Genomic DNA, 72,089 nt, shown 5'->3' on the forward strand with positions numbered 1-72,089 from the left:
AGTTGTGTGACTTTCTGTGTAACAATAGTTTATTTGAGGATTTTCAGTCAGGATTTAGAAAGCATCATAGCACAGAGACAGCTCTGGTAAAAATAACTAATGACCTTCTAATCGCATCAGACAAAGGACTCGTCTCTGTTCTTGTCCTGTTAGACCTTAGTGCTGCGTTCGACACTATAGACCACTACATCCTGTTGCAAAGACTGGAACATTATATTGGCATCAAAGGAACCGCACTGAACTGGTTTGGATCCTATTTATCGGATCGATCTCAGTTTGTTTATGTAAATGATGAAGCCTCAATGAGGACCAACGTCAGTTATGGAGTTCCACAAGGTTCTGTGCTTGGACCAATCTTGTTCACCTTATATATGCTTCCTTAAGGCAATATTATCAGAAAACACTCTATAACCTTTCATTGTTATGCAGATGATACTCAATTATATATATCGATCAAACCAGACGAAACCAACCAGCTCGCTAAACTGCAAGCGTGTCTTAAGGACATAAAAACCTGGATGACCTGCAACTTCCTGATGTTAAACTCAGACAAAACTGAAGTTATTCTACTAGGCCCAGAACACCTCCGAAATCAGTTATCGAATGATATAGTTTCTCTAGATGGCATTGCGCTGGCATCCAGCAGCACCGTCAAGAATCTTGGAGTTACCTTTGATCAGGATTTGTCTTTCAACTCTCAGATAAAACTTATTTCTAGGACTGCCTTTTTTCACCTACGTAATATTTCAAAAATCAGGCACATCCTGTCTCAAAGCGATGCAGAGAAATTAGTTCATGCATTTGTTACCTCTAGACTAGATTACTGCAATTCCTTATTTTCAGGCTGCTCTAATAAGTCTCTTAAATCTCTCCAGTTGATCCAGAATCCTCAGGCTCGTGTACTAACAAGAACTAAGAGGAGAGATCATATTACTCCTGTATTAGCTTCTCTGCACTGGCTCCCTGTAAAATCTAGAATAGAATTTAAAATCCTTTTACTTACCTACAAAGCCCGAATTGGTCAGGCTCCATCATATCTTAAAGAGCTTATAGTATCATACTGCCCTACTAGAACGCTGCGATCCAGTGATTCAGGGTTACTTGTGGTTCCTAGAGTCTTAAAAAGTAGGATGGGAGCCAGAGCCTTCAGTTATCAAGCTCCTCTTCTGTGGAACCAGCTTCCCGTTTCAGTCCGGGGGGCAGACACACTCACCACATTTAAGAGTAGGCTTAAGACTTTCCTCTTTGATAGTGCTTATAGTTAGGGCTGGCTCTGGCTTGCCTTGGACCGGCCCATGGACAAACTGGTATCGGCAAAAACTACAGGGGGACTTCCTACACTGAGCACCTCTTTCCACCTCTTCTTCACCTCCATCTGTATGCATTGATGTCCCATTAATGCTCATTACTAACTTTACTTCTTCCCCGGAGTATTTGTGCTTTCTCGCCTCACAGGATGACCGCAGTTTTATCTGGACACTGGTTCTTCGACCAGCCGTGGCCCTGCTGACACCTACTACGATCTTCATGATTAACATTATTAATCCTATTACCGACACCATTAATGCACAGTACTGATTTTGTCTCTTCCCCGGAGTCCTTGTGCTTCCTCTCCTCACAGGTTTCCATGGAGCATGGTTTCATCTGGACCCTGGTCCTTCCTCCTACCATGACCCTGCTGACTCCAACTGCTAATATCACTTTTATTATTACTCACATTACTATTTCATACTACCGATACCATTAATGCACATTATTGACCTGCTTCTTCACCAGAGTCTCTGTGCTTTCTCGCCTCACAGGTTCCTGTGTATCCGGGTTTACCTGGACCAGGTGTTGCCTCCTGTCGTGGTTGTGTCATACATTGAATGTGCTGTAATTACATTGAATGTGTTGTAATTCACTATCCTGTTCTACACATGACATCATTGCACTTCTGTCCATCCTGGGAGAGGGATCCCTCCTCTATAGCTCTCCCACAGGTTTCTTCCTCTTTCCTCCCCGTTAAAGGGGTTTTTGGGGAGTTTTTCCTGTTCCGATGTGAGGGTCCCGGGACAAGAAGATGTCAAACGTGTACATATTGTAAAGCCCTCTGAGGCAAATTTGTAATTTGTGATTTTGGGCTATACAAAAATAAATTGAATTGAATTGAATTGAATTAATCTTCAGATCTCCTTAGTGAGGAAATATAGATATTTGTAAGAGCACTGAAGGGATTAGGCAGGGTTTTTACCTCCTGCGGTACATGGCCCGAGTCATGCTGGGAGCACCAGGAGCTTCTGTGGAAGTCTGGTGAGGAAGGAGAGGATTTGACCGAGCTGCTGCATTATTCTGATATGACCCAAACAAAGCCATCAGCATGGGACCAGAATAGGGGGGGCAGTCTGTGTCTGTCTCTTATCCTCCCCCTTTATTCGGAATATAATGACATCATTAACAAGATAATCTCTAATGTTAAGATGCAATATCTGCCAGAAAGGAATTTGCTATGTGAACAATTAACACCGTATAAATAAAGTATTTTAAATGCCCTAACGAATATAGTATTATACTATACAGTGACTGCATCTTGCTTAAAAGGAACATTAAGTGAGAGCATTATTTAAAGGAAATGCACAGCAGTCGTCTGAACAGGCTTTCCTCCGACCTATTAGTTCACACTGCTGATGTACAGAGGCAGCTATTAACCCTCTCGGTGATTCTCCTGAGTTCATTCCAAATGAAAAATAAATTGAGTTGCTCCCTACACTTTCATAACATTTCCTCCTCAGACTAAATGGGCTCCTTTATGAGAAAAGACACACTGTTGTTAATGATTTTATAAGCAGGGAGCCCACCTGACATCCTGTTTTCTATTACTGTTCTTTATTCAATTTGCAGGGCGCGCTGCAGGTGACCTAACCTATAAAAGGGCACTCGAAATTAAATTATCAGAGCTCCTTGAAATTTTATAAATTCAGAATCGGCCTCACAGAGGGATCTCATACCAGAAACTAATGGCTTCACCTTTAGCTTTGAATAAATCAATTGCACCAAAGGTTAGAACACATCATGCCAGGATGTATCAATGCAGTTTTTAACATCATAACATGTCGTCATTTTGGAAGTGTGAATGGCAGGTGTATGAGGTCATACGGGAGAAAGTGTGTGTGTACCTTTAAGTGTGCACACACATATGATTACTACATCTTGAAGACCAACAAGCACAGTACAGGCCAAATAAGTAAAAACAATAAATATATCATGTAATGTACATACAAATATAATATGTAATTTCATTCTCTGCTTTGTCGAAATGATATGGGTCTATATTGCACATCGCATGCTTAAAATTAAGAATAAAAAAATATTAATAAACTAAATCTACAGGAGAGCTGAAATGATTCGTTTGGATAATTGATTCATCGTATGAAGCTTAGTTTATACTTGCCGTAGGGAAGCCGGCGCGAGGCGCAGACGCCAGAAAATTACGTAATCACGGCCATTATTATGTTCATTATGAACAATAAATTATTACAAATGTGCATACAAGACAATGTAAAAGCAGAATCCTCATTATATTTAAGTGAAAAAGCATTTGCTATAATTGGTTTTGATATATTGATCAGTTTTCTTTCCGTGAACTATTTCTATTTGAAGACAGTTCAAAAAGTTACAATGAAAGCGATACAGATCACGTTATTTTGTGCAGTTGTGAAAAGTGGCAGTGTAAAGATCTGTCACCTCAATATGGTCCCCTTTATCCTTGAAAGAGCACGAGCTCTTTCCAGTGTCATTTTGTTCCAGTCAGTAACCTAAGAGGTTGGTGACAGAAAAAAAAGGCCCAATCAGTAACACTTGTTGCACCTGAGAACATGGAAATTTTTGACTTCTGTGTTTGAGAGAATGGAAAACATCGTCTCGTAGAGAAGTCGGGAATATGGATAGGATCAGTCAACTGTGTTCAATCTGAGTCAGTACAAATTCATTTATGAAGCAGTCAAGTGTGAAGGAAATTCATTTGTAAATTGCACCCCAGCTTTGGAGAAATTGCTCCTTTTCAAATTCAGGTCCAGATGCAGAATTAACACAAAGTCTGTTTCATATATCTGCACAGGGATTTCAACTGAGTTCAGTGTGTTTCAGTTCATCAGGAATGTGACATTTTTTTATTAAAATTTATTAAAAATTGTGAGCTCCAGTGTTATTTACTCTATACCAACTTGAATTTGACCCTGTCAAAATAAAGGTAGGAATCAAGGAAGGTAGGAAAAAGCAATAATATTGAGACACTTTTTTATTTAGTTATAAAACCAACTGAAGTAATTTTCTCTACAGAGTGAAATAAAGCACCTTTTGATCATGGACTTGGTTGGTCAGTTGCACAGTAAAAACAACTGACCTTATTCCAGACCCTTAGTCACACACAAGGACTTTAAACCGGTGATCCATCCAATTACTTTCACAATCACATCATATTTCCAGGGACATCCACTTTGACTGTAGAAAGACTTTAGCAAATAGGAGCTTCACTGGCCAGTGTAACAAATGGACATGGGTGGCCTCGAAAACCTTACATCTCTTAAGTTGAAGAATCACTGCTTGTATGCTGCTGTTTGACAGTGGAATTGGTCTGTATATAACATGAAGGCTTATGGCCACTTGTGTATGAAAAGCTGTTTGAAAAATTAGTAGATAAAAGTTTTGAGAGCTCAGCTCTTACTGTTCAAAATAATTAACGCATTCAATTCCAGAAATGTTGAATATTTGATGTATTAAATGGCTCTGTAAGTGCTACATAGAACTAGTCCATGCATGACGTCCTTGGTGGCGATATATGGAAAAAAGGAAAACGCAAAGACCATTTACATGATTTTAAATATCGTGAAATTTCTCTGAACTAACTTAACGGTGACATTTAAATCAATCGTTCATCAAGGTCAAAAAGTTTTAAACCTGAGAGTCAAAGACCGTTAGTATTTAGAGTAAGTTATAAATAAATAGCCAGGCCCTTCACACTACATATGACGGCAATATGCCGTCATATGCCGTCAAAATGCTGTTGGCTGCTTTGTTCCTATTGTCCGGATGTGTGAGGAAGCAGACCATAAGCTGACTCCTCACCACCAGGCTACTTGAACCGAGAGCCAAGACCTACTTTTTCCACTCCATCTCTAAACCTACGAATCAACACAGTGTGTGTGGGTGGTGAAGATACAAAGTTCATGTCTGCCCTCACATCTACAGTAGCAGTCACATACCAACTAAATTCCATACGAAAATAAATGAAACATCATCTGTCATTAACTTACTCATAACAAGATCCTGCTTTTATATTCTAAGTTTCATTGGGAAAAGGATCATTCACTCGTTCACAGCTCCCTATCAAATCAACATTCAACAGTTAAAGTGAGCAGTAAGTTTCCAATTTTTTAAACTTTTAGAAAAATTTGCGTTTGACAGGCGTAATGTTGCACATGTGTAAAGAAAGTCTGTGCATCTTTGAGATGTCACGCATTGCATTGTGGGGATGTTAGCAGGAAGTCCATGCCATGGACACTACTTTTTTCATTCCATAGGCATCTTTCACAGCAGACAAAGCATCTTTTGTGAAAGAGGCCTACTGTGGGACTTGTTGATAGGACTATAAAGGGCATACATTTCACAGTTCACAAGGCTTAACCACACGTTTTAAAATCCTGGAAATTAAAAAAGAACATTGGGTTGCGATCCACGTCCCTTTACGTGCTTCTCAATCACTTCTGCCTTGAAGTCGGCCCCCGGATCCGCAGGCTACCAGCTTTGCAGTAGCTAATGTATGTAAAAAGTCCTCTTTCCTCCTCCCAACCTTAGTTGGTATGGAAATCCAATTTTCACACAAATGCCTAACACATTTAAAAAGTAATTTATACAGTCCTCGCTGCAGCTAGTAGTTGCTGCTATTTGTTACCATAGACCGTATATAGGAAGTGGATGTAGTCACCATGATGTCAGCCATTGGTGGACGACCATTTTAAAGCCTTGAGTTTGGCATTTTGGTCGTCACTATCTTGGTTATAGGCCGTCGCCATCTTGTATTTTTTGGAACCAGATGTGACGAACGATGGTAGCGCAAAGTACATATGAACACTGAACTTGACACTTTTAAGTGACCAAAATGTTACAATTAACTCCTGTGAACTGACAACACACTGTGAAAGGGTTAAAGTTCCGAGACAAATACCAGGACGACTACAAGACCAAACAGCCACCTGTCAATCACAAGGTAGCCACGCCCTAAAGCATACCCTGCGGTGTCGTCGATTTGACTCTAAACGGGACCAATATTTATGAAATGAACATTGTGGTCTATTGCAGAAGACTCGAAACTAGCATTTGATACTGTAAACTCATGTTTACAGTATCAAACAGTTATATGTTATATGATAGTTTATGTTAGAGATCACAGAGTGCAGGTTTGCTATACACAATAACATTGGTATTACTATTCACACATTTTGGTCAATTATATTGTATTGTATATCACTGATATGATTCATAATGCAGCAGGTTTATGTGGGTATTGTCCTGTTTTATAGAATCAGTGTTCATTTGTAAGAGAGAGTTTTTGGTCTCCAAAAGTACGGTTCAAAACATATAAGCTGACAGAAATGCTTGTCAGGTTTCTTTTTTCCTGGTCAACCAAATAGCTTGAAAAAGACTCCTGAATTGTTGGTGATTTGTTGACTTTATAAGAGGATATCCTTGACCCTCTTATCTTCCCCTGACCAGATGATAACCAAAAATGTGACACATTTTCAACCAAAATTGAAGTTACTGCCTTTCACTCTTAATGCTCGTCATGTATTATATGGATATTCCCTCTGAATGAACTGCAGACTGTTTTGTTAAACCAGCGCCATCTACACTTCGGTGCAACGTAAATATTGTAGAGTTCTCCCATCGCACAGCAGCTGTCATCTCTGAACCCGACCAGAGAGCGTACTTTGTCTCCTCAACCTTGTGTCCTGAAATATTCAAAAGCTCCACGTTTATGAGACGGTTGCTGCCATCTGTGCCCCATCGTTCAGTCCTCCCATCATGGCTGAACATAAGGCCAACATCAGCACAGATATGTGTGAGAATACTCGATTGCAAATCTCAATATCGCCTGAATACCAGAAACAACACTCTTCAATTGCTCACATGCACAGCAACCCACGCAAAATCCTGCTACTGCAGAGACTAAATTTCCATATCCATGAGAGAGGAAAGGAAAAGAGGAAACATTTACACAGGACTGCCTCCACACGGTTCAAGAGATCATTTCTCTTAGGTGTCTTTTTTACAATGTCATTGTGGAGCAAGCAAGCTCCTGTGAGCTTTACACATTTCTCATCAAATGAGAGATTTCCTGAGACAAAAAAAAGCAAAGGAGGAAGGGTGCAATCAGTCCAGGTTTGTTCGAGACAACATCACTTCCTTCCTCAGCGTTAAGAGAGCGTCAGAGCGAGACATTCAGATGTGGTTTTCATCCAGCGCGTTCCCAGGACAGTAATGCTGTGCCATTCCAATGGTGTCATTCAAAGCAGCTGCCTTTCTCAGCAATAAACTGAACGCCTTGCCTAAGCAATTCAAACCGCCTCCACAGATTGCAATACAGTCAACAAAGAACTTATCTTCCGAGTGAAACTATTCATCAATGAATGTGTTTGTGTGCCAAAAGTAGAAGGCAGCTTGAAAAGACCCCAGTTACACCTGAATGGCTACTTCTCTTTATTGACTGTTGTCACTGTTTCACATTTGAATTCACCTGTTTCCTCACTGCCACTGCCAGTTTTTTTTAAGTATTGACATTCACGGGCGCGGTGGATGAGCAAAATGACTGTAGATATATGCATTTGAGATGGCTTTGATGCTTTGAAGAAAGATGAAAAACCTGCCATTAGGTAACCCAACTCAACTTGGTTTTGTGTGCGTCAGTAACCCATCAGCAAAAAAGAACAAAAAAACCAGCCCTGTTCCTTTCCCGTACAAGAGAATGAGCTCATTAGTCCATGACCGGTGGCAAAGAAACAAACGTAAAATATGTTGTTTTATCGCTTATCTTCAAAGACACACTTAGCTCATAACTGCAGCACAAAGGGCCTTAAAATGCTGTTTATTTTAAGGCCCTGTGCAGAGCAATGTAAACAATAGAAAACCGCACAATGTGTCGACAGCTTTAAAACGGCACATGGTTTCTTCAAAAATATCACTGTTGTCACTGGAAATGTGTGTACAACCAGACAGTTTAAAAGAAAATGTAAAAAAGACAGAATCTTTGGATCGAAATAAGAGTTTGGCCGTTGCTCAGACCAGACATGAAATATTTATATTTATTTCATTTAAACAAAGTGTGATTCATAGATCCTGTATATATGACCCAATAATGCAAGAGTTTAGTTGTTGATAATATTTATACATCAAACACGACACCAAAGAATCTGCATTGCATTATTCAGGATATAAACTGAAATGTGAAGGCCTTGTATCCCCAGTTTGTTTGACCAAACAAACTGGAAGAATTACAGACACATCAGCGTCTGTCTGAAGAACACTGATGTGGTCCCAGGAAGACACACAGCACTGGAATGTGTGTGTGTGTGTGTGTGTGTGTGTGTGTGTGTGTGTGTGTGTGTGTGTGTGTGTGTGTGTGTGTGTGTGTGTGTGTGTGTGTGTGTGAATTTGTGTACGGTCCTTTGCGGAAGGGAGGGGGTCGTCCTTCCATGAAGTTAGTCAGTGTTTTGGCCTGCTGTGCGCGTTCAAGTGAGAACAATGGGGAGGAGGCTTCCAAAATGGCGACATAAATCACAGTGTCAACCAGGCAACGAAAAAAGCGACTGAATGCTGCTAAAACCTCTTTCGAATCAGGTGTACGGTGGCACAAAACGAGAAAGCGTGTTGGGTGCTGTGTGTTGGGAGTGCTTTGTTGAAGGGGCCAGGCTGCATGTTTTTGAAAGCAGATTAAAGATCACGACAGGAAGGGCCAGGTTTTGGGGAAACAGGAAAAGTGATGCAAGGAAGTGGAGTACGTCACCAGCCTGCCCACCACAGTCTGTGCTAAAAGTAGAATCCAGAAGCCAGCACAAGTATGGAGTCTTTGCTCAAGTCACCAATGAAACTTGTATTTTTGACAGGTACGTGAACTTAGCGATCCTTTAGCACGGCAGGTGTCTGATAGTGAGACAGTGATGGATGTGTCTGTATTCATGTGTCTTCATGTTGGCTGGGTTTGGGTTTCGGCTATGTGATGGAGCAGCAATAGAGCTTAATATACCATTGGTTTGTTTTATGATTGGCGTTTTTTTCTTTTCACTAACAACAGATTGTTTTGCTACATACACTGTATTTAAAACGTGTACATGCTGTGGTTTAACTTATTATTTCAGTGGATACCGTGTGGTTATTAGTAGCAGGTAAACCAGAAAGCCTCAAAAAAATGCCATTTTTTACTAGAACCACGCTTGTGAAAAGAAGCAGCAGTTGCATCACAAAAGGATTTGCACATTTTCTTTCATGGTACAAGTAAAAGGTACACACCCTTGTGTCTGGTGTTTGTGTCTACGCAGCATGGCTCTCCAGTCTCATGGACCCATGCAGCCTCTCTGACTTTTGTGATTCCTGTCACCAACTTGCAACATGCAAGGCCCCGAACGGATCAAACGAAGCCTGCTTCTGCAACCGTGGATATACTGGAGATGGAACTACATTTTGCAATGGTGAATATAAACAGTCAAAGCCAGCCGTGTGTGACTGAGTATTTGCTGCGATTGAAAAGTACAACCCTGTGTGGAGCCGTCATGGAAGCCTCGACTATTTTTAGGAAGCCCTTGTTGTTTGTGGCTTCTCAAAATAAGCAGACAGAAGCACGAGGCCTAACATTTGTATACATTAATTTAACATTTTTAGAACACGGTGGTTGACTGTGCAGTGCAAAATAAGTTGGATGTATGCAGTTAAAAACATCAGTCACTGGTTGTGTTAAAGCTTCTTATGATGATTGTCTATGACAATTTTGATTTTTTTTCAATGGGATACACATAAACACGCTTAAAACGCTAACTGTGGTCATTTGATCAACGCAAATCAGGATGTTTTGAGTTGTATTGCTCTTTTACAAATTGAGGGTAAGCCGCCAAAAATCAAAAAAAAGACAGCATGTTGCTTGTCTTAGTCCACAGACATAGAAGGGATTTAACCTACTTTTTAACACGCAAAGCAACTTCATTTGTTTTTATAAAATGTTGCGTTTAATTCTTGTGAGTGAGCTGAATTTCCATTTCAATACGTGAAGGCACCATGTGGTTGTTTTTTGTCCACCGTACCCTCTTTGAGATGCTTTTTATTTGTTATTCGTCTTCCCCACTGGCTACAAAGCAGACGAAACATTGCAATGTAAAAAGACATCCCCACGACAGAGCTCGATTAGTAACATCTTTAATGGCCAGCGTTGTCTCAGTCAGCATTCTTACTCCTGTTTTGTTTCTGGGCTGTTTCGAATTCCTGAAGCCCTTTTGGTTTCCTGACCAAACCTGATCACAATCACAGTGCAGCTTACATATTGCAAGGCCCAAAAGTAAATCAAACTGTGAGTAATGCAAACACTGTGGCGAATGATTTGAAAACAAAAAGGCACAATGAGGTTCAGGGTTAATGGAGTCCTTATGCAGTAGCAGATTTTAAAACAATTCTGCTCATTTGGTGTGTGAGTTCATTTAATGTAAACACAATCAGGGAATATTGTTAGTCGTTAGATTGTTAATAAAATGTCACAGTTTGTGCCATGAATTAGTTCAGGCTTCATTACCTTTTTTTGTGTGTAATGACTATTGCAAGTTGAAAAGAACGCCAAAAAGTAAGTTATAGATTTGTTAGTCCGATTCATTCTGGTTTTTTTTACTTTTTTTGTCAAAAACAAAGTGACAAAATCACTCTCTACTGTGTACAGATAGCACAAAGACATCAAAGCGAATCATACAATGTGTGGATACAGTGTTTATGCAGCAGTGACAGCTCAAGGGTCCTGTGGGTTGTGGAGGTATTTCCCTTTTGAATGCAGTCACCGCTCTCATCAGAGCACAGGATTTCCTTTACCGGACATCTTTTGTGCAAAAGGTACAGAGGAGAGGAAGAGCAAAGCGTCCATCGTAGACAAGTTAAAAAATCAGCGGAAAGTCTTCCCAGGTCATTTCCAATAAACTGAGCGAGCAGAGACTTGAGAGTAAAGCCGGAACAGCACTTTCTGTAATGTGTGGGCCAATACAGTATCAGCAAGAAAGCGCTCTGTATCTGGTGCTTTCTAAACCCGGGCAACAAAGATAACATATTTCAAGTGATTTGACTTTCTCAAAATCAAACAAAGGCACATAAACTGCTCAGCAATCACAAATGTCAACAATACAAATTGCATGGAAATTCGAGGCAGGCAAGGCTTTAATCAAGGCTAGACTAAGTTAGTGGAGCCTGAGACAAGACCACAGCGGAGCCTCGTCAAGTTCAAACACCAGGATCGGGATCAAATCAATGTGTTTTCAATAGTAATCTAAATGTGGAGGTTGAATGAAGACAATATTTTTGTGAACATGCACTCAAAAGGCCGCGCCGGAAAAAAAGATGAAATATGCTGCTTTGGTGATTGTCTGGGGTTAGTTTCAGAAATAATCCGACCAAATCATAATTTCTTAGTTGATGGCGAAAGGCATCAGAAGTTTCAGCGCTCAACTACGCTTTCTGTGTTTGGAAAACAGATGTTTTTCATGTTAAAAAAAAAGCTGCCACCGTGTTCCCCCCGTCATGCTAATTCTGCTGTTTGTACAGTTATCCTTTTCCTCAAGCAGAGATCATTTACTGCACAATTTTTAAGTTAAGCACAAAGCCATAACATCGGCTTTTGCCAGAGCTCTCTGATGGTCCAGCCATTCTGCATCATGCTCCGCAGTCAAAGAAGAAAATGAATTGTTGAAATAGCAGAGCAGAAATTTCGATGTTGTTCTGCAATGAGCAAAAAGCTAATTCTGCCACAAAACTAGCAGCTAGACATAATCATAATAGCAATAATAATAATTAGCTTTGTTTGTCTCCTTGGGGGAATTTGTTTATTTTTAGTTCTTGTTTTCTTGAATTACGAACACACGTCAAATGTGGAAAAATGTCAAAGGCACCTCAGCAGTGCCCAGGGGGTGAACTGGCACCTCTCCAGATAAAAGTCCACACTCTGTACCTGGTATTACCGGTTATCCTCCAGCTCCCTATAGCCAAGTCCCTACGGACTGAGCTCCCGTACTGCTGCCCCCGAGCCACTTTTGATAAACTTGCACTGATGCTTTGTCATGACTCAACGACAATTATCTCCAGATATCTCCATCCGAAACTTCCAGACGCGTCGACTGCAGCGCGTCGGGGCATTCCTCTAGAGTACGTTGAAAGGCCTTGTGGGAAAATGTAGCAGGAGGGCCGAGACACGGTAGACTGAACAAAAGCAAAACAAAAAAAAACGATTACAGTACAATTAATTGAAGAGCATTAAACGTTGAACTTCATAAATCATTAATATAGTGTCCAAGGATGAAGACATATTTCTGCCCAAATAAAGCAAGAGTTTTAACTTCCTGAATTATAGATTTTTTGGAGATCTAAATACGTATCATACATTTGTATTTGAGCCAAGAATGAGAACAGGCTGAAGTAGTCTGAGCCTGTGGTCATACGCCTGCTTGTCAGTGACATCGTCACTGCGACATGAAAGCATTTCATTTCTCTCTTTGCTCATCCAATTTATTTCTTGAGCCTTTTATTTTCATTTTCTCCAGCATCTAACCCAGTTTACCGTCTATCCTGATTTTGTTCACTGCAGATGACAATGAGTGCCAGAATGTGACTAATATCTGCGGGGACAGGGGGAGCTGCACCAACACAGCGGGCAGCTACTACTGTACATGTGTCTCTGGATACACATCAACAGGACTGGCCCAGTTCCAGCCCAACGATGGCACCGAATGCATCGGTAATGTACGATTCACTGGCTCGGTACTTTAAAACGCAAAGAAATGAGTTTTGGTCACACACATACTGACAGAGGACCTCATGTATGTGTGTGGGAAGGCAGTTACCACACAGCTGCGAGGGCTTCAGGATTGTGTGCGAACTGTTTCCTCTTTCACTGGACTGAGGAGGATAAACGTGTTGGAGCTGATTTTTTTTTCCCCCCCCTCGGCCTTTTACTTCCTTCCCATCTGCTATTCTGAGCAACCACCCGAGATCTTTTGCTCCATTTGCAGAAGAAGAACGACACCTTCATCACATGTTGTGGGACAAAGTATCCGGGCAGATATCCAACTGGGGTGACGGACATCATTTAATGCAGTGCAGACGCATTTCAGATTTTAGAAGCTGATTTATGAATATTCAGATCTGTAATGCAGTTTCTCTTCAAAAGACAATTATACAGTGTATTAAGTGTCATGAATGGAACTATTTATGCCACAATCTTTATTTGTGTGGAGGCAGAACATGAACTTTACTTCAATTCAAGCATCACTTTTACACATTAGTGAGGTGGACACATTGTGGAGACATACATGAATGTGTCGGTATGTATTAGTTGTTGATATTATGCTGTGTTATGTTGAGAGAGTGACTTTAATCATTACGTGTTGATATTTAATTGGAGCTGAACTCTTTATTTGCACCCTTCAGATATTGATGAATGCAAGTCTGGACAGGTGTGTGGACCAAACTCACACTGCCACAATACAAATGGATCTTTGTATTGCACCTGTCAGCGTGATTACATCCCAACTTCAGGCACTAAGCACTTTCATCCGGAGAGAGGTGTAAGATGTAAAGGTCGGTATGAGGATGGAAGAGCTCACCTGCACACACACACACACACACACACACACACACACTGGTACTTTCACCCAAGGACGTACATTTTTCTTCATCTCTTTTTTCTCTCTCTCTCTGTCACACATGCACACACAACACAGAGCAGAATTACATTTTTGTTGAAGAATCCATTTTGCAATACATCAAGTTAACGGTGCAATCGTAAATGTACTGATGTTCCAAGCTGTCCTTGATCACAAAGAGAGCCATCTGATGTGATGTCTGTGCAGGTTTTATGCAATTCAGACTTTGGTGTATCATGCTTTATCCTGGTGAAATATCGGGAATAAATTCAGCAATCAAAGAGATGCCGAAGGTAACTGTTGTTTTTTTCAGAGCATCCCCAAAAATACTGCCATGACAACATCGGGTGCATCACACAGACGGTCAACAAAACACTCGAATATGTAAGTACCCCTCTTCAGGAATTCAGCCAAGTATGGCAAAATAGATATGATGACACTGCCCTCTGTTGGGGAGAAACACGATGAACATGACATGAAACAGGCTGACACAATATGTTACAGTTACAAACGCTCAATCCCAATGACCCCCCCCCCCCCCCCCCCTAATGCCTTAAACCCTGAACCCTTGAAATGGTGTGAACACCAATGGGACAGCACTTTGCTGCACCATATCACGTTGCTGTGACAATGTCAAAAAATATGATGAACAATTGTCGGTATTTATTTTAGACTTTTTACTCCCTGATTTGAACGTCTTCCAGGCTTTTTCCTCACTAGATGGGAGGTTATCTCAAACAATTGATTTACTTGTTTTTGTCAAAACAGCTTCAACAACAAAATGAAATGTTTGATGAATAAATCGGTGTAATATAATCTATGCTTCCATTCCTCTGAGTTCATGTGTTTTTATGTTCCATATTTAATCCATATTTATGTTCCATATTTCATTTTTCTGAGTCAATGTAATTTGCCAGGCTGAACACCCGCGTGCCGTCCTCTTTGTTTACATTATTTTCTTTTACGTCTTCGGCTTCCACTGGTAACCCCGTGTTTAACGTCACATTGCTATGAATTGTGGGAAATTCCCTTGCGGGCAAAGTCTGCAGTAATGCGGACTTAAGGAAAGTGTTCATGAAGGGCTCAAAATGTCTGCGAGAGAGCCCTCAGACACGCGATGATCTGACAGCGGGACAGTCCTGAACTAATTGTGGAGATCGGGGTTGGACATTGGACACCTGCAGAATAGCTGCATGTATGTGAATGTATGTGTCAGTGGCAATTTCAGGCCTTGTTTTATGGTTTGGGTTTTAACGAGAGTATATCACGTTTTCTGAAGCATACGTCTGCGTGTCATCATGCATGCTCTTTTCTCCAGGATGGTCCTTCTGGAGAAGGGAAGGGTTTCAAATATCTCAACTAACAAACTAAATGTTCAGCTCAGTCCACAGGCGTTTACAATGGAAAACAAATATTAAAGTGTGAAAATGATATGCCACTTTTATTTGATTTAACAGAAGCAAACATACATGTTAAAAGAGCAGCTGGAAATAAACTGCACCTTTTGATCTGTAGGTGGCAACATCTGTTCTGAGATTGACCAAACAGCTCCTCCCTGTGGGGAACATCACACTTGCTGAATATGTACAACATATGCACTTGAGTTTGAGTGAGCTATACCAGTTCCATTTAAATAAGAAGAAAGCTGTGATCAGTGATGGACATTTTAAAGTCTGTGTGCAACAAAAACACATCAATACTTTTGAATAAACCATGAAGGACTGGATGTGACATGTTGCAAATACTCTGACTCATTCACTTTTCCATCCATCCCAGATGAGCAACCTCACGGAGCCCCAGAGTCTCCTGAAGGAAATTGCCAAGCAGACATCTGGCGAACTCACCTCAGTGGAAGTGATCGCATATGTTGAGGCCTTGTGTCGATCCGCATCGACACTGGCGGCCCAAGAAAAGGATTACACTGTCAAACCATCCGTCATCAACTCAACTCTCACAGTAATCTTTGTTTACCATTCTTGCTTCTCAATCAACATTTGGAGTTTTGCTTTGAACTGGTTTAGGGGGAAAGAGGCACAATCCACCTCCTTCTTATTGTGCTATGCAGTTGTGAGAAGGACAAGTTAGACACTTCAGTACTTTTGTTTTGAAGGTGCAAGCTGATTATTTTGTGGCAATATTTATAATGTATTTAGAATTATATCTATATTGTTCTCATTAAAAGTTGTCTCTTATGGGACGCTGCGAAGTTAACCTATCATTGCGGCCAAAAATAATAAAAGCCATATGGAGTAAATATTGAAACGTCAACAGAGGCACACCTAGATAAACATAATGTTCGAACCATGATTAAAAAACATATCGCAGTACAAGCATATGCTACATGCTAAACGACCACAGACATGTCACTCTGATGAATCTGCTTGTCATCAGAAATTAGTGAAAGCAGTGAACAACTTGGTGGAGAAGGATGAAGTGGTGGCTTGGAGCCGAATGAAAGAAGAGCGGCGGGAACATACCATCACCAAGCTGCTACATACTGTTGAAGAAAGTGCTCTGACTCTGGCTAACAACTACAAAACTCCAGCTGAGCTGGAAATCAAAGCGACAGAAATGGGTGAGATAATTATGAACACAGAGCGCTCTCGTAGACACTCCAATTATATTAAATTGTCCTGCCATTTATTACCACCTGGGTGCAGAAAAGTGAGGTTTTTGGATAATTGTCATTTTCATACTATAATTTCTTTAATATCTCTGTCTTTTTTTTCCTCCTCAACCACAGAACTGAAACTCTTTACCTTTGTAAACATAAAAGCCAAACTGTCTGCGTCAATGGGAGGTGATCATATAAATTTAACTCCAAAACTGACACCAGAGGACGACAGGAATGGTAAAGTAGCTGAGTTTGCATGTTTAAAGGATGGTAAAATATATGACTATATATATATATATATATGCATGCTTGGGTATACAGGGAGTACTGTTTTGCTATGTGTTGCTATATGCCACATACCTGTATGTTGTACACAGAAGCAAAATGAAGTTATCATATTCTCTTTTTTGTTTTATGCTTGCCTTCAGGTGCATATGTTAGAAATCATCTGAGCAAATATCAAACACCCATCTCAAAATATGCACGTCTACCTTGTCCTTATGGGAACAGTTACACATGCAGCATGCAAGAAACAACACTTCTTTATCCACTCCTGTTAATATTCAAACAGGAGCATTAATTCCTGTCTCGGTAGCGTATTCAATGATTTCAGGACATTCACGTTGGCCGGCAAAGATTGATAAAAAATACAGTAAGTCTGACTCTCTCCTGTCCGTGTTAAAAGATAAAAATAAATGTTGTCCATCAGGAAGTGTGTCAGTGGTGTTTGTGCGATACGACAGCATCGGTGACATCCTGAAGCCGAGCAGCGACCCGGGTGTCACCGGCTACTCTCGCTATGCTGAGACTGGGGAAATCACTGTCAACTCCCGAGTCATCGCGGCAGCCGTCAAACCTGCTGACGTCTACCAACTTGACCATGTCACCTTCACTCTGAGACACAACGAGGTAACGACTCCGCAGAGTGCTGAGGCGACATTCTATTCAAACCCCTGCACTCTCAGTGTACACCTTCAAAATATGTGCCGCTTCTGAGTGGCAGTGGTTCTGTTTTTAAGACTTTTGGACTCAGTTATACAGTCGATGCATGATGGATCTTCCTTATCCAGGCTGTTATCGACTTGATTTATAAAAGCAGCATTTTAGTAAAGTCATATTATTCTTATTAAAAATATGTCTTTCTATTGTTTGACAAATCTGAACGCAATCTACATGCAGGTTTTCTTCACTTTCCTGCTACTTTAAACCCGCTGCTACCTTTTATTCCACATACGTTACATTCATCAACATTATAGTAGCTCCCAATTGGATCTTGTTCGGTTTAAAACTTCAACATCCCATCATATATATCCTTGTCAACCTGGAGAACATCCTTGCGTTCTCTTTAGCTGTGAAGAGCAGCTACCTTATTCTCGCAGTAACTTGATAACTGCCTGAGTTTCCATTAAAGTCAAATTCAAAACAAACTCACACGGGAGGAATAGTTGGTGCTTTGTGTCAGGTTTTCATGAAATTTGAATATATTTCTTCCAATGACCTCTCAGTTGAGGCGAAATTGAAGAGGAAAGGTGAATAGACGATGGGGGAAAGCGGAGTAATGAGGGAAATAACCCTAAAAGTTAATGGACTGGTATTCTTTCTTTTAAGATAATTAAAATGTATGAGGAAGTGAAATCATTATTTTTGTTGGACCCTTGAGGCTTAAGCCTAACAAAGGAGGTGACGATTTATGTTGAGCAATGAAAATCTTCTGTAAATTGCCTTTAAAGAGCAACAATCAACAATTCGGGCTCCATTTTCCCGCGGATTCTGTCTCCATGTGGTATCTTTTCTTTCTTGCTTCCACCTGTTCTTGTGACACACATTCATTTGATTTAAACATTAAGGGATTGAAGTAAATTACTAATTGTTCAACAAAAAATACACCAACTGGTCTGAATACAAATCTAAACATCGTAGAGATTAAGAGAATAGAACTCAACCTGAAAATACTAAAACTAAACTACGTTTGCATTTGTTGCTATTTATTCATGATAGTGTTGGTTTTTTACAATAGCAAATGTGGTTGTTGCGTGGATCATTGTAATTCAACTCAAATTGAACAATTTATGGAAATATGTTGACCTGCTTTCAAAATATTCATGTGAATTTTTAATGAAAATCTGGACCGGTGTACATCCCAATGTTATTGCTTTCAAAATCACAGTGAGCTGCAGCACACATGACTGCACGTAACTATCTGCCCCTGTGTCGCTTTGAGCCAAAGTCATGCATGATAAATATATTACATTATATTATTATAATGATATGTCAAACAATTTTCAAGACCATAAGAATAGTACGAAAAGACGAGACAAACAAAGCAATCATAAAAATTTTAAAAAAAACATAAAATTGAGATTAAAGTAACCTTTTTAAATATCATGTCTGATGCACTCAACCGGCACTGGATGTGTCGTAATTCATTTGAAGGATCAGACCTGCACAGTCTGTTTTTGAATCCTCCGTTATGGTATCAAAGAGCAGAACAAAAATGAATAGAAACGGCAGCATGAACAGTTATCAGCGTCTTTGTTCCTCTCTGTCCCCTAAAGCCCGTTGACACTGAAGCCGATGTGACCACGTGTGCTTTCTGGGACTACGAGCTGGACAGCCTGCGGGGCCACTGGGCCACTCGTGGCTGCAAGACCGTCCACGTCAACAGCAATGCAACCACCTGCTCCTGCAATCACCTCACACACTTTGCCATCCTCATGTCCTCTGGGCGAGCCAAAGTGAGTGATCATACATTAGAAATACAACTGTGTTTCCCATTTATTTATTCTTTTACATCTCTCCACTGCTGCTTTACATTATTTATCAAAATAATTTGAGGAAAAAAAGGTTGATCGTGCAGAGGATAAGAATGTTCTCCGTCCATAATCTTACAGTTCATCTGGAAAATTCAAAATAGTTGGTGTTTTATGAAACACTCTTTAGATCTCTGTGTGCTTATTCTCCACCAAGACAAGTCTTTGAACACCAGTATTTTGTGTTGAAGGTGCTGATTGTCAACAAAATTGTACCAGCTTTTAATAAAATAGAACAACTTATTTCGATATTTTATTTTATACCAAGACTTCCGAGTATTCATTTCCACTCAGCATAACATTCTTGATAAGTTGCAAGACACCGTTTCGTGCGACACAAAAAGTTCAAATCAAAACCACTGAAACTTTGTCGGGCTCAGCTGCTCCTGAAGGCAATGTGACTCACTGTACATATTTAAAAAAAGTAATGTCAGAGATATCCCCCCACACTCTTTAAAGGCACACTCCCTGTTGTTTTATAGCACTCAACAGTGCCCTCGGAATTCCTACATGTTCTGTAGCGATGTCGGAGCACAGCTTTAACAAAACCAGAGAGTGTATTTATACATGCAGAATTCTTCAGTCAACAAAAATATTTTGAATTCAGTTAATTAAAATGAACCTTTTTATGACTCTTTTTCTGTAACATATCATCTGACACAGCAGCACCAGAACAAAGTATGTCTGCAACCCAACATATGGGTGTAACTCCAGCCTATACCCGCCCGTGGTATATATCGAAACACAAGAAATTACAACTTCAGCATACCATGAAACACCTTCCCTTTCCATTTGCTTCTCAGCTGGTGGCCCACTACAACATCCTGACCCGGATCACCCAGCTGGGCATGATCATCTCCCTCATCTGTCTGTCCATGTGCATCTTCACCTTCTGGTTCTTCAGTGAGATCCAGAGCACCAGAACCACCATCCACAAGAACCTGTGCTGCAGCCTCTTCATGGCCGAGTTCATCTTCCTCGTGGGGATCAACATGAACACGCATAAGGTGAAGCCCCCCGGATGAACCCGGCGAAACGGAGGAAATCTCCTGTTTGTGCTGGAGTGTGTGAGCGCCACTATTCTGTCACTATACTTTTACCACTTTCACTTGCTTTTTTTGGTTAACAGAACAACAACAGAACGGTTTCTGTTCATCTCTTTGACATGAAAATGCTTAAATATCAGCAATACAGCTCAGGAATTAGGCTAAACAAACACATTAGACAATTCGTACGTGAAGGGATGAAATAACTGTGCTTTTACACATCGTAAAGAATTGTTCAATCTCTGTCTCTATCTCTCTGTCGTCTGTCTCTTGGCAGCTTTTCTGCTCTGTTATCGCAGGGCTGCTGCACTATTTCTTCCTCGCGGCCTTTGCCTGGATGTGCATCGAGGGCATCCATCTGTACTTAATAGTGGTTGGCGTCATTTACAACAAAGGCTTCCTGCACCGCAACTTTTATATCTTCGGCTACGGGAGCCCTGCGGTGGTGGTGGCCATCTCGGCAACGCTCGGCTCCAAGTACTATGGCACTGATAAAGTGTGAGTGCAAAGAGAGGCGGGAAGACAAAAAGCTCTTATACAAACACCTATTCGTCAATTTCAGTCAGCATTTTTTCAGAGAGGAAAGATACACAAATGACATTAACTATAAATACGTGGGGACAGAGATTACATTTGGCCTGCAGGGACATAGAGGAAGTAGACGATGCTTGGACGGCCTAGTAAGGTGATAATTAGTGTAAAAGAAATTCTGAGAGGTTTTGGGTACCGTGGAGAGTTTGAATAGAAGTCTATAAATAGAAGTAAATCTTTTGTTTGTTCATGTAAAATATAATTAAAACGATGCAAAAGAAGTGCTGATTGTTCATTCCCGTGAGCAGAGGTAGCTTTTTCGAACCAATTGTTTTTGTGCTTGTAAGATAAGTAGTCTATGTATTAGCCCATACAGTATTGTCATAATTAAGATTCGGCTGGATTAGACTGAATACAAATGACGGAGCGCAATGATGCTGCAGGAGGGATTATTGCATCTAAAACACACATTCAGTCAATAAAAGTGTGTGTTTTGTAACACAATGATTTGCGTTACAGGTGTTGGCTGAGCACAGAAAACCACTTCATATGGAGTTTCATTGGGCCGGCATGTTTGATCATTCTGGTAAGATCTAATAATGGACTGTTTAAGTGTTAATTGGAATCAACAAATAGGGATTGTTTCAAAGATTGATATCCATTTGATCCTGCTTGTTTGTCAAGCTTGTTGTCATGTTTGTTTCGGTCGGTCTCCCCTGAAGGTTAATCTCTTGGCTTTTGGAGTCATCATCTACAAAGTGTACCGGCACACTGCTGTGAAAAAGCCGGAAATCAGCCACTATGAAAATATCAGGTGGGATTATCTGTACTGTTGAGGTCAATAGAATATTGAAGATCAAGCTGTAATTTCCTCATTGGATTAGAATGGTTTCATGCGGTGTCCTTGTAGTATTGTATTACAATTCGTTTTATTTTGTTGCAATCTCTCTGTCATTAAAGTCAGTCTCATCACCCTCAGGTCCTGTGCCCGTGGTGCCTTGGCTCTGCTGTTTGTGCTGGGAGCCACCTGGACTTTAGGAGTTGTGCACATCCTCAATGAGACCACCCTCACTGCTTATCTCTTCACCATCGCCAACGCCTTCCAGGGCATGTTCATCTTCATCTTCCTCTGTGTCCTGTCCAGAAAGGTAACCCTTTGCTCTCTTGGATTTACTTTTCTGAGATGTATCTATGTATTCAACATTCATTGTGTGGCTATAGTTGGACCGTGAGCATCATGGTAGTATGTTGACAGAAAGGAAATATACAATCTTTTTGCCATTTCGAAAATGTAATTAGAATATGTTATGTTAGGCGAAGGAAGAAGCATGAAGATTGTTTAATACCACAAAGAAAAAAAATACTCCTTTACAAGTAAAAGCCCGCCTTCAAAACCGTACCTACAGTAAGTCAAAGTACATAACTATTAGTAAATTACGAACTAAATTTAAAAAATGAAATCGTAAAATGGCCCCATTCAAAGTGTGTTTATAATTTCTGTATTGTTACATTTTGAGCAGAAGAAAAGTAAAACATTCCCCACAGAAATGAGGATTGATGAAATGTAAATACTCAAGTAACTCATGATGCTATTTAAATACGATATCTTTTTTTAAAATCTAATTCTGGCCTTCTTGAATGTGTCGTTCCAGATTCAGGAGGAGTACTACCGACTTTTCAAAAACGTGCCATGTTGTTTTGAATGCCTGAGATGAAGTAACGCCAGCTGAGCCTGATCGCTTGTAAAATAATAGTCGACACTACAGCTTTGCAATATCCTGTGACTCGTGCTTTCAGTTTCAAAAGAAAAACAATGTGGGAGGAAAAAAACAGATGTCTAACAAATGAGAACACGCAGCACTTATAACTTTGAAAAGTCTTGTTTCCCCTTTTAAAGACTGCTCTATGCATCAGTAATTCAAAAAGGTTTTCCAGTTGAATTCAACACCTTTGCAGTTAATGGTATTACACTTCAAATAGCATACAGTGTGTTGTCTCTGTTCTTTTCTGGTGTTTGAAATTGATTTGTAAATTATTAAAAAATAAATGTGGCAAACTAACACATCTCTGCTGCTCACTTTTTTGTGCAAAAAAAAAATCAATCGTCTTGTTTCATGCGTTCTTCTCCTGAAGATCACAGTGTGCAGGATATTTGAGTTGAATTGTCAGGATCGTTTCACACGATGGCCGTGAGGAAGGGCAACGGCCCCATCTGCTGGACATAACGAGGAACCACATATGACACACAAAGAGATGGCTGCACTTTATTACATCCATCTTTATTCTGTGCGCTAGCTTCCCTTTGCGTATTTGTTCATGCTTGTAGCATGTTGGTCCACATGAGCTGTGTTGTAGCCCTTTAAGGCCTTGAGATACTGGCCTGTACAGAAATGAATAGTGTGGTTGTGCCTTTATTTTCCTGCTTATTGCAGCAATCACCAAGCCGTCCTCTGGGCTGCAGGGTATTTACGTTAAGAAGCCATGTGTTGAACAACAAACACATGATTTTAAAATTTGTAATTTTTCTACACAGACAAAGGACACGTTTTTCTCCATTTTGTCCATTTGAGTATGAAGTTTAGTGTAGTAGTATAGCTTTGAATGTCTTGCTTTTACAAAAACAATACAGGAATACAGGATTCACTGGTGTAGCCTGTTGTATAGCGACAAAACATAACAGTGAAACAATAGAGCTACATCTATCTCTGAATAAACAGCAGTCACAAGTCAAAATAACCAGTTCAAGCGCGGTTTCAAGCAGTTTAATTCAAATTGACAAAACTACATCTGCTGCTCCTCCTCAAGGAGAGCCTGAAGGGAGAGAAGACAAGACAGACAGGGTGGCACCGAAGACCGATTGCAAAAGTATTATCACTACGACAAAAATACACTGCTCACCTTATTTAAAATCAGGTTCTAACATGTGAAGTTAGTTCTGTATGTCTTTGTGCTGTTCATGAATACAATGCATTATTATTAGTTAAGGCAACCACACCCAAACTACCAGCACGCACCACTCCGCTGAAGATGCAGGTGCCACACCACACCAAACAGTCCCCAGTGCACACTCGCTGCCACCAGGAAACCCTACAGAGGGACCAGCTAGTTCTAACTTAATCTATTTAAAAACAGGCAGCATCAACAAATGCAAACAAAACCTAAAAGATAAACTACATAACATAAAATAATTCCAGTTGCACATCCTCTGACATGTGGACAGCAATAAATACCAGGAGATATCATTTTTAACCGAGATGGTAAATTAAATACTTGCATTTGTGTCGTCTACCGACGACTCAAAGCGCGTTACACTACATGTGACGACATGTTGGCCGAGAGACATTATAAAGCCATGACTTCCCTCAGGAAGAATTACAACTGTATATTGGAGAGGGGAAAGCTGTGTTGAACCAGCTTTACTAAGAATAAATACCCGATCTGATTTACATGATAACTTAAAATCACTCCATGTATCTTGGTCTAGATCTCAGTGTGTACCCCAAACAAGATATGAAAGACAATGAAGCTTACCATTCAAGCTTGGCCTTTTCTTACCTCCCACTGACACACCTGTTCCCGCTTCCTCGTCTTCCCCGAATTAACGAGATCTGCTGGATCCTAAAATCCCACCTGACTATACATGACTGGGTTTGGCTGACAAAGGTGCTGCTGAAACTTAGATCACGACACGATTAAACCCAACTGATCTTCAAAGGCTTTTTTTCCTCTTTGTTAACAAAAACAAGTTTCTCAATTCAATTTAGGGATAAAAAATGTGATGTTTGTGACCTCTAGTGGCTGTTGTTAAAATAAAAACCAGGAAAAGCAGATAGTCAGGTGAGGTGAAGCCTGGGGACGCAAGGGGTAGGATGACTTATGTGTTGTGCAATCCAAACATGACCCCGAAATACGACAAAAAATTGATCTTCATGGCTGATTGCTGCTCGGTGTCATCACCCTCAAACTGCCAATATAATCAGGGCCGTTTGTGGAGACCTTTCGACTGCGGCACATTGAAGTATTGGCACGAAGAGCACCGGTTCACCACACTTTTGACTTTGTTGTATCCAGCAGGAGAGCTTTGTGGTGCCAGCGGACACTTTATAGATTTTAATACCGGGAGTTGCTCCAGATATTCAAGGTAGCAAAAGAGTAAACCAGCTGCTCTGCCTTCACTCCACGTGGCTGGGTTTCACGGAGCGAATGCAGAACCCGCTGGGTTCATCCCTTCATTCAGCTGTGAACAATTTGTTTCCTTCATTTTCTGACTGATTACAAAATGAGGTTTCAGCGTCATTATTTCTTTTTTAAAATTCAAAACAAGCTATGTTTTGACTTCTGTGCATTGGTGGAATGTTCATTTACTGAAGTACACATTCAAAGATCTTGAACTTGAGTATTTCCTTTTATACAAATATTTGTACTCAGAGGAAAATATTTTACGTTTCGTTGTTTTTCAGGTTACAATTTATCATCTCCTTACTGTTCAGTGAAAGTCACGTATCTCCAAATTTGGTGATTTTCAATTTCCCTGATCAATTGAAGGATGAAGTGTTCCTCTATGTGTTGAAAAAAATGATCCTGCTTCTTAAACTAAGTAAAGCATTGAAAAAATCAGGTGGAAAATGAAAAGTCAAAGAGCTGAAAACAGGGCCGTTTATCTAAGCTGCAAACACAAGATGATCTTGATGACAAGATGAGCATTTTACTGCGCAGTAAAAGTACTTTTACTTTTGATACTTTCAGCTGATTTTACTCGTAATACTGAAGTAAGGTTTTGAATGGAGGACTTTTTCTTGTATCACTTTGTGATATTATTACTTTTAACGGATCTGAATACTTCTTCCACATCTGGTTCCGTGTTGATGTGAGGAAGAAGCACGACAGGAATTATAAAGCACGATCAAACAGTTCGAAAATTCAGCAGAACTATCACAATAGCTTGTTTATTTTTGGCTTCGGCGATCAGTGCTGTGGTGTGCAGGGACATTGATTAATGCTACATACTTGTACAAATACACGGTTACCTGACACATATTACTCATCAAGCTCCAGCGTAAGTTCAGACAGGAAGACTACCGTATACTCTCGCACACCTAAGCCCATATAGCTTATTTACCATGCATCTGCCATCACTCCTCATGCAGACACTCATTAGTCCCTGGCTGTCAATCATATCAGCTGTCGAGATCAGCTGGTCTCTCTCGCCAACAGCACAATGACACAAGGACATGGTTAGGCTGCTGGCTCATCTGGCTGCCGTCTTTCTTTAAATATGATTGTGTCTCTACCTTCGGTTCGTTCAAGCTGCTGTTGCGCAACCCTCCCCATCTCCGCCCAATCTTCGCAGATTCATCAACTTCATCAACTCCTCATTCTATCAGCCTCATCAGCCTCATCAGCCACCATCACCACCAGTGTCTGGAGCCCTGTTGCCGCTCAGGGCAATCACAACTGGATCACAAATCTCCTCGTTGAGTTCAAGCGCCAACGAATTTCTGTGTAACTCATTAACGCAGCATCTGTCATAATACATGTTAACTACTAATCATTCACTTGTCTCTCCCGATTGAAATGTCACTGTGACAATGTCGCAGGTCAACATGGCTCTATTGCAGATAGCGTGTACTTCTAAAGCAGACCTCTGTCCTGATCACCAGCTCTCACTGAAACCAGTTTCCACCACTAAAACACTCCCTGGTGTGTATATATATACAGGACAAATCTGACATACTTCCTTCACCTCCTCGGTTTCAACATGCGGCGGCTTTTCCTCTGCTGCCTTGTTGCTCTGGCCAGTAAGTTTTCATTGATTCATTCATCTTAATTTACTTGTAGAAGGATTTCAAAATCCAGCTTCGTAATTCTTTTACTTCATTTTAAAAATGACTCAAAATCCTGAGGTTGATGCAATACATTTTTGCAATTGTGATTTATTTCACCATTCAATGACAAATGTGCTTTTTAAAGGTCAGGAAAGGAAATGTATGAATCTTTTTGCATTTGCTTAATCATGAATGACCTTTAGAGGTGAGTTATGATCACGTATAGAGTCAGGTGAATTTTACTTTTGCCATTGATCTGTTTTTCTATTTAGTTCACATGGATGTTTGTTTTTTTCCTTCATGTCTTGTGCCTGTTTTTTTGTCCCCTGGATTAGAGTGTTTTGTAGATCATAAATAATTGAAATCAAAAAAGTGCTGATAAATTCACAAAGGTGGTGATGCTATGTTTTGATTTGTTTTCCTTTAGCAAGCCAAAGCGTCCATTACGGTGAGTCTTTCATTCATCGTCATAAAAGCACATAATAATATTTTCCCAAAAGGTTCCGGAAGGAAGGAGTGAAATGACATTTCATGTTGGAAAATTATTCCAGAGCTCGGCCTGAACCCGAAGAAAATATACAAGTACAAATATGTGGGAGCCGTGAATTTCGGACTCGGTATGTCAAACCTTGCCGAGTCTGCTACGAGAATCTCCTGCGAGATCAGCATCGTCGGTGCGTCTGAGAAAACCTTCATCCTGCAGGTGAGAGTGACAATAGAGTGTAATGCAAACTTTCTCCGAATGTGTTGTTTAAACCTGTGACAGGTGACAGGTAAATTAGCCCTGATTCATGTCTGATTCATCAATCAAGTGAAACAAATGCTTCATTCATCATTTATTGAGATCTCATTAATTCTTTGGAGGCCAATTTAATTAACATCTGTTGGAAAATAACTTTTCCTTGCGTAAATAATGTAGAGTTGTTTGTAAACAACCGAATAACTTTGAGCTTTTGTGATTCTTAATGAAAGCGCTGAACATCAGGGCAGCTACACATGTTTGCATACCAACAGATGACGGTGCATTTATAATTCTTGTCCTTTTTATGGTGGTTTACAAATGTCACCATGTGTTTTATCTGACATAGAGAATTAGAGAGATTTCCTGTTGACTCGCTACAAATACTTGAGAATGTGGCATAATGAGCGATACAACTTTTTTTTTCCATCTCTGATTTAAAGGTTTCAGATTTTGCCTTTGAAGATTTCAATGGCGTCCAGGGAAGGAACACATTTAACGCCTCCTCAAAGCTCACCCAGCGCATTGCTTCCCAGCTCAGCAAACCCTTCGTGTTTGACTACAACAGTGGACACGTTAGTAACATCCGCACCTCTGTTGAGGTTTCTGACACTATTGTCAACATTGTGAGAGGGATCCTGGGTTTGTTCCAAGTGACTGTGAAGACCACACAGATCATCTATGAGCTTGAAGAGGTAAGTCACTTCTCACAAACAAGCTCATCTCTGCAGGATAAATAAAAGATAAATAAAGAAATGCAATAATGTTTGATTCTCTTTGTAGGCTGGCATCCATGGAGTTTGTCAGAGTCATTATGCTACTGAAGTAAACGCGGCAACGAAGGACATGACCATCACTCAGGTGGTGGATGTCAACAACTGCAAGAAGAAAGCAGCCATCTACAGAGGAATGGCTACCGCTGTGCTCGACGAAGACTCCAAAGTGGTCCGTTTATCGCATCTGCTTCTTGTCCTGCAACTAGAAATGAAACAGACCAAAGTCGCTGCTATACTTTTGTTTGTGTGTCCTCCAATCTAGAGAGGCGAATCTATCGTGTCGACCGTGAGATGTGTTTACACAGTCAAGCCAACGGCAGACGGAGGTCTCATCACCTGGGCTCGTGGCCTGGAGCAACAGCACTTCAGTCCCTTCAACGTGAAGGGCGGCAACTTCAAGATGGAAGCGACGTAAGAACAAGGAAATGTCTGCACATTACGCCCGCTCATCCACAATAATTCTCTGCCATACAAATCATCTGCTTTAATATTATAACCTCGCCTGCAGGAACGAACTGGTGCTGCTCAGCGTGAATGACACAGCGAAATCCGCCACCTTTGGGTCAATGCCAAGCAGGGGAGACCTTGTTTTTAAGTTTGTCGATGCAGAAGCCAATGTCCCCATTATGATGCAGAAGCTGGACGACCCAGTCACAAAGGTAATAAGGATACACTGCTGCTACAAATGTTTGAAAATCTCTCCAGAAAGCCGCAGGAAGCCCTGTAAAAAACACACAAAGTTAATTCAAAATAAATATAGAAATAACAGGAAACAATTAAACGAGAGCAGTGAAATTCCTATTTATTATGAAATTAAAAAAACATTCCTGTTCTGAAATCAACTATTTCTTATAAAGTAAAGTCAATCGAAGGAAATTGAATAATTTCTGCACAGATGATCTAATTGTAGAGTGGCATACGAACACCAATCAAGGACTCATCATGTCTGTTCCTCTCTACAGGCCGCTGAGTTGATCAAGCATCTGGCGGAGGTCAATCGTTACCAGATCGACAGCACAACATCTGAGGACACTATAAAGCTGTATCAACTCCTGCGAGTGATGCCCTATGAAGGCTTGGAAGTTTTGTGGAAGCAATTTGCAGGAAATGAGGAGCAGAGGTGAGTACTTGGCGAGTGGTTCACCAGTGATGAGTAACAAAGACGCAAACAGGGATTCAATCAGCACTTCATGTGTTGAGAATATAATGTAAATTTCAGATGCCAAATGGAAATTCAAAACATATATGAAAAGGCCAATTTTTTTATATTTTGATATCAGGATAATATTTAAAAAGTCTTTGGGTCCTTGAAACTGACTTCCCTGTCGCTTTCTTTTGCACAACCAAATGTCCTACGGATTACATTCATATGTGATTATTAATGATTTGAGGAAAGCAGATCATATCCACGTGAAGTCATTTTTACAAAGTGAGGAATAAAAAATGTTCAGTCCAGGAAGAATTGTGAAGGCCATACAGTACAGCACAGGGTCATGCTGTGGAGGTTGGGTGGTGCGTGGAGCTCAGACGTCTGATCCTTCACCAACCGTGACAAAATTATTTCAGCTACTCAAACATGACTTTACCCAGAAAGGTATTAATTCAGACATGAGTTCATTCAGCGTGTCTTTGTACTCAGTGAGAACACTGCAGCAACATTTGAAAGGAAAATTCCTCGGTAGATAACCTTTAACCGAGCTTTTCATTATAGAGGAACACAATCGTCAATGGCCATCTCTCACATCTGATAGTGATTCACTCAACTGAATAGCTAATTGAAGAGCATCCTCGCACTTAGTTCAGAAGGGATTTAGTCTGGCACATTACCATCGATGAATGATTTATTATCATGTGAGGCATGGCGACAGAAAGGTGATGACTGACAGGCCGCTTTCCTCAATCATTTAGATTGAGGTCGTAATCGACACCTTGTATTTCATCCTGTACAAGTGCAATTAAACGTGACGTCTGAACTTGTCCTTCACACTTTCATCTTTTCATTTTTCTCTCTTTACTACGGAAGATTCTTATCTTTAGTACCGACTGATTTGTCCATTTTCTCCCCTTTCACTAATAATTAGACGCTGGTTTTTGGACGTGATCGTTGAAGTCAGCGATGCCAGAATCCTGAAGTTTTTTGAGACGAGGTTCCAGGCTGGAGATGTGTCTGCAAATGAAGCTCTGCAAACCCTGGTGGTGGCATTCAACCATCTCCAGGCTATTCCTGATCTGGTTGAGATGGCTAAAGTGAGTTAATGCTAAAGACAGAGGAATTGCTTGCGAGCGAGATGCGTAATAACTACAAAGAGACACCAAACATCAAAAAGAGGCTACACATCTGGATAGTCTTTGTGTCCTGCTCCTGTAGGAGAGGTGGTGTTGCCTTTTGCATGTCTGTGCCCAGGGGCCCATTGTCTCATTAATACCACACAATGATACCAGTTCATCTCTAAATATTTCTCTCTTTTTTACAGATGTTCTTGAAGATGCCCTTCTCTAAATCCAATGTCTATTTGTGGAATACGGTGGTGCTTTCCTATGGCTCTCTGGTTTACAAGCACTGTGCCTATTATACACCCTGTCCTGTGGCTGTTGTTCAGGTAATCAAATCACTTCGCTTCGTGCCATCATTTCATTTGGTATGTGATGAGAACAAGAAGGCTGTCTGGTAGCATCAACAAATTATTTGTGAGGAAAAATCATATTGTAGTCAACAACTTGTTTGAACATCTGTTCTAGCCACTGCTGGACATGGCCATGGAAAGTCTGAGGAATGGCAACCAGACCGACATGGTCCTCGCTCTGAAAGCCCTGGGGAACGCAGGTCATCCAGGCAGCATTAAAACCATCATGCGCTTCCTCCCCGGAGTTGCTGCCACGCCTGTGGATCTGCCACCTCGTGTGCTGAGTGCCGCTGTGCAGTCTATGAGACTCATAGCTACCAGAGACCCTCACAGTGTAACTATATATAACATGCAGGAATAACACCTTTTTTTTTTACCAGCTATATGCTAGGTTTTTTAAATAAATCATGTTTATGGTAATTACATGCGCTGTGCATGTCCATAGTCACGTTGAAAATGTCATTTTCTGATAAGGTCAGATTCAGATTAATTATCCATTTACACAAAAACATCAAACGATTCTAATCCTGGAAGGCACATTTAATTTCCCTCATTGTGGCAGGTGAGATTAGCTTCAGCCATCGTGTGAAAATGGCAAGTGATTCATGCTACTGTCACATTATACTTACATTTTGATTATGCATAATTTTCTCCATATTTATATCGACAACAATTTCAGTAATCAGCCTTGTTAAAGTTCATCGTCGGTTCAGAAACAAATGTGAACAGAAAATCAGAACAGTGATCTGCAATCTTTCTCAACTCCTCATCATTATAATACTTGTGTTTCCAGGTCCAAGACATTGCCATGAGTCTGTTCCTGCAGAAGAACCTTCCCACTGAGATTCGCATGCTGGCATTCATGATCCTGTTTGACTGTAAACCATCAATGGCTGTGGTGTCCATAGTGACTGTACATCTACAGGAGGAAAAAGACCTCCATGTTATTAGTTTTGCATACTCCTACTTGAAAAGCCTTTCCAGATCCAGTACGCCAAACAACCACGTCCTGTGAGTAAAACAATGCAATAATAACCACTTGGGTGTAATTGTTTGAGTCCCATCATCTCCGATGTTCTCCAGCTTTCAACATTCTTTTTTTTTTGTGTTCTCTGAAATAGCTCAACTGCCTGCAATGTAGCCGTGAAAATCCTGGCCCCGAGATTTGGCCGTTTGAGCTATCACTACAGCAAAGCAATGCGCATGGACTGGTTCAATGGTATGTTCAAATATAGGCTCTTGGATTTCCCTGAAACCGTTACATGACTTACAATTAGTTTTTTTTCACGTTACAGATGATTTCCTAATTGGTACAGCCACAGAAGTCTTCATGCTGAGGAGTGCAACGAGCACCTTTCCTACAGAAATCATGATGAAAGGAAAATTTTACTTTATTGGTAGAATTATGGAGCTGATGGAGGTACATTGTTTTGGATTAACGATTTCATTGGAGATCAAGTGTCGGACGGTCATCATCTCTTCTCTTTATGCCGCAGTTGGGTATCCGTGCTGACGGACTCAGTGCGTTGTTTGGCGACCACATCCCTGGTTTTAAAGGAGATCTTAGTTTCAGTGACTTTCAGGCTGTTCTCAATGTGGTGAGTATAACGGCAGCATCATAACTGTACTTTAATGTGTCAGCTTTTTTTGTTTGTTTGACCATTGTGTTGTGTCATTTTCAGCTTCAAAACTGGGAAATTCTGCCCGACGATAAGCCCGTCCTGACTGCCTATTCACGGGCCTCCGGACAAGAGTGTTTCTTTGCTGATCTCAGCAAAGAAACCATCAAGAACATTATCAAGGTGAGAGAATAAGTGAGAGACCGTTCAGTCAACAAAACAGACCACGTGTGTAAAAAGCCTGTTACATGCTGTTCTCCTGCGATCCTACTTGTAGGACGCCGGTCATTCTGCAGAGAAAGGGAGTTCTCTGTGGGCCGCGATTGAGAAACTACAGAGGGGAGTGTCATGGCATTGGACAAAGGCTTTCTTAATCCTTGAGGTTCGCTACTTCCAAGCTACCATCCTGGGTTTCCCACTGGAGATCAGCAAATATTATAAGTCCATCAGTGGAATCACTGTAAATGGTAAGGAGTCAAGTCCTGCAGCATACAACACCTTACAAACCATATTAGTATTGATTCTTGACTCAAAGAAATTATGTTATTTGATCTTAACCATTAATAAAGTATTTTGTTCTTACATAGCCACAGTCGCAGTAAATCCACCAATGACTGACCGTGTTGGACAACTATTAACTTCCGAAATTTCACTGGAGACTGATGGTTTTATTGGGTAAAATATTCAATGTTCATTCAATTGAAAGAACACACACTTTCATCATGTTTAGCAATTACCATAGAAAGCAAACCAAAGTGCTTTCTATCTATATTCATTCTGTGGCATTACAACCACTGAATTGACCTTTTCTTTATTAGTTTTACAAAGGATTTATGGGTTTTCTACGGAATCAACACAGAGCTGTTCCAATGCGGTTCCGAGTTCAAAGCCAAAGTACCTCTTGCAATCCCGTGGAAGTTTTCTGCCAAGATCAACGTCGCAGAAAAGAAGTTTGCACTCGACTTCGCTCCATGCAAAAAAGAGTTTGATCTCGTTTCAGTCAGGTATGTATCATTTTTCCCGGTCACCGCGGGGTCTGTCTGACGTTGAATCCAGCACCGGGTCCAAGCTCACGCTCGACTCCTTCACTTATCCACTAGTCACTAGATGATGCTAGCAATACGGTGCGCGTGTAGCAGTTGCGTACTCTCCGTTGCGTTGTGTTTAATTCAGGACACGATATCTTTTGATGGCTCCAACCAGACGTTTATTCATCGGACAGAATATAGCATGAAAACAGCTTGCTTCAGACTGGTTAGACATGTAAATAAAATGACATTTCAGTGCAATATAGCTGGTAAAATACAGAACAGCTTCAGTGACTCTCATAGACAACGTTGTGGTCACAAGCTCCGCTTATTTTACATACTGCAACTCAGCAGACCAAAAACATGAGTGAATAGTCTGTCTTGCACTGCCCTGGAGTAAAAAATAGTGCCCCATACCTATTTATTGACTCACGAACCAACGTCAAAATCAAGTTCAACTGAATCCAATCGTGACACTAAGAATCCAAATCAACAGCACCTAGTAATAGAATAGTGGTTATGTTGTAGAATTTAGCTGTTAAAGGAGCAGTGTGTAAGACTTAGTGGCATCTAGCGGGGAACCCCTCCTCTCATCGCTCCCTTTCCAAGCGTGTTTCAGGTATCATAAAAACATGACAGGTCATGGCTGAAACCGGTGTTTTGTTTGTCCATTCTGGGCTGCTGTAGAAACATGATGGCACAACACAGTGGACTCCATGAAGAGGGCCCGCTCCCTATATAGACATAAACGGTTCATTCTAACACAACGATTCTTAGTTTCAGGTCACTATACCAATGAAAACAAAGTTATGAAAATATATTACATTTCTGTCAATTAATCCCCTTTAATCCTACTAACAATGTAGCCAATGTGCCAAGACCAGAAGTTCTTATTTTCCTTTCCAACAAACAGCTCCAATGTGTACGCAGTCACCAGGAACATTGAAGAGCCAGATTTGGCTAAAATGACTCCAATAATACCAAACTATTTTGACTCCAATGATGAAGTCGTCCCCACGGGCTCCACAGTTGTGACACCTGAGTCAGATCAGGTACAGTCAAAAACCTTTGGCAGCTTGTTGTTAGAGTTGAACTATTTCATCTTTACAGAACTCAAAGTAGATTGATGTCTTTGTGATTTCCAACCAATCCAACAGCTCCCGACAAGAAACACCTGGCAACGAAGAGACAAAATGTGTGCCGAGAGTAACATTTATGGAACTGGTCTGTGTGTGGAGTATAAGTTAAGGAGAGAATATTATCATGAGGAATACCCCCTGTACTATTTCCTGGGATACACCCACATGGCATTCAAAGTAGGACCAGGTAAGCACAACAGGTCCAGCATGCCATACAGTACTGTGCTATCCAAAATAACATCCTCACATATGGCCAAGAGAACATAACAAATATTTAGCAGTTCAGGTAAACTGCTCGTGTCACACTTCTAAACTTACATGATAAACACCCACGAGTGATGTCACCGTGTACTGATACACGCTGGAGTACATGTTTACATCACTACAGCAAGTTAAACCACTGGAGGGCAGCAAAAACAAGATTTTGAGTTTTAATTTACACTTTAATTCCTGTTTTTTACGAATCATTTTTTTTGGTTTTGCATTATTTGAAAGTCTGTCTACATTTCTTTCTTTACTCTTTGCCAAATGTAACCTGTGCACTTTTATCAGCCCAGGCAAACAACGCTGTTGACAAAATCCACTTTGAAGTTAATGTCGGCCCGAGCAGCCTTCCAGTCAGCGCAATCCAACTGCTTGAGACTGTGAGGGGGCTTTCCAAGGTATTTGGCTACTCTTGCAATGTTATTATCTCTGCACCTGCTCCGATGTTTTATCCATTCCAATTCTCCTGTTGCTTAATTTTGTTTACAGGAAGCCACCCAGCAAGAAGGTCTGTCCTCTGATTCAGCATCAAGCATCAGATCTCATCCCAGCCATCGTGACAACTTAATGGAAGTAATGGAAGTATGCTAAACACGCTCCACAGACAGTGACCCCGAATGTGTTGCACTGCAAAACAAGCAGCATAGTGTGCACTGACCAGTGTCATCATGTAAAATCTTGAAATCAATTCTCTGAGCATGTTGGACATGATGTACACAAACCCCTAACAAACAACTGGACTGCTTTCTATCTCATTCAATAGGGCAGGAATTCAACACCCGAAGCCATGTTCAATGTCAACGCCTTTGCCATGAGTGGCAACAACAAGCCTGCGGGTTACAATGCAGTCTTCTACAACACACCCGAGGCCAACATTAGAAAAGCACAGCTGATTGTGTCCCAGGTTGGAGAAGACACCAACTGGAAGATGTGCATCGAGACCACTGTGAAGCCCCATGTCGAGGCAAAGGTAAGGAAATTGAACAAATAACACTATATTATCATAATATATCAGCAATTTCCCAGAGAAGACTTAAACTAGCCGTATCCTTTAAAAAACATTTAAAAAACATGAACCAACAACATATATTACCAATACACTCTTTCACCAAAGTTATCCCATCTCACATATTTAATGTGTGCACTAATTCTCTTTATGTATGTTAAGGTTCCTCTTAACTGCATGTCACGTGGGTACAAACATATACTAGTGCTTTAAATTCTTGCTTTGATATCATTCTCATGGCAGCATTGTAAGTGACAGTGACACTGTAGCATCTGCATATTGCAAATTTAGCCCAATAAATCTGGTACACGACACTGTTATAAACGCATTCAACATCATAGTTCTTTGTTTTATTATATTGCATGGCGAGGCCGAAGCCAAGTCTTTTGTTTGTAGAGACTCCCATCATGATTGATCTCTTGTCTTTGGTCTAGGCAAACATTAGATGGGGAGCTGAATGTCAGTCCTATCAAATGTCAATAATATCTGCAACTGCACACATGCCTGGCGCCAGGCCGACAATCAAGGCCAAAATACACTGGACCCGGATCCCAGAGAACGTGTCAGAGGTTTGCACAAGGTGAGCCTCAGAGGAATCAAGGTGACGCGTGTATCGAGGAACATTCAATGTGAGGAGGAAGAGGAGATTGAGCTGAAGGATGACTTTGATTCACTTACTTTGCTTTACAGAGCATGGTGGGAACATGTTCTGTGTTCACAGTTATGTCACATTCTGCTTTTAACAAACAAAAATGTGTTCTCTCTCCCAGATTTAAAAAGTACATCCCAGGCGTGGCTCTCCTCCTCCAATTCTACCAGAAACATGAGAGAAATGCTAAGCAGGAGATTTCTGCATCAGTCATTGAGTCCTCAGCAGACAGCATTGATGTGAAGATTAAATTCCCAGAGGTATTGGAGGAAACGTCGACTATTTATAAAGAAAACCTGTATTAACTGCAGTATTTATATGATTGTGTAACTTCTTCTGTCTCGTCATTAGTATACAGTCTACCGCCAGGCTATTCCATTTCTACTGCCGCCTGTGTTCAGGAGTTCCAACATTGACAACACAACAATGGACAACTTTGGACGAGCATAAAAACACGTGAGCTACATGAAACCAGTTTGATTAAGCTTAATCAGATGTTCATACTAAATCTGTCTTTTTATAGATTCTCTAGAATGCGTTTGTGTGGCTTGTGTTGACAGATTTCTATGCAAAGCAGATGTGTAAAAACAAGCAAAGAGCTGTGCAATTTTTGATTGCTTATTTAAAACATGTTTTGTGCAGCAGAGAGACAACAAAGCCCAGATGGGAGCCAGATGCCTCTCTTCAAAGTGATAACGCTGCAACCAAAATCTCACCACCGTGATGAAAGTGGGAATCATGAAAAATGCATCAGTAATCCGTCAGATGTCACCAGTCTGCAAATAACCTGTAAAGGTCCTGATTTATTCATTATAAAGCACGTTCATATTTGAACACCCTCTTTTGATCGAATATTGTTTAAATTCTTGCTTCTGTACCAAAATATGTTATCTTCATAATTGATTTACTAAAGCTTGTTTCAGTAAGTTTTGTTCGTTTGCTCTCATTCTGTCAATATGAATCCAAATGTGTTGAAACGGTGTAACCCACGATTACAATGCAGAGCAGCCATAACAACATTTAATGAGTCTCCACCAAATGCAGTTTCTGCTTATTGATGCATTACGAAAGATGAAAGAGCAGCTGGATTAAAGTTTCAACAGACCTTGTCATAATTCAGAACCAAATGATTGATATATGGTATTATACTAACTGAGGTGTAATCTGAGCTCATCAATAAATATCACAAAATATTGTTATGCTTGACAGTGATGAGCAGTACTGATGAAATCCAGACCAAGGAAAGAAATCTCTTCTTTTTTTAATTAAGTGTCAACGTTGTCTGGTGTTTATAGCACTCTTTGCTTTTTCCAACAAAAAAAAAGAAGAAGAAAGGAAGCATTTGCACATTAAAATTGCCAATTCCATTTCTCCTTACAATATGTAAGAGATGGAGTGGAAACTGCACAAAACACAATCGGAACGCGGCTGGCAGGTTTTTCTACTCTACCAGCCAATTTGGCAACCAAACGTTCTTTGTTAACAGGTCCTGTTATTCTCTAAATATCCCATTTGATTGTCTAAATGCTGAAATGCTGTGACCGAGCTTTGGATTCAGCAAACTGGATCATAAATGACCTTTTTGGAGTGTTTTTACTGAAAGAGACAGATGTTTACAAGGTCTGTATGACCTGCTGTGTTTGTTTGGTCAACTCGCCCAACAGAACTGTTTGCAGATATCAGCACACAATGTCACAATGCATGCCCTTAAAGTTCACCGCCTCTGCCACACAAAGCACTCAGTGTCGTTTGGTGAAGCATGTCAGATGCGTATTGGACAGTTGAACTACACACATTTAATATTCAGCGATCTGAAAAGAGAGGTATTACTTCATAAACGGATGAAAGGATTTGATGAACACTAATTGGCGCTGGTGAACCTAAAAAAACTCAACTTTGAGTCGGAACGAATGGGATGTGTCACCAGCCAAAGATAATGATTGCATCCTAGCCAAAGACTGGTCGTCCTAACTACTCCTGGCTCCGCTTCTCCCGTCCACGCTGATTTAGCCAGATGGTGTCGAATCACAGAGAAAGCATTGGTAAATGATTGATCAGGTCATTTTGGAGGAGGAGTGATAGGCCATCCCTTCCTTTTGATTGCTGCTCACTCTGTGATTGTGACTTGCCTCACTAGGCAAAGTATACCCAGCCCTGCTAAAAGCCGTCTGAGGGTAGCTGATAAAAAAAACAACAACATGGTTACAGACATTTTTGTGCAATTGGAGCTATTACTCCATGTTGGAGGCACAACGAGTTTTATTCTAAAAATCCACCAATTCAACAAGCAACACTTCCATATCGAAAATGATTGGTGGTAGTGTTTGAACAGACTTTATTTGCATCAGTCAGGGTTTTTTTTAAAAAGATGCTGTAAAATCTAACTCCTGAACTAGTCCTGTTATTTGGCATTGACAACAAGGGAGCATAAGCCGTTGCCGTGCATGTTTGTGTGCACGTGTGTGAGCACTAGAGGACAGTGTTTACCAGACATTATAAATATGCCTGGCACAGTGCTAAAAGCTTGGCACCAGTATTTGGTCAGTTCACAGAAGGAGCTGTGCAGTGGATGTGGACATTTTGAGGATAAGTAAACATATGTCTTGGCATGGTCAAAGGGCTCCTGGAACTTTTTTGGCTTGCAAATAGAGGACCGATATTCAAATAGAAAAATAGAAAAATAAAACAGTTTCTGACTGTTATTATTTTCAAGCTGACGAAAGCAACAGCAAACTTTGTGAACCACATTATTATAGTTTTGGTTATAAACAGATACGTATGGTTGATATCCAGGGGATTTGCACATACAGGTGTCATGGGCACTGTTATATAATGGTTTAAACAGATGTGTTATGACCAAGGGGAGCTGGTTTGGTGTCAGGTGAAGATGAGCATCAGCGAATGATCAATCGGGTAACACGGAAGGGCCGCAAACTGGATTGTTTTTCCTCCAGCACACATGATCTGACATAAACTGCCCCCCCCCCCCCCCCCTTCTAATATAAGGTGCACTGAAACAAGGCTTGTGTGCAGGGTGAAATGTGAGTGGGCGAGACCCATCACATCACTGACATTACTAAGTGGGCACACCTAGTCACGGACACTTCATGAGACCTCCAGAGGGCTAAAAATTGGAAATCACGGCTGCTGTTTCGACTTCCACTTCCACTCGCTAAATGAGCTTGTTGCCATTTTCCCTGATGTTATCGAGAAAACGTGTTGCTCTGCACACAAGTATCTGTGCCATGGTTTCAGCAAAGAGCTCATTCATTTTTAGTCTCCACTCATGAGACGCTCGGTATAGAACAACCCCACGTTTGAAAACATTACTGTCATCTTAAGAATATGTTTATGAACAGGATCATGACTGGAGTGTTGTGTCGATATTGTAATAATGTGTGATGACCGTGCTGTGTTATAAGCTAATAAATGGTATATTACCAGCCCGAAGGCTACATACATATTATTCCACAATAAGTGGAATATTCGATCTTAATACTCAATTCAAGATCTCACATCGTTCAGCAGTGAACATTTAAAATGCGATGTGAATGTTAGCTCTTCATCTTTCTATTTTTGTAAAGCGCACATGATGCCACTTCACAAAATTCTGCAAAAATGAAAAGCTTATTCATGTATTCTACTTGACAAGTAACATATATAATGGACGAATTGTGTTGATTTATCTTTATCTTTATAGCAGGTGCAAGAAATGACATTGTGAAGTTGTGTTTGTTGAGACAAGAGTTGATCGGATAGAGTTGAACAGACCCGTTACCAGTCCGTTAAACTTGTTTATTGTTCAGTAAAAACTGTTCCTTAGTGCCTGTGTGGAATTAGTGGTTTGCCCCGAGCTGCCAGATTTGCAACAACTGCAATGTTTTTGAAGTTTTTTTTAAATTGCATGCTTAAATAGACTCCAGCCTTGTCCTGAAGAGGACACGAGGTATAGAAAGTGGATGGATAGCAAATTAGAGGTTTATATATCGAAGATTAGAACATAAGTGTTGTATTTCAAACCATGTTCTGTGGATCCATCAGATAATACACGAACTTCGGTTACCCAAAAAGTAATTAGAAATGTTTAAGGCCTCCAGAATTACACAAGACCTGTTTTTCTGCAGGCCGTGATTCTAATTTCAGGAAATGTAATGTTGTCATTGTTAGACAGTCTAGAGGGCTTTAAAGGCTTCGACTGCAGGAAAGACACTGATGATTTTGAAGAGAACAGTTTATAGTCCCCATTCTGTTTTGTTGGAACAATGTTTCCCAAAAACTTGAGATTAAAGGTGATAAACTAAATGCATGGTGCATTTATAAGATGTGACATGAGATAAAACTTTATCAGCATGTACAATTGGATGATTGAATGACGATGATGAGTTCGAAACACAACAGTTCAACAAAGTTGTTTCTATGACTGTAAGTGTTTTAAGCTGTGTAGTAAATTCTAATATCTTACTGTGTTAATGTCTACTGAATCCTATCTATACATACCAAGTACTTTTACTGGCAGCTTTTGCTTCTGTGATATTTGTCAGATTATTCTCAGCCATCTAAAAAAGGACATAAAAAATCCATAAACCCTGCCAGCGGCCTGTAGTTGCAATGAAGCTCCTTACCACCAACCTGAATAAGCCCAGCCTGACCTAAACCCTTACAATAACAATCTATGAGGGGAATATACACACACACACACACACACGCACACACGCACACACACACACACACACACACACACACACACACACACACACACACACACACACACACACACACACACACACACACACACACACACACTGTAGCTGGTGAGCATAGTGGAGTATTTAGTAGCAGCTTTATTGTTGCAGGTTTCGTTGATGAATGAGGATAATGTTTCCAAAAAGACTAAATTAAGCCAGATAAATGCTGATTCCATGTTTCAAGAGTCTCATCCACATATTTGAAAGATTTATCTGTTTTGGTTAATTGTTGTAGCTGGTCAGCCGATAGTTTGCATGGGAGTAACAGGAGCAATTTTCTTCACATTCAGGGCTGATTGGATAAACATTAACTTGGTAGGCAAAACATCATCTTTTGGTTCTCCAACATTGTAATTCTGTCTGATAGCACAGCAGGCAAAACACGTCAAAGCTTTAAATATCCATTACTCTCATTGGCATCAGCGCTGTCTGTTTTAGGCCTTTTAACTGATCAGACATAATGACTATGTTTACAGATGAACACAATGTAATTTGTAGATTTCATTCAATTTCCCCAGTAACCATTTTGGAGCAGTTTTTAACGGAGAAGATAACATGCACAGTCAATCAACCAGGCGGGGGCACTGTTGATCTTACCAGTGACGTAAGGAGCCTTTACTTGTGGAGCCTTCCTTTCTATTTTTACTTCTTGTGAAAATTGAATGTCTTCCTGTTCAGATCAGTGCTATTCTCCCTTTCATGTCCCATTTGACCCAGAAATTCAGATGCACACAACAAAACGAGTGTTGTGTCAAAGAGTGAAGTTTTGCTTTACGGTGCACAGCATGTGGGTACGATGCAAAATCCCTCACATTCCAATATCCATCTTTTGCACGTGGAGCATCTTTTTTCAATGATAAACTTCAGAGACCTGTCAAAACTGCTTTTGCATTATTAAGACTCCCCCCAATAAACTTTTCATAAAGGATAAAGAAAGCAACGAGAAAATTCAATTCCCACCTTGTCCTCTGAATCAAAGTGGACGAGACGATTGAGCAACAGACGTCGCACTGTGAAAGAGCAGCGGTGAGGTAACTGTTCGGCAGCCACACGTACGCTAACTCTTCATGTGCAGTCTTATAGGCTCCGTATTTATCGCCACTGATCCTCCTCGCCTGGGAAGAGGGGTCGCCATGGCAACCTCACAGTTGATCAAGGTTCTTGGCAATAAAGACAAGGAGAGTCTACGGATGTTCAATGTGCTTTAGCGTACCGTGAAAAGACACACACATGCACTGTTACTGTTGTGACTCACGTGAGATGAGTCTTGGGTCTCAAGTCATAATCTTTAATACAGCATGACATGTGAAGTGAAAACATGGACATGTGCTCATGCGGTATGAATCATTCTAGCAGGCAGCTTATATTGTAGTTAGTAAACATATGCATACTGAGGTGAGCATATGGCAGGGCAACACAGTGATTAGAGATTAGCTGCATGACTGGAGGCTTGCAGGTTTGATCAGGTTTGATCCCTGCAAAGACCAGAATTTACACTGTGTAATACACTGATGCCGCGGCTCATTCAACCACACCGTAACAAGATGCAATTAAGAGTTTCAACAACAGGAATGGTTAATCACAACAAAATCCTCTCTGTAGCCTACGGAATTAGAGATGGAGCCAGGAAATTCGGGAGAACTTGATAGGCTATCTGGTCTCAGTGTAGTGGATATTCTCGGTGCACACTGAAAATGTATAGTTGTGATGCAATTTGGCTATGCGTATTGGCACTCTAATGTGATTGTGTGTTACGTATGGAGGTGGAGCAGTGGTAACCTGGCTCTGTTCAAAGTGAAGACATAAAAATAGGAAAACACCGACCAGCACCTCTAATGCTCACTTATTAAGTCATTTCTATCACGTTTGCTAATCCATACTCAAGCAGAGATCTACTAAAATGAGGAGTCATGTGCTGTAACTTTTTCTTGGAGAACAGAAACAAGAAAAGACACTGCACAGTAGAAGAATAAAAGTGTTAATTAATGAGCTTTAGTGGTGTTGGTAAGCTTTTTCTTTTTTTTACTTTAAAGAGAACCAGGCTACAGTAATCTGCTTCCAGTCTTTATGCGAAATTTAGCAAATCTACTCCTGGCTCTGGCAACATAATTAAAGTCAACTTAAAAATGTAATCATCCTTACTTTATGTCTAAGAAAATATAACTCTAATGATTTAACAACGAACAAAACTGTTGGTTTTTTCACATATTTGTCACAGAGTCCAACCTTCAGGCTGATGGGTGAGCATTGCCACAAACTGGGAATAGTTTTCGCCCCATGTAGCCTGTGAACGTTCATAGACAGTTCCCCCTTTTTTTATAACAGCGTTTGTAGCAATTTAAGATGATTGTCGGTAACACTTTATACACTATGAAGCATTAGTTAAGTATGAGTAAACACTTAATTCATCATTTATAAAGCATTGTTCCTACATTAATAATTCATTAGTATGCAGTTCATAACAGTTATAAATGTTTTATTCTTGATTAATAAGCCCGTCTATTATGTGTTTCATTATTGTGTTTTCATACTTTATAAATGATGGATTCCCCATTTGTAAATGACGTATTATATATTTTACAAACCAATTATTAAGGAGTTGTAGATGATTAATAAGATCATTTATAAAGTGTCAGTAAATGATGAATAACTTATTTAGATGTACATTATTCATGCATTTATATATATAATGATTTAGATATGCACTAATGGTTAGGGACTATGTTAATATATGCTTCATAAATGCATATTAATACTGCAATTCATGATTAATTCATGATTTATTAAGGTTGTTACTACTCATTAGTAAAGTGTTTTATGTGACCTCATCTAAAGTGAGGACTATTTATGCCTTACAAAGCATTTATAAATGGCATTGAAAGGCCAGCAGTGCCTCAAAACACATAGTTTTTGAACAGAACAGGCACATAGACACAACACAAAGTGATCAAGAACATATTCATATTTATTGCAAGATGCAAACAATATACTGTTAAATACAAACCTCTCAGCCATTCATTCATGTAAGAAACAAACAGACATTCTCCTTCAGGAGAACATGGCAGGATACAAAACATTTGTAAATATACGACTAGAGCTAACCAGGAGCTTTGCATATGAGTTTACATTTACTGACTGAATTATTCATTTTAACCAAGCAAATATCTTAAATCAAGGCAATATATGCTTGTTTTTTGTCTGACAAGATATTTCTTCTTACAGTTTTGATGTTCGAGCATTTCACTTGTTTCAAGCGTTTCAGTCAGAATTATCTTAATAAGGTATTATAACTTGTTACCGAGATTGTATTACTGGTTCTGAGCAAGTTAATGCTTGAAACCAGAAGTGCCATAATTATAAGGCTGTTTGATCACCACAAGTACAAAACGGCTTTGTCAAAGTCAGAATTTCTTATTTCAAGCATCCTAACCTTTTCATCAACGGCCAAATGGAATTCATTGTTTTATTGTCAATCGTACAACACAGCACAGCAATGATGTATTCCTATAGACACAATACAGTACAGAGCAAAGACACTACTGAACAAAGTCAAACTATTGCTTGAAGAACAAACCTTCTCCTCGGCCTGTCTCGTCCTTTAGCGAGTTAAAGTGAGTGAGCGCTGTGCTAACTTCTCATTTGGAATATAAAAAGGTTGCCATTACATCCATCTGGCCAAGATGTGGTTATGAACATAAGCAGAAATGCCATGTGATAATTCTGTACATCTAAATGGACTCTTAATACATTTGATCTAACAGACATTTAAAACAACCTCCAATAAACGCAGCCAGTATTATACAAAGATTCAGGTGATTTACTGTAACTAGGTAACTATCTTTATAATTACGGATTTTTACAGCCGTGTACTTAAATACAGAAATGGTGTAAAAGGGTTCGGGTTAACCCTCACCCTTTTATTTTTAGATGGAGCTATTATTTTACTTGAAATGAGAGGACATTTATTTATGTATTTCTATGTATTATTTATAATCCATCTAGTTAAATTGGAAAACTGAGAATAATAATTGTTAAAATAGAATTGATGTGTACTTTCTTTATTTGATTTGACAGTTGTTGACTGCACAGAGACGTTGTCACTATATATATGGCACTAAATAGATATCGCCTCAGAGCTGTCCAGGTGTCTTCTGTGGAGTTGTTGAAAACAGTAGGTGCAGGTTAAATTTAATTCAATTTATGACCAAAATCACAAATCACAAATTTGCCTGAGAGGGCTTTAAAATCTGTACACATACGACATCCTCTGTCCCAGGACCCTCACATCGGAACAGGAAAAAATCCCCCAAAAACCCCTTTAACGGGGAGAAGAGAGGGAGAGACCTGTGGGAGAGCAACAGAGGAGGGATCCCTCTCCCAGGATGGACAGAAGTGCAATAGATGTCATGTGTACAGAATGAACAACATTTACAGAGTTACAACACATTCAATGCACATGACAGAACCACGGCAGGAGGCAAGACCAGGGTCCAGGTATCACCAGCATCCACGGGAACCTGCGAGGCGGGAAAGCACAGAGACTCCGGTGAAGGAGCAAAGTCAGCAATGTGCGTTAATGGTACCGCGAGGAGAGAAAGCACAAAGAGCGAGAATGAGAGCATAAAAACCAATAAAAAGTCATTAAAAAGGATTTTGGAATCCTTAAATCATTATGGTGGCACCAAACATACTAAGCCAAATTACGAAAAGTGCTAACGGACAAAATCTATTCTGAATCCAAAGTTACAGGTCAGATATGCGACTGGTTTACACGACAGGAGTTTGGCGAGAGTATTTTACCCCATCATCCTACATCGGACACAGGGAGCACCCTCACGCAGACTGGCATATGACATACTTGAGGAAGAAGACTGACCGCCCACCATTGACACTGACAGCAGCCTGTGGATTGCCCAACACAGCGACATGCCACCTTGCAGGATGTAAGAACTGTCTCTCCCCGACAGTTCAAACGCTCACCGTCAGCATCGGTACAAGCAGCCATGGAATATCGTGATGCATGTGCCACAACAACGGCAGTGGCCAGTGATGCCAGTATTTTTGCATTTCCAGGTGCCAAAGTTGTGGATGTAAAATTAGAACCAGCTGAGTCGATGACGTCACGGCAATTTCACGCTTTGCTGCTACGGCGATCAGCTGAGATTCTCGCCTACGATGACTGAGGGGGCACAATCTGCAGTGGAAACGCAGCATAGAGAAAAGGACCTGGCACCAAAAGAGAGCCCAGTCGAGTCTATAGAAGGGCCGTGCCGTGCAGTGAAAACACACCATAATGGAGCAAGATGCTCAGAAAACACACCCAGGAATCAGTTTTGAAACCTGCGTGTTAGTAGTTACCTTCTTTCCTGAAAGGTGTTCAGATCAAATTACATTTTTCTTTTCTTGGTACTCAGCCTTGCATTAATTACCTATAATATAAAATTGAGCTAAAGTGGTCTTTCTTGAAGGACTGTAATCTTGCTTTTAATATTGTCACATCCATGAAAGGATAATAGCCAAAAATTAGAGCCCATTAGAGCATGAAAATGCTTAAAATTGGTGTGTTGCTGCCTCTTTGCTGATATGAGCCATTGTATTCTTTGTGGGGAGAGTCATTGATGGTGCATGCACTATGTTACTGCATAATATCGTCTGGCTTCAGCTTATATGTCACCTTAATAGTTTCAATAAATATCTCAAATGCAAATTGATAGAGCAGGCATGAGGCACAATGCGTTTGCCATTCATAAAATGTGAGAAGCCACACAACATTGTGATGTGATGAAGCTACAAATGTGTTCTACCAGTCAAATTCATTTGACACACTGCTAATAAGAAGTAGCATAATAAATTATGGTGTCACCACACGTAAAATAAATGAGAGAATTTCAATTTTGAAACTACCAAACATTGTGAGACACCCTGCTGAAAGATGTGCCTAATCTGCACTGTGCTTGGCATTTTACTGCACTTCTGCTGCCATGTCTGCTCTCAGTGAAGCAGAATGATTAAAGTAACATTTAACACATTTAAACAACTTGACAACTTGTTTGTGGCTGCACAGCCTCAGACATAAGTAGGTGTAATCTGAAAAACACACACACCACAGGGTATCTGTTGAAAGACACAAAAATGAGCACAGACATGAATATCATAATCTGCCATGATTACCATGACACTGACGCAGGTAAAATGGACCAGTATCGGGTGCAAGAGACAATTTCCCGTGGTACAGAGAGCACTTTTTTGCCGACAGGCTTCTATTCTCACTTTACACATTTTACACTTCCCCATCTCTGGAGTGACAAAGTCAAGCAGCCGACTGCATCAATGTGTCGAATAACTGTGTGATATGAGTGTCATGGGTTCAGAGAGCTCATATCATCTGTCAGCAACTCCTTTTATTGAAATGACAGAATTTGGAGAACTTTCTGTATATGTGTAACCCTGCATTATTTACTGTAGTCCTGAAAATCAAATCGCTTGTTAGCCACGCTAGTTGGTCGGTCCACCACTTTGGTCCAGACTGAAACATAAGACATAGCATTTTGTACAGATCTTCATGGTGCCCAGAGGATGAATCCCACTGACTTTGGTGATTCCCTGACTTTTCCCCTTGCAGCATGTTAGCATTATCGCATTACCATTTAGCCTTTAGTTTCAGCCTCAGAGAGCCACTCAAAGGCTCATTCAACAGTTAAAACAGACCACTTCAGTTCTTTTTTGAAACGTTGCCACAAAAGCAAAGAATTGGAGGCCCGGAGTGCTGGTGGAGAAAGAGTACGGGACGCCGCCTGCGGAGCTCGGATGAGCCCGGCGATGGATCGACTGATCGCGAGTAACTGTTAGACTTCCTAGGACACCACCGCGAACTACTAGCCGAGCCAAGAGGGCTTCTTGCTCGTCTGCGGGGAGCCGCTGCGCCGTGCTGGGCGAGTGCTCCTGCGCCGGCCACCTGGCGGGCCGAATGCCGGCTCCGGTTAAACCTCGATGTTGAGACCAGACTCTTCCTGAAACCATCAAAGTCGGAATCCGCCATTGTCTCAGTTACGCCCAACTAGTTGTTGTTGTAAGGTAAGGGACATAGTATCGCTTCGCATCTGCTTAACGCTGAAATGACAACTAACAGCAGCAGAGAGGAGAACACTTTAAAGTTTGACAGCAACGAGCTGATTGGCTTAAGGAAACTGTGTGCCGAATCTGGTTGGTTGCTTAACCGTGCACGCCCCCAATCAGCTGATAGAGTAATTACAAGGAGAGGAGAGACAGAGATCACAAGCGAATGTCTTCCTGACTGAACTTGCGCATGAGCTACATTTATACCAATAAACGAAACGGCAGCGATGGGACTAATTTGCTGAACCTCCTCACCTCACCGGTCTTAAGCCTCCAGTTACCAAAGACAGTGGCAGCCCACAGTAATGCATATCACATCATCAGTGCACAAGCAAAAGGGAAGATATAAGAATAACGAAATGGCTATATTGATGTCGTGGATTAATGGGCTTGTTACTAATAGTATTGGCGATACAACTTCTTCTCTGCTTGCCTTGATCTATAGCACCATATGGCAAACAAAATATGCATGTATGGAATCCTGTAAGATCTTACAATTAATGTGTGTATGCAAGCCTTAACTGAATAATATAATAATTACCTTCTAAACCAAGTGTTTCATGAACTACATCTATTGGGTGCATATAGTTTCATAATTTAAGGCACCTGCTCTTGGGGTGGCATGTAGATTGTCAAAATAGTTGAGATCCCAGGGAAGCTGCTTTAAATGAGGGAATACATGTTCGGTATGTAAATTAGGCTAAAGGGACATAGAGCGTATAATTATAGTTTAACGGATGAAATCTAATAATCATTTTAAAGCAAGCGTGTATTACATAACAAATGTAAAGTGATTTTAACAAATGTAAACCTGATAATAATAATATGTGTATCTGAGTATAGTGCAGTCTGAGTATAGAAAGTACGGAGAAAGAGGAAGTAAGCAGGGTGTTAGCTTCAAGGGATGGGGAAATAATGGTGGTTGAGAAGAAAAGACACAAAGCACAATAATGATGAAGGATGAGATCAATAATCATTTTATAAGCAAATGTGTACTAAGTAAACTGATTATAACAACTGTAACTGATTATAACAACTGTAACTGTGATTATGATAACTAATCTGTGTTAGAAATGTGTGAGTGTAGGAAAAGGGGAAGTACAACAGATGTTGAACACCCAGACACGCGCAGAGCTTGATTAAGTAAGCGCCCAGACAGGGAAATTGGGGTGATTTCCTCATGTACACACACACAAAAGTTAGGTACTTTTCGAAGCACATGCACCAAATCAATGATGTCATGTTAATCATGGGCTGAGGGAGGCCGTGTTGAGGAAGAGGGGGGAGACGCGAGAGGCAGCCCAAAAGTGTTATAAAAGAAGTAACTTGCAAACAGCAAGACGGGATTTCTACACGAGCCGTCCAGACGCTCTGAGAAGAAGATACCGACGATTGCAACTGAAGTATTCGAGGACTTCGTCTCGGTTCACGGAAAGAAGACCGCTGTTCGTGGACAAAGAATTGAAAGACGGAGATTTTCCTCTCCCCACTGCTCGACTTTAACAACTGAACAACGGAGGAACGCCGCAGCCCTAGAAAGACTTTGTACGGAGCCTTGTGGACTGTTGAACGGACTCCGCAGCGAGAGCAGGAGGAGTCCGAGGGTCTGGCCAGACCTTCGCTCCTAACAACTCCAAAAGAACCTTTTCATCGCACCTTTGGAAATCCAGCTCCAACAGAGCCGTCTCTGCATCTAAAACCAATGAGTATAACCTAAGAAGAAAATTAAAGTAACGAATCAAGTGTAGTGACATTTTATGTGAGCTGTAGCTTAACCCTTGCAAACTAACTAAATATAACCTGCAATAAATATCTTATCTGCATTTAAAGTAAAATTCTCAAGTGCATTCATTTGCTCAAGTAGTAAAAGTACCTCGTGGCAGTAAAAAGTTAAATCCATTGTATGTCTAACAACTGAGTTCTGTAAGGTTATCCTAGAAGACCGAATCCACTTAACAATCCCTTACGGTTTTAGAAGTAATCCTAGCCGTTAAAACCTAAACCTGGCATTTACCAAGAGCACGGATCCAGAAGAGGGAAGCTGCCATAACCGACGCGACTGGTAGGAGCGCCCGGGGTCAGGGTGGCCCCTTGACCGAGTGCACTCAGACCGGAGGAAGCAGGGTAGACGTCGGGAGTAACGGCAGTTAGAAGAGCCAGGCGAGTTCCCTCGCAAGAACACCAGCTCGACAATCTTTTAATAGAGAGCTGAGTCAGTAAGTAGCCCCGTATTGGGCCAGAAGTACCCCAGGATCTAACACGTGGCGCCCATAACGTGGGGCTCGCTGGAAAAGGAGGACGTTGAGTCCAAAAGAAGAACCCCGGCAGCCGAGAGAGGCTGTCGTTCGTGTACGAAAAGACCTGAGGTGAGGCGTTGGGTAGAAAGTAAAGCTGCCCAAGCCTCGAAGAAGTCCGATTGCGAGACATCCACGAATCGAAGCTGTGTGGTATTTACAAGCCAGCACAGGAGAAGCTGCAGGCGACGGGGAGCATCGACCAGACTCGCCCGACCTGTAGAGGGACCAGAGCCTGATCCCATCCCTTCCTCAACGCGCAACGAGAGGCTTTGGGAGGAAGGCGACTCGAGACAACAAAGACAAAGACAAAGTCCAAGATGGAAGAACCGCAGAGCGAACCCGATGGCGACGGAGGCAGCCCGCAGACTGCCTCAAAATGTTTTATAGATTTGCACACCAGATAATTCCTCCTGGCTTTGGCAACCTCCTGACTTTTCCTCGTGCATCACCATGAAGTTCACTTTTGTGGTTTTGAGTGAAATGTTTCAACGAGTCAATTAAAATAAAGCAAATTAGTCGAAAGTATGCATAATATTATGTCTGACTAGTTAACATATAGGTAGCGTCAGCACTCAAAATACTATACAAATCAATTCTTGCAGTTTTCACTTGACGGCAACATAATATACAGTATGTTCTTCATAAAAGAAACAGGTTGCTGCCAGACATTATCTATGACAATAATTTGGCCTGATGTTAAATGTTGTTCAATTTTGTAAACTGCACAGATTTGGCCCAACAAGCAGAGGAAAACTAACTCAGAAAATATTATGGGATACATGTGAAAGTTCAACCTTTGTATGTTCATGCCACTGCTGCAAGTGACTCACAAAGCCTGCCCGTCAGGAGGCAGGTGGACTGACATTCACTGAATTCACAGGTAATTATTGCTGCCTATTTATAGATCTTTCCAGGACTTATAATACCGTTGATCTGACTATTCTCTGACGGCGATTACTTGGCATTGAGTCATCAGCCAAAGCATGTGATTTGCAACTGATGACAGATTTAGTTTGATGTTACTGCTTCAAAGAGTTCCATCTGTCCTCAAAGGAGCTCTAGGGCTCTGTGCTTGGATCGCTTCTTTTAACCATTTGTATTGTTGATCTGTGTCAAAACGTGTCAAAATGTGTCAAACGCCTTTGATAATAAACTGATGATGAGGTTATTTGGTCTTGTTAATGATGCTGATGTCTTTAGAACTCTAAGAAGCTTTGAAGGCTCTATTAGACCTTTATTTAGTGCCGAGAACGCACTGAAGACATAGGTACGGCTCCACACAACGTTATTCTGGTACAAGGTTTAAAAAAAAAAACACACTTGCTTGTTTGTATGCCTTTAAACTAATCACAATTGTCTTGGCCGATGCTAAGCACAGGATGCAGTGACTGGCCATCGCATGAGACTTGCCAATGGCAGCCTCATACCCACAGTGTCACGATCTTGGTTTTGATTTAGTTTGTCTTCTGTTTTATTTAGAAATTTCAGCCTTGCTCTGTTCTCTTGTGTTTCTTCCACCAATCAGTTTTCAGCCTGCCTTCGTGTCTGCCTACTTGATTCTTGTTGATTAGTTTCTTGTGTATTTATAGTCCAGTCTTTTGGCTGCTGGTTGTTGGTTTGTCCGCTGCGTTCCTATTATTATCCCTTGTGCACATGTCTGATTTACCTGGTCCTGTTTCGTGTCGTTTTGCCTCTGAGATTTTTAGTTACTAATGTTTTGACTCCCCTCTTTGCTAAGTTTTGTTTTGCTAACGGTGTCCATCTGCATTTAGCTCCATCCCAGTTGCCTTTTTGCCCTACCGTGACACACAGTCTTGTGAGTCAGACTAATGCTCTATAAACTGCACTTGTTCAGTTCAAAATGATTCTTTGATTTGTAGATAAAGATTCTTAATACGGAATTCAGAGCATATCAATTGCCTCCACATGGCTCTCAACATGGAGACGGCTGGGCAGGTAGCTCACAGCTAACAGTGCTAACATAGCTAACAAAAATACGACAACAGTGCTGACAGAGCTGTTGGAAGATACAAAGGGTGGGCACTATGCTTCCGCAACGACGCGGTGGGTCTGGTCGTCATCATCTGTAACTGCTGTATGAGCTAGCCAGTGGGGCTCAACAGAGGGGCTCAACAGAGGGACTCACGTGCACTGAAATGCAGGCAGGGCCTGCACAGCAATGTAATCACAGCACAGAAAAGCACTGATAACGCCCACAGGGAGAGCGAGTTCATTCTCTGCTCAAGTAGACATTACTCCACTACATCTTTACAATTCAAATAGTTGTTTGTTGCTATATTAGTGCTTTGAATTTTGAATTTAGCACCTTTAATCGTGGAAGGCCTTTGTGAATTTTAACCAGGGGTTGGTTTTCCTTGAAAGCTACTTATTGTATCGTGTTTAAGGTTATTTCCAGGCAGGCAGGTGTAGAATGAATGTTACCCCACTCCTTTATAGAACACATTCCTCAGTCCATAGCTACTTTACATAAATACCCTTAAAGATAAAATGTGTTTTTCACAAGCGCTAACCTCTAATAATCTCAGAGGAATATGATAAGGTGCATCCTTGATAAAAAGAGACTTAAATATGTTTTCAAATTCAGGGCAATTTCATAAGGCATTAGATCTATCTTAAGTCAAATGAGAAATTCCATCAAGACTGTTTGTTTATTTAGAGAAATCTTCCCAGACAACCGCCGGCCATTTCTTGTTTACTGCCTTAACCTTTGCCCTGTTGGCTCCTGTTGACCAGAAATCAGTTGCCTTCAAGGGATGATAACACTGATGCAGGTCAAGTGCTGAATCACATTCTTTCTTTACTGCTGCTGAAAATTGATATAATTAAGATGTATTTCACCCGTGTATGTGCTTGAGTTACTTAGTGCACCTGGCCCTCTATAAGCGTAATTCTGTGTCTTGTACACACACCACCCCTTTGTTCTCTGTAAATGAATACTTGCTGTTACACTGCTGATCTTTGGAGACAGATTTTAAAGAGTTCCTTCCTTTGATCTAATGTTTTCATTATGATGCAACATGGAAATTTCTGTGCAACCTCTGAGATCTGAACAGATTTCAGAAGGGGAATCGCCAGGAGGGGGAGAAAAATGTGATTATTTCGACCAATTTGTGGTTTCTCTGTGATGGTGTGTAGAACTGCTTGTGGGTACAGAGAAAGAGGAAGGTGTGCTCCAAACAACTTGCAAACACATCACAATGAATGCAACAAAAGGTTGAAGCAAGGGTGATGCTAAATCCATCAAATCCATCCAATATTTAAATACTTTGTGTCAGAAGATTATCCTTTCCAGCCTCTTGTAATATTTTATGCATTACAGTGTAACTTGATTGATTCATGAGGAAGATGTACATTAAATTGCTTTAAAATGTTTGGATTCTTCTCAGTGCAGTGGAACGTTACTACCATGACCTCCATTTAAAATGTCTCTATGCAGTTACTGCACATTACCTTCCAGCTCTTTCACAACCTCACTCCCTCCCTCCCTCACCACTTGAAGAGAGTAGAAAAAAAAAAGAAATGCTGGAATGAAAATTCATGTACTTGTGTCCTTCAGTGAACACTCTCCCCGTGAGGCTCAATATTTGGAGGATAAAAAAAAAAGTGGTGAAAATGGATTAATTACCACGGTCACTTTCCACTTGCAGCCCAGGGGACTCGCTGTAAGACTGAAAGATTCACAAAGTCTCCCACCGCTCCTTCCATCTGCCATGTCACACCTACAGGTCACAGCCAGCGCACTGCAGCTCCTCCAGCTCCCAGGGCACACATTACAAATACCTGGTTTGGCACACGATGCTTGGAAATTCTGGGGGGGAAAACAAAGGTGAGGGTTAAGGGTTACAAGTGGAGGGGGTAAGGTTAAAGTGGCTTGACAAGAGCTTTGAAGCCCACCAGTGTGTGCGTGTGTGTGTGTGTGTGTAGGTGTGTAGGTGTGTAGGTGTGTGTGTGTGTGTGTGTGTGTTAGCTGCTCCCTGTGAAAACACCACAGGGTTTGCCATATCATTGGCAGTAAGCTCCCTACCAGCGAGTGAATGTCAGCGTGGCAATGCAATGTCCTCCTGCCTCTCCGAGGCTTGTCATTCACACAGTGGGCTTCTTTTCTCTGCGATAACACACTACATCCCCCATTTTTCTCTGGTTCGACAGGAGTTTTTCCAACACGTCTCTCTAGTGAGTCAAGCATATTGGGACATTCAACTGTTCTCGCACCAATGCCTCTCACAGGGTCCCACATTGGCACTGACCTGAATTGAGAGAAGAGCACCTGGCAATGTGTCGAATACTGTCACAATTCAGCACATCATAGCCTTGTCATGCTCTATAGCCCCAAAGGAACCCGATCACTACTTTGTAAAGGATTACATTTTACAGTAGAACATTTAAAGGGGCATTATGTAACCTGTGACTAGACCAACTCTGTATCATATACAGTACGATACCTAATGGTTTTGCCTCATGTGTTTTGGTGATTGATGCATTATGTAACGGTTACTGGCCGGAAAGTGCCCTACAGGTGAATGGCTGGACATACAAAAAAGAAAAACTTGAGTACCATTCCTCAACTTTCTGTACACTGTGTAATTCTGTGCTGGAAGACTAGATGGCTCCAGGTTTGCTTTGTGTTCAGTTACAAAGGATTGTAAGAATCCAGTATGCAACACGTAAGCACAAATCTAATGATGGTGTCGGAACTATATTTTTTTGACACAAGGACATCTTCAAGAAAGGATTCCAAGATCGGATAAGCAGGACCCACTTAGAGTCCCTGTAAAAAAATTCAAATAAACAGTTCACACACAGTTTATGGGGCCCTGAAGCTCTTGAGTATTCTTTCATGTTTCGGCTAAAAAACACTTTTTACTATGTTAAGGATTTTGGATGTTTCTGTCTGAATTTAAAAAAGTAAACACCATGTTTTGTGTCCCCTTTGACTTTTTCAACTTTTAACCAAGACGCCAATCTATGCGCTATGAGCTGCCACAAAAAAACCTTGATGTTAAATATGCTTACTTGCTTTGTGCAGATATTTCAAGGAAAAGAAAATGAAATACACTCGACATACACGTTGCAGATACAATCAGTATGAACATGCTGTGACCTTCTAGATATCTAGAAAACATGAAATAATTGTTTGATAAAAACATAATCCAGGGGTCATAACATTTGTTACAAAAACGTATTTTCTCTTGCAAAATTAGCAGAAAATAAAGATAATTTATTTTCATGTGCTGGCATTTTAAATAACACAATTAATAAACGGCGATGAGTTGACTGTTGAGTAATTAAAATAAATAATACAATATTTTACAAGAGAAAAATATGAAGATAATAATAGCATATGTCCTGCTGCAGCACTGGCCTGTTCCTTGTAGGACTGCCTGGTTTCATCCATGAAAAAGAGCAAAAGGTCATGATGTTTTGAAAAGCAGACTGCTCAGTGCCTGAGATGAATCACAACACTGTTAAACCCCTGCAGATACATTGCTTATAATGGTCATTTTCTCCTGTGGGATGGTAAAAACCTGACTTAATGTACTTTTAACAGCTACAAATACATATAAGCCCGTGTGGGTGGGACAATGGAGGAAATCATTTCTTTGCTTGTGGTTCCAAGGGCGAGAAAAGAATGACTTGTAGCAGATCAATATCAACTCTGGCATGAGTTTCATCGTCTTTTACCCACTGCTAAGGTAAAAAAAAGAGGAAGTCTCAAAATAAAGCCTCCAGGCAGACTTTTTCAATCGAGCGGTTTGATTATTGCCCTCACGGTAGGATTAAAAATCAACTCTCACCTACGCTGGCTTTGCTCCGCACAGACGTTTGCGGCAGATCACCGGGCCATCTTTATAGAGGAAGACGCTGCGGGATGGTCTGTCTACAATGGGTTTACTGTGATAACCTCCTATGTTGTGCTACAACTAGACCAGCTATGGAATTATTGATATCTATTTGAAATGCTACTATGTTGATCATTCAAATTATTGACAGTTTTGCCCATAAAAAAAACCTGCATGCTGATCTGACGTAATAAATGAAAGGTGCTCAATCCAAAATTCAGAGTAACTTAAAGCATTTAGCTTCTTTTAACAAGAATTAAATGATGATTTACAGTGTGATTGTTTTAATAGTAGCACAACCTGCGTGTTTTCGCTGCATTTTGCTCGACTCTCAAAAATCATATCATCGTCACGGTAATTACAACTTCTATTTAGATGATAACCACCAGCCTACAATGATTTCTTATAGTTATACATCCCAATTTATAAATGAGGTAACAGCAACATTTAGTCTCTGAGCTAGTCACTAGATCGATCGATAGATAGATAGATACTCATTCATCTCGCAAGGGGAAATTTGTTCGTTCTTAAAATAAAAATACATTTCCCCTGCATGAAGGGATTACCTGTAGGAGACATGGTTGGAAACAGTTTGTCGTCTAAATACTGGACAGAGGGAAATTAGGACATTGTGATGTAGCTGGTGGGCGGTCAAATACAATTTTCAACCATAAATGAATCGTTGTTTCCAAGCTTTAGTAGACGAAACAGAACTCTGTAAGGTAAACTGATGACGTGATGAAAATTGCTCAAATCTATGATTAATAATATATAATACTGTAATTATTCACATTTATTACAGAAAATAACAACCATGCTTTTTAATGTACTTACAACAAATAATGTAAGAATTATGTTGAAATGATGAAAACTAACTGTCACACAAACAAGTCACATAGTATAGTTCGTGACTCGCTGATAAAAACCCTAAAGCAGTGGAAATGTGGTGAACTATCTCAAGAGGCACTTTCTTTTCTTGGAAGGATTTTGCGAATGCTCTTTCGGGACAATAAACATTAACACGTCAATATCCTTGACAGACAAAAAAAGGATGTTGATATGTTAATGGGGAGATGTACCTTCTCGGCTTTGAAATGTTGTTCAAAATAAGTCTCTGAAGACTCGAAAATAGTTTGAGTGATCATGTGGGGATTCAGATAATGCTGGCTCAGCCATCATAAAAATGTGTTGGGCTTTTTGTTTGGGGAAAAATATGCCTGTTGGAGTGCACCACAGCATTAATACCAGAGCTCTATTCTCCAAGCACAATAATGTCAACTATTATGCAGCCCAATATATACATACATACATACATACATACATACATACATACATACATACATACATACATACATACATACATACATACATACATACATACATACATACATACATACATACATACATACATACATATATATTCTATTCCATGTAATATTTTCTGTATTTCTTTTTTTATTGGTTCGCTTAGTTTTCTTTCCCCCCCTTTTTGTTATTCTTTGTTTGTCTTTTCCTTAAGAAGAGGAGAGGTCTGTTGTGTAAACCTTTGGCTTCTTGACCTCTTCTGTCACATTTTTTTTTTTTCATTATCTTATATGAGAGTAAATAAAACAATAATAAAGAAATGCAGCCCAATACAAGTAGAAAGATGTCTCCACATAAAACATATTCATTGCAGTGAAGTAGAAAACCATTTCACTAAGGAGCACTGTGCACCATATCAAATGACACTTTATACTTCCCATCTCATGCAACAAATATTGCTTACATCTAAGTGGTTCCACTATAGCGTGCCGGGGTGACATGTTGGAAAAAAATAAATCCTGACAGCGATGCAAACACTTGAGCTAAAAATATCACAAACACTGAATGTGTCTTGTGGGGAAAAGACAGATATGAGGGCGGGAGAAAGACAGAGAGACTGGGAGATAAAAAACCAGTCTCTGGCAAAATAACTGTACACACTGTTAACATCCATATCATCCTTACAGTGAACCCAAAGAGATAAAATGCCATTGCAGTCGGAATCTGTTCTGCATAAATGTACGGATGTCAAAATATGCCGCTGTAGCTGTTCTCAGCAGAAACAGTGGGTTGAGCAGTTACACTCTCCTCAGAAGCCTCTGTGTCTGTTGAGCAGCGACTTCTTTAAGCTGCAGCTGCAAGAAGAAACTGAACCTGCACTTTCCCATCTATGCACCCTATGGCAGTGTTCAATTCAATGTTTCCGCTCTTACACCCTGCCTGGCAGGAGCACGGTTTGTTTTGAAAGATTGGGTCAAGACAGGAGCAGCTAAAGATGCCCTCTGCTTAAACAAGAAGCATAAGCGCTCTTCAGACGAACCCCGGGTAAATGATCTGTACCAGCAGTGCTGGGCTGTCTGCATAAACATGGCCCCCTGTCAGCCATTTTTACAGTTCCAATCTTGCACTTGTCAAGCTCGACACAGTTTGATTAAACTTGTCAACACTCCTCTCCTCGGCTTCCGACTGTTGGTGAAGGAAAATCACCTCAGGATGCACCCCCGGCTGCCGATCCCTGCCACTCACCTCGGGTCACTCTCACAGCTCCGTGCTTTGTTCCTGCCCTGCCATACAGCTAACCTCAGCAGAACTGGAAATACAGCATTATCATATTATTTATGAGGGCTGGCCTTCTGGGATGCAGCTCAAGCAGGAATACCAATTGAGCTCTCCTGCCGTCCTGCTCCCAGGCCTGCCTCCTGGGCGAAGCACTTGCACTGCTGCTCCCTGGGTAGAGTGTTATCGCCAAGTTGAGGCTCAGTGGGTGTTATTTATTCACCATTTAAGCAGGCACCGTGCAAACATTGTAGGTGCCTTTGTAGGAGCCCTATATTTGCAACTCAAAGGGGAACAACTCATAAACCCGAGTTCTGTTTTGGGGATTGTTGTGCGCCTGATGAATCCCTGTTAGTTTGCGTTAATATGAGGATTTGATTAATATGCCTGAGCTCCGCTGTAGCTCCCCAGCGTCTGTCTTGCCCACGGACAGTCCGCCAATCTGTTCACTGGGATGTGAAACACAGAGCTTCTCCCAGTGTTTGGACTGACAGATTAGGTTGTCAGCAGGAAGTCATTATTTCCAGAAAGCACACTCATCTGCAGTAGCTGTCCGAAAGCAAGCCCCTTACCCTCCAGCCACAGGCTATTGTTTCAGAATTCACATTATGAATGAAACCAACACATGTTATCTGGATCTGAATCACATTTGTGACTCAGGTGTCTCTATTAGTCATTAATACCTCCTGGCTTTTTGTAGGAGAGGGCTGATGAACCACTTTTGATTTTTTTTATGCTTTAACAACTGATCAGAATATATCACAATTTCTCCTCTCCAAAATACTTTAATGCAGAGTTTATTAGGATCTAACACTGCTAATTAATAGTACAGCCTTTTTTTAAATCTTGGATTTGAAAATATGATAAAATGCTTTCACTTTCAAATGTCCTCTGTCTCAGCAAGATAAGCTGACTGAAACCCAACAGCAGCCTACAGTATTATACAGCAAATCAGAAAAAAAAACTTCCAGTGTTGAAAAACCCAGTATTTCTTCTGTGTTTCTTTTGTAAGAAGTCATTTTGGCTCAGAGTGTTTCCTTGAATAACTCGTCTGAATTAAATTTCACCCTAATAAATCAGCTTGGCACACTCCGTCGGTATCTCTCAGAGTGATTGCACAGGGAAAAGGCTTTGAGTGTGTTCCCTCGCATGGCAAAGAATTGGCCAAATCTGAAACATTTACATGGCTGAACAGTCAAAGTGAAAGGGACTTTTTTTGTTTCTTTTCATTATTTGCCAAGTTCTTCACATGAACTTTTGCTGAGTTAAGTTGGCTGAACAATCATTTCTCTGGGGAGGACTGGGAAGCACAAACGTTTACCTTTTGTAGCGATTCAACTCAAACTGGCTTAACCACCACAATGAGGGAAGCATTGGATTGAGGCAACGATTTTACAATCACTCCCGAATGATCGGCACTCCTGTTGCACAGCTCGTTGGAAGTAACAAACACAAATCATTATGTAGGCTGCATGTATGTCACCCAGGACTGATAGTTGCAGACACATTGCAGAAATTGCCTCATCCTCCTGAGAGCTTTTTCTCCTATACTGTCCTCAACCGCAAAATACAGAGAGGCAAAAGGTTGCTGGGCGAGGAGTGGCATCTTGGGAACACATTGGCCTCAGCAGCATGTCTCCTTTCATGCTTCATTCATTCACTTTATCACCTCATTAGACGAATGTGAAGGTGTGGAGGAGAAGCCTTGTCACCCTGAGACAGAAAAGGGAGGAGCCGCACTCCATCTTCTCCTCCCTTGGCCGAGCTCTCCCCTCCGCTTGCTAGTTGAATGCGTGGCTAACATTGCTCCGGGGGGGGTTGCAAGCTGCCACATCAGCCCACTTCATCAGGTGACACACAGCAAACGGGCAGATTCAGGGAGGCAGGGAAAATGAGTAAACAAGGTGAAAACGCACGAGATCGTTACGTCACCGAATTGTAATTTTACTACTTTTTATTTCTGTCTACACATGACATCTATTGCGTGTCTGTCTGTTTTGATTGAGCTCCTCTGTTGCTAATCGAGGCAAATTTTTCAGTTGCGATTTTGGCCTAGAAAAAAAAAATTAATTCAAATGAATTCATCTAAAACATCTAAAACCTGCAATTCATTTTTACTTCCTTTGTATGCTTCATTCATTTTTCATGAATTGCAATTTGTTTAAGAACATGTTGCCTCATTTGATTTCCTTACCACATTATATTTATTGATTTTAATAAACTGATTCATCCATTTAATTAAAAAGGTACGGTATAGTGTATCCTAGAAATTCCCTTATCACCAAGTATCGTCCTAAAGGCTTGGTCTCCTCAGTATTTGTGTAACACTTCTGTGTTGAACAGAGAATCAAATGTCAGACATGGGAAAACCTAAACCATAAAAACAACTCTCATGCAAACGTATGAGGGAGTACGACAAGTCACAGAAGATCATCCTCGAAGAAATCTGCTGGGTCCATCTTATAGCTAACAAAAGTGTCTGCTGAGTCAGTCTTGGCCACATTGTACTGTAACAATTCTGGGTTGAATAGAAACTCAATAGCAGACACAGGACACAAGGTAAGTTAAAAAAAAAGGCTAGGGCTACACTGAAAAAGTAGGTGGTCATACATTGCTAATCAGTTCGAGAGGAGCAAGCAAATCCAGACAGGTAGGAGACAAAATTTTAAATCCAGGGAGCATAGAAAAATAGAATTGCTGGAAAGCGCTGCGCTAACTGGGTAGAACAAAGACAATCTGGTAGGGGAACAGGGAACAGTATGTAAACGTGGTAGACTAATGGCAAAATCAGGGGCAGGTGAGTAATTGAGGGCAGGTGTGATAATCAACGAGGCGGGAAACACACAAAGGCATTGAGATGAACTGCGCCTCGCCTGGAAGGTAGACGAGAGCAAGCGGCAACAGCAGCAGCAGGGGGTGTTGTGGTCAAGTCAGACACTTTTTAGCTGCCTTCAGAGAATAAAGAGGAAGATGTTAGATCCGCTCTCTAGGCTACTTGTAGTTTGACTACATTCAGAGTTCTTCATACGTGTTTGTAAATATATATTTATGTGGAAATATGCGAGTATCTGCATTGTATGCTGTCTTTTGTTCTTTTAATGTGCGCCTGTGAAACATTTTGCTGCTCGCTTTGATATGTGTTGTATAAATATAAATCATCTTTATTATTATGAATCACACAAGATATGGTTTTAGATTAACCCTTCGTCACACAACATGAGACTAATAGCCAACAATCGAGCATTACAATTACACAGAAAATTAGGATTTTCTACAAACTGTGGCATTTGTTGTCAAATCTAAGAGCCAATCAGCTCTTTGATCTGACCACAGCCAGGCGTTTCCCATCATGCTATGGGTCATACAGTCGGTGGAGAGCAACTGCGATGCCTGCCTCTAAAATCTGCGGCCGCCACGCTTTCATGACGTCAGATCAAGTCGGACACAAATCGAACCGGCATGCATTGTGCGCCGATCGCCGGTGACCGATTCTGCGCAGGCCTGGCTCATCTCCAACGAGCCTATTAAGTAAACCAAAACATGACACGCGAGAAGTGAACCTACAAAATCAAACAGGAAACGGACTAAACATGAATGAATAATATGAGACAAGGAAAAACGCATCAAACCGAGAACCCCAAACAAAACCTCTAGATAACTGATAACATACAAAGATGGATAACCACTAAGAGATTGCAATGTCACGTTACAATCTGTGATGTTATGAAAATGGTCAAATTTAAGAGTATTACCCACAAAGCATTAGCTAAAAGCTACTAAAAAATCATTAAGCCCATATTGGTCAAATCCCAGTAAGTATAAGCAGGCCGGGTATGTGTGTCTATTCTGGTTTCACATCGGAAATGTTCCCCCTGCTGCCAAATCACCTCAGAACTGGAAAATAGCAGTTGTGAGGATCATACAGAGGGGATGAATTGCACCTACTACGTGGTTTACAAGAGAACATCGGTCACACATGCCCTGGATACATAACCCAGATGAAACCATGAATACACACAAACCGAAACAGAAAAACCTGCAATTTGTAATTTTTTGGGCGGGAACTAAAATAAGTATGTCGCCAACAGATGTGCCATTAATCACGAGTACCATCGACACTGATTTGGAAAAGGTGAGAGGACAAACCATTGTCCTCACTGTATCACAGGATCCCTGTGCAGAATACAAATGGAGCTTTTCATTTTGTGTGTCAGGGTCTCACACAGTCAAGAGAGACAGCGGTGTAATGTACGAGTTTTTAGGAGCTCTATCATTATGCGCTGCCTTTTTATTGATTTCCTCTGGCCTCACGTTGTCTTGAATCCCTCCAGTACAAATTGCTTTCATATTATTGGGATATAGCCACAGCGCAGGCCACTCCACAATTATTTATTAGATGCGTACTTGGTTCAAATTGCTTTTTGCAGAGAATAAAACAATAAGTAGCTGTGATGAGAGAAAATCCCCTCTGATGTTTGAGCTGTAGCGCTTATGTACTTTGGGGTTCATGTACAAATAGATACACTAAAATCTAATTCTCCAAGGTAAGGTATAAGCCTGGATGAGTATGTTTCTTAGCCTTCTCCTGAATAAAGAGTATGAACTATTACTTTTAATATATTAAGGTGCAAAATTCTTTGAAGCTATTTTTATTTCTAAAGCCTTTAATGTGTGATTTTCTTGGATGTTCTGTCATAGTTGTGTTAAAACTAAGTTTAAAAAAAGCGACGGCTAGTGGTTCTCATGGGTATGTTGTTGTAAATCTAAATATTCTACCTTAACAATTGCAACCTAGTGACTCCTTTAAGTATCAGGAGGAAATAACCTTTGACCTCCTGTCCAGCCAGGAAGTGGGGGAAAATGCCATGGAAAGCTTCTGTCAGTGTTTCAGGTCACCTGAGTAAAGCAGCAACATCTGCACACATCTAACGCCTTCGATTGCATCATCAGTCGGTAAGGTAACGGGGGTAAGCCTGTGGGAAGATAATGTAGTATGTGTGTGTGAATGCGTGTCTGTCTGTCTTTCTGCAGCTCATCCCATCAAACTAATATTTTTTTATACACATTTCTGTATCCTCAAGGACCTCTCATTGTAGTTATTCACCATTTTTGAAAAACCTAGTCATTGACTGCTGATGCCTCCGAAGGCAAGTGATCAATTTGCTTTTCAACTACTTCAGCAGCAAAAAAGCCTTACCCAGTCAGTTGCAGGACATATTTTGGCCTTCATTGTGGCCCAAAACATTTGGTCTCATTTTGAACCGGAACATCTGCAGATTAATTCCAAACACGATATGTTTTGATCCAAACAAGTGTGCCATGATACAAGCTTAATAAATCCCTGGTTTTGTTGTCTTTGCCACTATCTTGACTGCAATGTATCCGGGCGCCACAATCGAGTGAGATTCAACTCTTTTTGGGAGGGGAGAGAGGGAGAAGAGACAGTTTTGTGTTTATTTCGCATTGATTGTTCATAGTTTCATTCAAGGCGTCACATTTGTAAGTGAGAGGTGGGTTTTACTCATTTCCAAGCTAGTTTGTGAATTTGGCAAATTTTGTTATTTTATATTCAATTCACTTACATAAAAGGCATGTATATTGCTGCTTTGACATAGAGACAAAAATATGTAGATAGGTTAGGAAGGTTGAGGCGATTAATGTTACACCTGTTATCTAACTATTTTGTTACAATGAATTGAACTAATCTTTTTTTGATTACGTTGTTGTTTTCTTTATACTTTCACCCTTTTGTTCTTGTCCATACACCTGTTGGTAATGACATTACGGTCTCACAGGAAGAGTCCTGGTGAGGGAAAGATATCTAGCTGCTACACTGGATTTAAGCGTCATCGTCTCACAATTCCTTTTCTCCAAACACCTTAATGCTGACTTTATTAGAATCTAAAATCCCAGCATGCACATTGAAATATCCTCTGTCACATCAAGATAAATCGTCTAAAGCTTTGGATTCAAAGGTGTCTGGATATGAATACATTTGCTTTGGGGTTTTGCAGGGTGTACTTTAAAGCAAGAATATATCGTCAATGTGTACAGTATAGATTTCTGGTGTCTATTAATGCGATATTGAAAACTTAACCTTATGAACTGCCAAATAGCAATAGAGATTTAGAAATGTTGTTGACAGGCTTCTTTGAATTAATAAACTGTCAAGGCCAATGCATGGCTCAGTGAACGCTTTTCCTTTAATAACAATTACACACTGAAGCATAACTTGAAGAAGAAATCATTGAATACCTCATCATGGGCAACCACGTATGGCTAATATGGAGAAAATAAATAGTTTTTATCCAGATTCTCAGTATAGGACATGAACACAACATGTAAAAGGTTGACCAGAACGAGAAAGTGGCATGTAGACGTACGGTTACGTTCATCTTTCTGCTGCAGCGTACAATCATTGGTGGCTTTAGCGATCTATTTTATTCATTATTTCTTTCGTTATTCCTTTCATCTCTATTTAATCTCTGTAATTTAATGTTGTTCGGTCATTGATTTTTACTGCCAATCACGTTAAGCTTTTACTTCGCTTCAAACAAAGCTGCCACTGCTTTGTTTGGCTTTGCTACCATTAAAGTAAATTAACTGAACACCAAAGCGGGTAATAGCATCACTGTACCTAATGAAAGTATTATTATTTACTTGTGTGCGCCCACACTTCCCAGCCGGTAGTTGCACTCTGCAATACAAAAAAAAAAAAATACTCAACTGAAAGATGATGTTTGTGTCATTTATTGATAGAACACAGAAGAAGAATGCAGCAGAGAGACGAGGTAAAGAGAGGGGATTCCTGACAAAGGTTGAAGTGGGATTTCTTCTTACAATTCCGGTTGTAAATGGCACACATACCTCAAGGCAGCATGTTGTTAAGGTGAGAAAAGCTCCAGGTAAAGGATATTGAGTACGGTACTTGCCACCTCCATAGGAGCTATTCTTTAGCTGAGCTCTGACCTTTCTGTGAAAATAACACTATAGTGGAGAGTAAAAAGAATCCCTACAATATTTGCTGGACCAGGTTGTTCCATATTATTGCTGCACATTTAAAGATACTGACTTATTGTGAATGGAGTCTTTAAAAGTAACTGCTTTTTTGGCGGAGAAAACTAGTTCCAATTGATGGACAAGAAATGTCATAACCTTAGAATTTGTCCTCATTAAAAACGGGCAACAACAGATACTTCCATTCGGATTATGCTGCTGCCACATTTCAAGGCAGGTGTTCTTTATGTGCCTGAAAGAGTTCAAAAATATTTATTAAATTGCCAATAATATTACATGATGAGGAAAAGGTGTCCAATTAAAGATATAATTGCCTTAGGCAACAAAAAAGGCTGACAGTAAGGAAAGAAAGACTTGAAGTAATGGTACCCAGAAGCGGCGTGAGCGTTCAGATAAGAATGCTCCTCAATTTAGCAGAAAAGTGTGTGGTCAGACTGCAAAACTGTAGCTCGGTAACTGTCCAGTTGAGTAAAGAAATTCTGGCTCTTGATTGAGTAATTTCAGTGTGAAAGCTTTAACACGTATCTGTAAAGCACTGTAAAGCAAGGCATGTTAGTCCGTCTGTGTGTTCTTCGTATATCTCGAGAAACGCTTATTTGATCTACTACACACTTGGGTCTCCATCAATACTCCCACCAAGGACCCAACATTAATATACTAACTAATAAACAAGCTGTAGTGCTCTGGGAAGCAGTAGGGGTGGGGCTTCGAGGCTCTGGAGGGGACTGGTACTTGTAGTATTAGCCTCAGTCTTTTGGCTCGATATCATGTATGTAGCCATCATTTACACACTTAAGACCTCTTTTGTCAAGACGCAAACAGCTGAGGCAGGCAGGAGCAGTTCAAAGATGTAATGCCAAAGTGAGGGGCTCAGAGGTCCAGGTTCAGGTAAAAGCAGAGTAAAAGAGGGAAGTAGGAACAGGTGTAGAAATCAACTAGAATAGGAGTAAAACGTTCTTTCTGTATAAACTTAAACGGACTTAAGACAAGTCGTGGACTCACTAAAGTGAGGTTTTTGGAGTAACAACTACAACGAGCTGTGGAGTAGTCACGTCCCAAAGAGTAGGGAGCCTGAGTAAAATTCCAAAACGTAATGCTTCTTCCACACACAGTTTTCACAGCGGAGGAAAGCACATTACTATCGCCAGATGACTCACTACTTCAGCTCATTTTCTGTAACCAGTGTATTATTAAATCATGGTGGAGCTAGAAAACCTGACTAACTAGCGGACAGGAGGTTAGTTAGCTTGCGTGCTAATTTTGCTTTGCTTTAATGCTACATTGGTGAGAGACAATGAGCTGAACATTGGGCTGGTGGCCAACAGCGATGGGTCTAACAGTCCCTCTGGCAATGAAGGTCCCTGAGGCAAGTCATCTGGAGACAATTTTGTCATGGACCTATAACGTTAGCTTAATTAGCGAGCTAACTACAGCGGATATACTCTGTCAGTGAAGTCAGCTGGCTAGAAATGTGAAGCCCGCTATTGTTTGCCTTTCTTTGAAATCAAGGCCCCATTGTTAAAAGAAAATGATTATGCATTTCGATTGGTCGATTTGCCACCCTGATCATTATAATCTTAAAGTGAATGGAAAGTTTGATGGGCATAGCAGCAGCAGTAATTCATGAATAGCAACCCTGCTGTGTTAGTGCCATGTCACACAGGACCATGTGACAGGTCAAATTTTGCAGCATCTATGACTCAGTGAATAAAAATATCTTGAGGCTCTGAACATGATCAGGTGGTAAAGCTTCGGTATATCTGATGAAAAAAGAAACCTATTAAAGTGTTTATCACCAGGAGCGATGATTTCAATCATTTGATTACCACTTTAAATCTTACCGTCTCCCCTCGTGGAGCTTCACATTCATTTTAGGAGCCTGCCAAGCATTGTATGCAGCAAATATGTTCACATGGGATGTCTCAATCCCATTCTTCATGGATCAGGCCTCATCTACGATCAGTGATCAAGGATTAGCAATCTAATCTGGCGTTCAATCACACAGGAAGACAGATGGAACGATTAGTTAACTACACTTCAGCAGATTTACCCCGATCTTTTCCCAGCGCACTGACACAGTTCCACTTCACAGTCAAATGTCCCTGTTTTCACACAGGTTGCCTCACAAATCCGTGTGCAGCGCAATGTTATGTCTCCTTGAGTGGTGGGCCACATGGAGCAGGAACCTCTCTCAGGAGATAGAGAGCATTTCATTTCACACTGACACGTTCACCTCTATCCTCACCATCCCGCTGAGGGTTGCCGGGGTTGTCAGCCGTGGGGAAATGAAAAAGGGAACTCAAGCTTTTGCCAGAGTCAAAACAACGCGAAAACTACATTTGTGACCACAGAGCAAAGCTGGGAACACAATCGCTTGGATCTCTCCAGTTGGGAAACTTCTTCATGTCGTTGTAGTTTAATGTCCCTGTTCTCTCTCTCCGTTTTGCTGAAAAATAGCCTGTGGAATTACATCACCCTCAAGTAAAGGGTAAACACGTGGTATAAAAAGACAAATTTTGCTATCTACAGTAGGAGAAATATAACTGGTTCATTCCCCTTTGCATTTAGATACATGCTAGAGGTGAAAAGTGTTTGTCTTTGGTCAAGTCAAGGTCAGCCTTCCAATAAAGCACACATGAGGGCTGGTAGCAGTCAAATAAATTGGATTTTATATGCTTGCTGTGAATATAAGGCTCATCCAATCTAGGGACTACTCTGCGCTTTTTAGAGCATTCATGATACCCTCAGGCTTTTCATCTCCGGCAAAGCTTTGGCATATCACTTCTCATTATTTCTTGCTGAATCTTTCAATCTAGCCAATTCGAGGTGAAATGCGACCCATCCGTTGTTCTCCCGAGGTTGAATTTGCGACATACACTGGCCAGGAGAAAGCAAAACAAGTCAAAGCATTCGCTGTTGTTTGAGCTATTTATTCACATCATTTGTTCCTTCCCTCCCGATTCCCCTCAGTCATTCATCTGTTATAAGCAGGAAGCTGAGTTTTTTTGCTTATCGACTTTTGTTTTGACACATTAGATGACATATATATATTTTTTATTCACATCTGTTTTTAGATTTATTAGTTAGAGATGATTTTATCTGCTGAAGTTTGAGGAAAACTCTTTTCTGTTGATGAAATATGTGAAAAAGCAGGCGATGAACTCACAAAGTAAACAACTCGTGCTATATGTGGAGTGTAGTCATACCCTTTTTTTTTCAAAAGAACACGTTGGAGTTCCTGTGCTAATTTCCAAATGATTAGCAATTGTTCAAATGCACGCAAGCTCATCCAGTAACCAAATGGACTTCACAGATGGACTTCGTTTCTCATATTGCTAAAAAAACAAAATGCCTCTAATGATGTACGCAAAGCCACTAATGAGCAACCAGTCTGATGTCCTTTTTGGTATGCATGAGGCCACGCAGGTAGTTCGAGCGGAGGCTCTGGAGGTGTGGTGGGTAATCTATTTCTCTCTGCCAGAAGGTCAGACAGATTAAACCCTGCTATGAAGATCCCAGTTTTCCATGACAGCTGTCTGCAGGGGAGCCACACGGCTCTAAAACTGAACTCTCAATGAGATGTAAAATAACTTCCCATCTTCTGGTTTGAAGGTCACGCTTTTGGCCCAAAAAAGAGCAGTCGCTTGACGCACTCCAATCGTAACCAATGCATTTTTCGAGGGCCCCATTCAAAGGCTAACGGCATAAGGCTTGTCGTGACTAGTCATTGGTCACTTCTCTTCATAAACTGTACATTTGCATGTCACAGTCATCAAGGATTAGATCTAAATCAAGGCCCTGCTAAACTTAAGAGTTTTGGTCATCAACTTGAGCTCTATTAGGCAAGAGCTATCATTTGGTGTCTGGTATTGATTGAGAATAATCACCCTGTGGTAATAATATTCTCTCTCTCTCATTTCACTCAGTGCTCATGCTGTATTTAAACGTAGCCCCTCTTATCACAGTAATTCTTCTTCGGAATGATCACAGATACAACTGAGTACATTTGCATTATTACCACCATTAATATTATTTTGTTCTGATGGTTTTGAAAGTATAGAGTTGGTCCTTTTCATCGTTATAACATATATACATTCACTTAAGCTTAAGACAACCGTTTTGACTTTAGCTGGTCCGTGATTCCACCTTAAACGTGATGCCCCCTTTAAAGATGACACTGTTTAATTACTAGGGGTGTAACGATACGCGTAGTCTTATTGAACCGTTCGGTACGAGGCTCACGGTTCGGTACGCATGAGGAACCGAATACGTTTGAATAAAAAATTAAAAAGTAACAATACAAGATGTAAGCAAGATGTAAGTAACAATACTACATAACATTAAGGAGCAGTTTTTGTTTTTTATGCTTATGTGTTGCTAAGAAGACACCCCAGAAGATGGGTCACTCAGGTATAGTTCCATCATTGTTCAAAGTCAAAGGTTCTGTACCGAAACGTACCGAACCGTGGCTCCACTGTATCGTACCGAACCGAACCGTGAATTTTGTGAACAGTTACACCCTTATTAATTACCTGGTTGTTATTTGGAATACCTTAAAAAGGTCACTATCTGGCTGTTAGGATTAATTGCAAATTAGATTTGCTGGTGACATTTAAGCTCTTTTATTGGATGAGACGTTATTTACAACACATACAATCAAAACATGTTTTTCTAAAGTTTAAAGTGAAGAACAAAACTGCATTGTTTTCCATTTTTTTGGCATTTGCATGTTATGGTGCATGCTGGGTACCAGCATTTACTCCATTTCTATTATTTGTCAATACGTTTCTTCCAAGTGGCAACCGCCGTTGCTGAGAAACGCACACACCGTGGAAGTGCCAAAAACTGCAGGTCCTCATGGCCCATTGGCCCCCATGTTAAAATGCCTGGTACAAAAATTTGTATTGGTCTCTATAGCTAATAAATTGTTCAGAACAACTATACAGGGAGTGAATTTTTATTCAACTCCCCAGTTTTAAAATGATGCATTATTAGGCCTGTGGCCCCTTTGAGTGACAGGTGCCATCTCAGGCCACACGCTGCTATCTCTCTGCTCTGCTGTGTCCCCTGGGACGCCTCAGCTCCACCGACAATCCACCTCTTTGCCCATTTTAGAAGTAGGCTATGTCGTCACCGCCAAGATGGCGATGGCCGGAACCGGCCACTTTGAGTTTTACAACTGCTCTTAAAAAATGAATGGGTGACGTCATAGAGACTACGTCTCTATTTCATACAGTCTCTGGTTCCTTCACAGTACATTTCTATGGTTATTTGATGATGTCGTCACAAACCGGGCCGAACGGCCATGACAAAAAAGGGAGACTCATTCAATGAAGCGGTTGATTAATTATTTGTTAAGTTTAAAGTAATATAAAGGACAAACATAAACCAACAGTGACATGTGAATTCAGTCATTTCAGCAGTGTAAGTGAGTGGGTGAGTGTAAAGTGTATATGCAGCGTTGTATAGTGTAGAAACCAACCGAAACCAAAGTGGGTGTCTCAGGAAGGCGCAAGAGACCAACAAAGAGTGTTTTTTAAATGGTGCACTGGCACAAAGGGCCAGGGTTGTTAATTGCCTCAGGTGTCCCCACTCTGCCTGACGATCCTCTGCCACACCTGCAAGGAAAGCAGCCACACAGGCAGACAGGGTTGTCACAATGTCTACATTGATTTTCGAAACCTCCAAAGAAATTCTTTTTTTATTGACAGCCTTGTAAATGTACAATTAGAACATGTATTATTTCAAAAATAAGTTGACTTTGAAAGACACCCTCCCTCTTGTAACAAAATGAAAACAAATCCAGTCTCAGTGAGTGTTTAGTGGCATATTAAAAATGTGACACTGTCATTTAACTTAAGACTCCAAATGTTTCACCACTGCAACAAGAACT

The 72,089-nt window shown here is 40.7% G+C and overlaps 2 protein-coding genes across 2 annotated transcripts; both read left to right on the forward strand.

Moving 5' to 3' along the window:
* The first annotated feature begins 9,085 nt into the window (after nucleotides 1–9,085).
* Nucleotides 9,086–22,958, forward strand: adgrl4 (adhesion G protein-coupled receptor L4). Its single transcript, XM_079267781.1, has 16 exons — nucleotides 9,086–9,137; nucleotides 9,570–9,719; nucleotides 12,854–13,003; nucleotides 13,696–13,845; nucleotides 14,224–14,294; nucleotides 15,687–15,866; nucleotides 16,302–16,485; nucleotides 16,654–16,761; nucleotides 17,234–17,433; nucleotides 19,080–19,259; nucleotides 20,138–20,341; nucleotides 20,658–20,878; nucleotides 21,431–21,497; nucleotides 21,634–21,725; nucleotides 21,891–22,059; nucleotides 22,564–22,958. Exons 1-16 carry the CDS (start codon nucleotides 9,092–9,094, stop codon nucleotides 22,624–22,626), a joined length of 2,235 nt encoding a protein of 744 aa, XP_079123907.1. The 5' UTR covers nucleotides 9,086–9,091; the 3' UTR covers nucleotides 22,627–22,958.
* Nucleotides 22,959–26,669: 3,711 nt separating this feature from the next.
* vtg3 (vitellogenin 3, phosvitinless) lies at nucleotides 26,670–37,330 on the forward strand (the record flags this gene model as incomplete). Its single annotated transcript, XM_079267214.1, has 27 exons — nucleotides 26,670–26,709; nucleotides 27,164–27,184; nucleotides 27,288–27,439; nucleotides 27,919–28,170; nucleotides 28,259–28,420; nucleotides 28,514–28,662; nucleotides 28,760–28,910; nucleotides 29,214–29,371; nucleotides 30,333–30,498; nucleotides 30,726–30,851; nucleotides 30,991–31,209; nucleotides 31,669–31,886; nucleotides 31,997–32,094; nucleotides 32,171–32,295; nucleotides 32,372–32,473; nucleotides 32,558–32,677; nucleotides 32,772–32,961; nucleotides 33,082–33,169; nucleotides 33,313–33,498; nucleotides 34,436–34,574; nucleotides 34,680–34,848; nucleotides 35,214–35,323; nucleotides 35,689–35,895; nucleotides 36,366–36,511; nucleotides 36,702–36,840; nucleotides 36,932–37,036; nucleotides 37,226–37,330. 26 exons carry the CDS (start codon nucleotides 26,670–26,672, stop codon nucleotides 37,028–37,030), a joined length of 3,732 nt encoding a protein of 1,243 aa, XP_079123340.1. The 3' UTR covers nucleotides 37,031–37,036; nucleotides 37,226–37,330.
* Between the last annotated feature and the right edge of the window lie 34,759 nt (nucleotides 37,331–72,089).

Source organism: Melanostigma gelatinosum, assembly GCF_949748355.1.
Source record: "Melanostigma gelatinosum genome assembly, chromosome: 4".
In the NCBI taxonomy this organism is placed as follows: domain Eukaryota; kingdom Metazoa; phylum Chordata; class Actinopteri; order Perciformes; family Zoarcidae; genus Melanostigma; species Melanostigma gelatinosum.

What these genes read in the sequence shown, in the direction of transcription:
- adgrl4 (XM_079267781.1), top strand. Translation starts at nt 9,092, where the DNA reads ATGGAGTCTTTGCTCAAGTCACCAATGAAACTTGTATTTTTGACAG. An exon ending in CGATGGCACCGAATGCATCG is followed by an intron (nt 13,004 to 13,695) that starts GTAATGTACGAT and finishes TGCACCCTTCAG; the next exon opens with ATATTGATGAATGCAAGTCT. An exon ending in TCATCAACTCAACTCTCACA is followed by an intron (nt 15,867 to 16,301) that starts GTAATCTTTGTT and finishes GCTTGTCATCAG; the next exon opens with AAATTAGTGAAAGCAGTGAA.